General features: G+C 43.0%; 1 protein-coding gene and 1 long non-coding RNA gene across 3 annotated transcripts; one reads left to right on the top strand and one right to left on the bottom strand.

Moving 5' to 3' along the window:
- Positions 1–23060: 23060 nt before the first annotated feature.
- MID1IP1 (MID1 interacting protein 1) lies at positions 23061–25392 on the bottom strand. Of its 2 annotated transcripts, none has more exons than XM_038587177.1 (2): positions 25008–25392; positions 23061–24860 (listed from the first exon to the last, which is right to left on the bottom strand). In XM_038587177.1, the coding sequence occupies exon 2, from the start codon at positions 24588–24590 to the stop codon at positions 24039–24041; it is 552 nt and encodes a 183-aa protein (XP_038443105.1). In that variant the 5' UTR covers positions 24591–24860; positions 25008–25392; the 3' UTR covers positions 23061–24038. The 2 variants fall into 2 exon arrangements, with proteins under 2 accessions (XP_038443105.1, XP_038443104.1); XM_038587176.1 differs by having other exon boundaries at positions 25129–25392.
- A 37300-nt stretch (positions 25393–62692) lies between these two features.
- Positions 62693–71353, top strand: LOC111094901. The gene is made up of 4 exons (XR_005385941.1): positions 62693–62868; positions 63079–63179; positions 65132–65239; positions 69392–71353. It is a non-coding gene; the product is annotated as an uncharacterized LOC111094901 (long non-coding RNA).
- The last annotated feature ends 736 nt before the right edge of the window (positions 71354–72089 follow it).

Here is a 72089-nt window from a genome sequence, read left to right as displayed (position 1 = left end):
CCAAGTTCATACACATGCATACAGTTAATTTTATGGTTGTTGTTTCCTTGCTTGCTTGCAAAACTTGACCAGAACATGCCTGCAAAGGACAATTGTTAGGTAAAGGTTTGTGGTCCTGTTGTTATCATGTTGTTGTAGAAGCTTCTCCAGTGGAATCATTAAACTAAGGTTCATTAAGCCATGGCCGAGAAAACATTCTCAACTGGTCGGAGACTGTGCAACATAAACTATGGGGATTAATTTGATCTTTTTCTGGCCATCGCTTTTTCTGTGACTTGATCACAGAGTCACACTGAGACCCATGTCCAAACAATGCATTCTTAGTTACTACAGATTCTATACAGATGGTAGAGCCATCAGTTAGAGGTCTGTGACTGTGGCCTTATCAATTCACTATCCCCCCAGCTGCTGGTTGGTTATAAATTATCTCCCTTCTCATCCTGTTCCTAGTCCATGAATTGGTGTAACTTAGAACCTCTACTGCTGTTCCCACTCAGCTTTATTGAACTTATTTTGATGCAAACATAATCAACTACTTTCCCCCCTATATATTCATGAGATATTCAAACTGAGGATAAACCTGCTTTATGAAATTGTACAAAGAGAAAAAAGATGTAGAACAACAGAGTCAAGGGGTGCCTGGGTCGCTCAGATGGTTAAGGGTCTGCCTTCAGCTCAGATCATGATTCTGGGGTCTCGGGCTCCCTGCTCAGTGGGGAATCTGCTTCTCCCTCTCCCTCTGCCCCTTTCCCTGCTCATGTTCTCTCACTCAGTATCTCTCTGTCTTAGATGAATAAATAAATAAAAAAAAATAACAGCAGAGTCAACTTGCGCGACCATGACAACATTGGCACAAGACAAAAATAAAAATGAAGATGGCAGCTAGTAAGGTTCCTGGGTGCTCATCCAAATGAGAAAGCAGTATGTTCTGTGGAGAACAAACCACACCATGTACACTCTTCATGGAGTTTTAGAGTTGGACAAATTGTTTTTGAGGTCATATGACTCAATGTTCTACTTACAGGACGAGAAAATATAAGCCATTTGCATGAGACCATCACTGATTCTCCTCTTAAAATTCTCCCAGAGAGATAACAACACACTCCTAGCTCAGAAACCCATTCCTGGGTTTTCTGGCCCCAGTTGACAAAAGGTCTTGAGACTCAATGAAATTATTCTCTGCCTTATCAAAGTCTATTCTTTCTTGTCTCCCTCTGCTAAAGCGGGGGCAGGACTTTTCAGGGGTCCTCTTCACCACTCCCTAATCACTTCATACAGAGGCAATCGTCAGCCTCTGAAAGCACATCCAGATGCATGGGTGAGGAGTCAGGAAGGCCACATGAAAAGCCTCCTCCCTACAGTGTAGACAACTACCCCCTGCTCTGATTAATTAATTCTGAACCCTTGGAGAAGCACTCATCTAGAAAAGTAACTTCTAAGAAAGCGTAGGTGAGAAGTTCCTGGTGTGACTGCCAACTTATTATTCAGGAAGAAAGCGGGAGAAGCAGAGCCCAAGTCACAATATTAAGAGTTTTTTCCACTGGTCACTAAAGAGAAGAGCCTCTAATTTGCTCACTCTTCCATCATCCCTTTTCTTTGTAGGTCTGCTCATGCATGTGCTTGGAGGGTACAAGCCCTGATGGTATGGCCTAGTTGGGCTTCAGCAGGGATTTCCCCATACAAATAGTGTTTGGATTTGTTTTTAAATAAGAGTCGCCTACGACCAAAATAGGAGTAGTAGTAATAATGGTTCTGAACACATGGGTCCATTAGACAACTTTGGACTGGTTTGTAAGTGCCACCACCTCAAAGAGCCTGGCTTTTGTAAGGCACATGACAAGGTGGGGTCTACTTACCATTAACAGAAGTACAGAGTATCGCAGCCTGAGTGGCTCAGTGGTTTAGCGCCGCCTTCAGCCCAGGGCCTGATCCTGGAGACCCGGAATCGAGTCCCACGTCAGGCTCCCTGCATGTGTCTGCCTGTGTTTCTGCCTCTCTCTCTGTTTATCAAAAAAATAAATAAAAATCTTAAAAAAAAGAAAGAAGTACAGAGTATCAGTAAAGCAGGATCTAGTTTCCTGAGACACCACAGAGCTGGGAAAGAACTTTGTAAAGCTTTGAGTTCCAAATACAAGCTACACCTGAGTGAACATAGCAACAGAATAGCAAAGAAACAAAAACAAATACAGTGTGGATGGGAGTGGTGGCTACCTTATTTATTGCCATCACATTACCCCAAAATTTTCAATTAACATTTATCATCCAACAGCTTCTGTGGGTTAGAAATGTGGAAGTAGCTTGACTAAGTTATTCCAGGTCATGCATGGCCTTTTATGAAGTTGCAGTTGAGATGTCAGCAGCCAGGCTGCATTCATATGAAGGCTTGAATAAGGATGGAGGATCGATCCGCTGCCAAGGTAGCTCACTTCCACAGCTTACTTCCACACTGGCATCTGGTTGGTGGTAGGAAACCTTGGCTCCTGCCCACATAGACCTCTCTATGGACTGCTTGAGCATCCTCACAACATGACAGCTCACTTCCTCTGTGCAAGCAGTCCAATGGAATCAACATGGCAACTGCAACGTCATGACCTAGGCTCAGAAATCATACTTCGTCATTCCCACATTATCTTAGTAATCACTTGGGTCAGCCCTCTTTGCCTGGGAAAAGACGACACAAGGATGTAAATACCAGTAGATGAGAATCATTGGTTAATCTTGGTGGCTGACTACCACGCTTACTTATGGGAAGCTTGTGTGCTCACTTTTTTCATAATGTCACCCCAAAGAGGGATTTTTGCACTCATCGGCATGGCAAATTGCCTCTTTCTCTTCTCTGCTCAAAGTGGGCAGGTCCTCAGTTTTATTTCTGGGAACACAGGGGTGGGGAACACAAAAACTGGTAAGTGGCTCCTATGATTCCAAGTTTCATGGAAACTTTAGAGTTTCCAGGGCTCATAACACTTTAGAGTTTCTTTCACCACAGCTAGGAACTTTCTCCATGGCTGGCATTCCAGTTATCTATTACCTCCACATGGTATATCATTTATCTTCTTCTTCAAGGCCTTTCCATGTGGATTTAGCTTCTCACAGCATGGTGGTCACAGGATGGTCCCACTTCTTACACGGTAGCTAGATTTCAAGAGACACAAAATGGAGACTACCTATTCATGTAGGCTGGTCCTGAAAACTGGTCCAACTTCACTTCTGCTGTATTCTATTAGTCGAAGCAGTTATGGAGCCTGCCTGGATTCAAGGGCAGGGGACACAGACACCATCTCTCTATGGGAAGCGTGTCAAAAACTTGTGGCCATCCTCAGCCCACCACAGCTGGGGAGCCCGAATGGATCATTTGCCTGCCTGAGGCAACAGGACTATTGGGATATTAAAAAATTGCACAGGTGTCCTTCGGCCCACAGTTTGCTGTCCCCATAGGGTCTTCCACAGTGTGTGTGGCAGACAGTAAAGCACACAGTTTCATTCATTCATTCAACAACTATTTCATAAGCACCACCACCTCTCCACCCCAGATGCTAGCCACCTATTCCAGGTGCTTGGACACATCCATGGGTGAAATCAAAATTCCTGCCTTCATGGAGCTTACATTCCAGTGGAACGTAGGTGAGGAAAAGGGATCAAATAACAACTTTCATCATCACGTAGGCTTGTGGCCCACCAAGCACTGTGCTTGGTACTTAACTGTATGTTATTTCATCAAATCCTCCCTGGAAATCTGCAAAGTAAAAGCAGCTTCTATCCAAGGAAGCTGGCAAACAGTCAAGCTGAGATTTAAATCCAGGGCCTTGCTGACTCCAAAGTCCATGCTCTTAATTGCCATGCCACACCATCTCCCCCATGATAGGTCATATTCTAAAATGGCAAAGGAGGGGCACCTCCTTTGAGGTGCTCAGTGGCTCAGTGGTTGAGCGTCTGCCTTTGGCTCAGGTCGTGAATCTGGGGTCCTGGGTTCGAGTCCCACATTGGGCTCCCTATGGGGAGCCTGCTTCTCTCTCTGCCTCTCTCTCCGTGTCTCTCATGAATAAATAAATAAAATCTTTAAATACAATAAAATAAAATGGCAAAAGTGGCCAGAATAAAAGTGGCCATCTTAGTTCCAGGTCAAGATAGAGATCTAGATAGTAAAACCCACCATTTTGAAGTGCCTAATCACTTATTAAATTTTTTTTCCCTTTACCCTACCCCAACCACTTCCTGAGGTGTGAGTCCCTCTTTTGCTTGCACATAAGGAAATGGAGATGCAGGAAGTTTCAGAGACTTATCCCATATCTGGCTCAAACCTTCCACACATCTGTCCAGCTATGGAGACGTGGGTATAAGTAGAGCCATAGGAACACTTGGAGGTCGAACCACAATCAGGCATCAAAGTCCGTCTGGCATAGTATGATTGTTCTGCTATTAACACAGAGTGAAAGGGAATATAAGGGAAGGGGGAAGAAAAGTGTGGGAAATATCAGAAAGGGAGACAGAACGTAAAGACTGCTAACTCTGGGAAACGAACTAGGGGTGGTGGAAGGGGAGGAGGGCGGGGGGTGGGAGTGAATGGGTGACGGGCACTGGGGGTTATTCTGTATGTTAGTAAATTGAACACCAATAAAAAATAAATTAAAAAAAAAAAAAAAGAAAGCAGATATCATGGCTCACAAAACTCTTCCAACTGCCCCTGCAGGCCAACACTGCAAGCGTCATGAGGACAATGAGGGTGGGTTAAAGACATATTCCTACTTCCCATTGACCTCTATTTCTCTTTTCTTCAAAATAGCCCTTTACCACCTTAATCCAGGCTTCGGCCCTCCCTAGGCCAGAATCACTACAATCTGTTTTGTGAGAGAGGAAAGGGTTCTCACATAAAACAGTATTTTCCACCTTGACGTTCCTTCCCCATTACACCAGATGATGCCCTCCTTCGAGCACCAAGCTCCTGGAGAGCACGGACCAGATCTCATCCATCTTCATGTCCCCAGTAATTAGTTCAATGTGTGGCATATAGTAAGTGCTCAAAAAATGTTTACCGAATTTAATTTAATCTTATTTAGCCCCAACATGCCCTGAGCAGATTTGAAGGTCATTTATGAGATCAGAGATCTTAAGGTAGCTGACAATGACCATAAAATGTCTTTAGCAACAAACAAGAACGACGAAATAAATGGTAAAAGATGGTCCGATTTCCGAATGCTCTATAAATTCAGTGTCGATACACAAAGGGCTTATTTTTTAACAAACATTTTATTGTAGAAAAGTGTTAGGTTTCCAGAAAAAACTGCATACATGGTAGAGAGTTCCCATACACTTCACATAGATTCCCTGATTATTAGCATCTTACTTTAGTATGGGACATCTGTCAGCATTAGTGAAACAAGATTAATACATTATTATTATGAACTAAAGTCCCAACTTCATTCAGATTTCCTTTTTACCTACTGTCCTTTCTCACTTGCAGGTTCCTATCTAGTATCCCACATTAAATTAGTTGTCCTGTCTCCTTAGGTTCCTCTTGGCCGTGACGGTTTGCCAGACTTTTCTTGTTTTTGGTAGTTTCGAGGAGTACTGCTCAGGTAGTTTATAGATCATCCCTCTACTGGAATTTATCTGATGCTTTCCTTACGATTAGATGAGGGTTATGTGTTTGTGGGAGGAAGACCACAGAGGTAAAGTGCAATTCTCACCACATGGTATCCAGGCCACTTACTGTCGGCATGACTCATCTGTTGTTGTTGACCTTGATCACTTGGCTGAGATAGCACTTGTCTCCATGGTCAAACTACGCTTTCTTTCCCCCCACAATGGGCTTATTTTTTATTTACTTTGTCAAAGTATAATTTGCATCCAATAAAATGAGTATATCCATTTCAAGTGTATAGTTTGATAAGGGTTGATGAACCACTCCAGTGGTTGTCAAACAGGAGTGACTTTGTCACCCGGGAGTCGTTGGGCAGTGTCTGGAGACATTTTCGGTTATCACTTCTGAGTTAAGGGGAGGTGTTACTGGCATCTAGTGGATGAAGGCCAGGGACACTGCTAAATATTTTATAATGCATAACACAGCCCTCCTCAAGAGAGAATGATCCAGCCCAAACTGTCAGTAGCAATAAGGTTGAGAAACCCTGATATATACTCATGCCACCGCCCCCGATCAAGACATAGCAGCACCCCAAAAGTGTCTTATGCTCCTTCTCAGTCAATATCCCACCACCTGTACCTGGAAGCGACTCTTCTATTCTGATGTTCTTCTACCACAGAGTAGTTTTGTTTCTTCTGGAACTTCATATAGATAGAATAAACCTTTATTTCTCCTCCGTCTCTGGCTTCTTTCACTCAGCAGAATGTTGAAATTCATCCATGTGGTTTTACGTATCAGTACTCTGTTCTTTTTTATTGAATAATATTCCATTGTATGGCTATACTCTACTTTATTAACAGGCTTTTGGGGCGCTTCCAGCGTGGGGGTTTCAGGAGTAAAAGGAAAACTGTGTAGAAGTCTTTGTGTGAACATGTGTTTTTAGTTCTCTTGGATGAATACCGAAGAATGGAATTGCTAGGTCATATGGTAAGTATACATTTCACTCAAAGGGCTTATATTTTTAAAATAAGAAAGACAAAATAAATGGTTCTTCATCTCATTTTGGACTATATGGATTCTCTTACTACTTCTGCTTTCTCATCTCGGCTCAGAAATAAGTTTTGAATTAAATAAGTAAGTGATGTCAGAGACATCCTCTTCCATTTTTTCCATCCCCAGGCAGAACTCCTTGGAATAGGTGATCAGACTTCATCAATTCCCTTCTCACTTGCACTTGGCCAAGCAAAAGTTGTTGTCTCTTAAGATCAGAACCAGAAACAGCTGTGTCTCTGGTTCTTTGGGTAATGTGTGTTTGATTTTTTTTTTAGAAGATGTTTATAGAAAATGGCCTGCGGTATTGGCAGTTGTGAGAACAGATCTAACTTCTGCTTGGAATTGCTATAAATTTTTAAAACAAACCAAACCCTAACATCGCAATATGGCTATGTAAGGTACCTCCAAGCCAAATCCATTAGATTGGGAATGAAATATTTATTATGATCTGAATGAGACAACAACAAAAAAGGACTTTAGATTTTCCTTAAAGTTGTACAACCAAAACTTGGAACATTTATTTCCCTACAGTGAGTTTGGGGATTTAATCTTTGATTTAAACAAGGACTCAACGTGATCATCACGGAAGAAAAAGAATTTACAGATTTCGTAAATGAAAATGAAATATTTTCAAGGTTCAAAGACTTACTTTGCTAATAAGCATTCCTGACCCACGTTTGAGTCAGAGAGAGCTGTTTCTTAGGCTTACAAATGATTTATAACGTGCATTATGAAATGATCCTTTCCCATACTTCCCCGTCGAAGCTGGTGATATCTCCCAAATTTTAGACATTCCTATCCAAAGATAAAGTTTTAAAAGCAAATTGGTAAAATTATTAATTTTCTCAAAAATTAAATAATTTAAAGAGAGACAACAATGAACTCCATAATGAATGGAACGATAATCGAGAGTAGAGAGACCTAAATTCAAATCTTGCCTGTGTCACAGACTAGTTAATGGGAAATATACTGCATAGACTTCAAAGGTTCATTTCAGCTCTAACCTTTCATGAATTCCATCGCCTGGCTTTCAATGCACACATAAATAATAGACCACAGATATTTATATAAGCAACTGTTTTGTCAGAGCGTTTTCACGCATTTCAAAGTAATCAGGGTGAGGGGGTGCATTAGACTAGAAGCATTTGTTAAAGTCTTATGTGGAGTTACGACTCGCCTTACAAGAATTATAATACTAAAATGTCTTCATTAATTTTTTTTAGTTACAATCAGATGGAAATTTAGCAGTGCCTTTTACATCTTTATTTTCAGGTAGATTTATGTCCCCCTGTTGTAAGATTAAGCATTCATACGACACTTTAATGTTTACGGAGTGGTTAAGGATCATGTGTAAGTTAATTCTCATGCAAGACTTTTTAAAGGCAGCCTGGGTTATTTAAATGGAAAGCAATTGCTTTGGGAAAAACAGTATGTACAAGTGGAGTTAACTTGGAAGGGAATGGATGCCACCTTCATCTGTCAGTTTCATGGGAAGCATGAAGTACAACTGTGGTCAGAGCAGGCTTCTAGCAGGGCATGTCACTTCTGTTCCAAAGGGACAAATAAGGTCATCTCTTGGGTGCTTCCCTTTTATATACTCAGGATTACCATTTTGGCAATTTCTCCACGCATCACATTACTCTTTTTACATCTGAGTTTTCAGGATTTTGGATGTCTCTTCCCACTTTATCCCTCACTAAGGTACAACCCTTATTCAGTTGTGCATTTTAAAGTTATAAAATCATCTACTTTTCAACTGGGGAAATACCATCAGGAGGGGACATTTCTGATGTCAGCCTGATAGTAGGAACTTCAGTAGCTCTCTTGGTGTGAAGATTTTGTAAGGCCCCCCCTCCAATATACCCTAGGGACAAATGCAAAGAAACAATAAGGTCTACAAACTGTATTTGCCATGAAAACGAAAACTTGGCCTCTTTGACTTAGGTGATTAAAGTACCAGTTTAAATGACCCAAATTAATAAATTGCCCTGCAACTGATGTAAAGGTACCATTATTACCTGAGTCAAGAAGTAAAACTTACCCATAGGGCTTCTTTCTGATATAACTGTGATGCTCATGATGCTATGAACTGTCAAGACATGGCATCCATGTATGCATAGTCATAGGCTCACCTTGAAAAGGGAATTTCCAACATAAATAAGAACATACTTTTTCAGATAGGATTATTCTCTCCACAGAAAGAAGAAATAGTTTCTTTGGGCAAAATGTTGGGGTTTTTTTAAGATTTCAATTTATTTATTTATGAGAGACCAGAGAGAGGCAGAGACATAGGCAGAGGGAAAAGCAGGCTTCTTGTGGGAAGCCCAAAGTGGGACTTGATCCCAGGACCCCAGGATCACGACCTGAGCCGAAGGCAGATGCTCAACCACTGAGCTACCCAGGTGCCCCTCTTCGGGCAAAATGTTTAAATCAACTAATGTAGACAATTAGTTTATCTTGGAATAATCATCGGATCTCTGTGACCCACTTCAGACAACCATGCGTTTCCATGAGAGAAGAGTCATTAGTAAGAAATTGACCTTTACAGAGAAAAGGCTAGAATTCCTACCAGGCATTATAGTATGGATTTAGGCTGTTTCTACAGATTTACAAACACATCTTTGGAGGAGGAAATAGCTTGCTGAGGTGGGAATGCAGTCGATTGTAAGATCAACTTAGTGTTTTGTAAAAAATACTGATATCTAGGATGTTTACTTCTACCTTTCTGAGAGAGGTGTTTTCCAGAGGAAACATGTTGAGGTTAACTCCTCCTGACCTCTTTTCTCATAGACCTTGGATCTGACCTTGCATGTGGACTCCCACCCTCTCTCCAATAGCTGGCTTGGCCCACCCAGCTATGCGATGCTCCTCATGGCCCTCTTGCCATCTTCAGAGGCACCTTCCCCACTAGTCTTGCTATCTTGCCTTCTTTGGTTCCATTTCTCTATTAAGTGTCCAAGCCCCTCACTCTCCTACCTTCCTTTTTTGCTACATATTGAAGTGTTTCACCAAACATCCATGTCACTGCTGCTGAGAAGTTTGGAATAATCTCTATTTGCCAGCGTTTCATATGTAAAAGATCCCTATACTTTTTCCTAATCTTTCCCCAAATAGGTATCGGCACTGTAAATCTTGAGATGAGCTGGAAATGTTAGAACCAATCATGTGCGTTGGCTCCGGTTTGATTACTGGGCCCTGGGTTTCTAGACAGAGCAAACCGGGGTGGGGCCTCCTGCATAGCTGAGACCCCCTAAGAACAAAGAAGAAACTATTCACCCACACCACACCTCCCCCAAAGGAGCTTTTGTTTGTGCAAGACGTTAGAACAGGATTTCTGAGTAACTCAGGAGTTGAGTAAGGAGGGGCTCCCCCCACCTCTGACATGTGTGCCACCACCTCAAGTGCCATAGGCCAGGTCACCCAGGGCAGATGGGAGTATTCACACATGAGCCACCGCCTCACTGAGTGCTATGCATCCCCCCACCTCGGCTGTTTGCTCTGCCTTGGGTTTGAGGGTGGGGTTTTATGTACACTAAAGAAAATTAAACAAGCCAATCATTTAAAAAAGAGATCATAAAACATCAACTTCCTTGGTTGCTCACTCAGAAACAACCAGAAGTCAGAGAATATGGCATATATCCCTAAAGGCCCTTTCTCTCTATGGGAGATATTATAATACGTATATTTTGCTACCTTGACTTTTAAAAGGTATTTGTGAACATGTCAGATTCTGGGAAATGATCTCCTGGTGTTTAATGTTTTTTTTTTTTTTAAAACTCTTACAACCTTTCAATCCTGCTGGTTTGTTAAAACAGATAAATTTATATATATACATTCCTTTCACCAAGCAGTTTACACCTCAGAAAATATATTACTGTAATTTATTGTCATTTTGAGTCCTTTCTGTCTCTGTAGCAAAGCTTCACTCACACTTGGGGCTCTTTGTACAAGTCGTGCTAGATAATGGCATGTAGCTAAAAAGCATTACCAGTGCCCTATGCCGAAATAAAAATGAAAATGGGAACTATGAGAAACTCGAAACATAGGTATGTTTCACACCCGGGCTCAGCAGAACACCTCCAATGGGGTCACAAGAGCACCCCCGAGCACCTCACCTCCCTATTTCCTTTAAGCAAGATAGAGCAATGACTATCATATTTAAGTTCTTGCCTTTTCGAGATTTTCTGTTACATTGGTATCTGAGGAAAGAGCATTCCAGAAGACAGGACAGCAAGAGCAAGGGTCTCGAGGCCTGAGCATGTCTTGCAAGTTGAGGGAGAATCAAAGTGGCTGGCAAGTCTGGAACAGAGTGCACGAGGGGAAGAGTGTGAGATGTGATCAGAGTGGCACCAGAGACCATTCCATGCAGAGTCGTAAGGGCCTTTGGAAAGACAGTGACTTTTACACTGAGACTTATTAGAAGTCCTTGCAAAGTTTGGATCAGTAGAGTGATACGATAGGAGCTCTGTTTCAATAAACCCGTCTGGCTACTGTAGAGAGGAAGTGTAGATGCAGAGACCCGGCAAGAAGCTATGAACTAATCCGGACCGGATATCATAGTGGGTGGCTAGAAGCAGCACAGGATCAGTAGAGGGAGTGGGATGTGGTCAGATAGTTGGTATTTTACAAAGGCAGAGCCAACAAAACTTCCTGACAAAGTGGATGTGACACGCGAGAGAAAAAGTCAAGAGTACCTCCAAAGTTTTGGGTCTGAGCAACTGGAGAGATGGAGTTACCATCAGCCTAGGTGGGGGAGGCTGGATGTAGCTAGAGCTGGCTTGGCAGTTGAGGTCTAAAACTAAAATCATTCTTCCTCTTAAAATCTACTCCTTTGCCACTGGCGCTTATTTTACAAATTCGCTGCAGAACCTCTTAATCCCAAAGATCATCCCTGACTCCTCACTCTCCATAACCTCCAAAATATCCAACCATACCCTCTGACTTCTACTTCCTAGATATCTCTCTTCTCTATCCACTTCTATCCTCCACTGCCATCACTTCATTGAAGGCCACCATCATCAGTCATCCAAATTCTTACAAGAGCCTCTGAAATGGCCATGAGTCTACCCGAGATCGAACCATTCACTGGACCACACCCTAAGGCTTCACCTGAAAGCACAAGACCCTCCCATGGCTGAACATTTTTTATTGTCTTCAGATAAAGTCCACATGCTAAAGTGTGGGGGTTTCTTTCAACTCTTTGTTTTGAAATAATTTCTAACTTACAGAAAGGTTGCAAGAAGAGTTCAAAACTTTCCATATACTCCTTACCCAGATACCCCATTTTACTTTTCTCTCTCTTTTCTGAATCATTTGAGAATAAACTGGAAACATGATGCCTCTTTTACCCCTAAACACTTCAGGGTATATTTTCCTCGGAATGAGAATAACATACGACTGCAATACAATAATCAGAATCTGAAAATTAACATTACTTCAATACAATATAATATATAGACTTTATTTAAATTTTCTCAATTGAACAAATTATGTCCTTTATAGCAAAAGAGAGATAGTTGTAGATATAGATGTTGTCGACATTACTGGGCCAGGAGCTAGTCCCAGATCACACGTGGCATTCAGTTATCCTGTCTCTTCAATCTCTTTTATTGTGGAACAGTTCCTCTGTCTTTGCCTTTTATGACCTTGACACTTGTGAAGAGTATATAGACCAGCTACTTCATAGAATGCCTCTCAATTTGTATTTGTTTGGGGTTTCCACAGGGTTGGATGTGACTCGCGTATATTGGACAAGATGATCACAGAAGTGATGTGTCCTTCTCCATCCATCGTATCATGAGGCAGATCCCCAGCATGCTTTAAAAGTCTCTTCTTAATTTTGCTTCTGCTTATGTATCACCCACATCTCTCACCCTCCACTCATCCCTGCTCTGAATCTCTCAGACATAGCCCCAGAGAATCCATCCCAACCATATTTTTCCCTGGCTAATCCACACTGTTCCATCAGATCTCATGGTAGAGGTCAATTTGTCCAAGGGACTGGTCCTCAATCCCAAGCCTGGGTAAGAGCCGCTTTCCTCAGCTCACATAGCGTCCGCACCCACCTATCACCGCATTTATTAAGCTGCAGTGTAATTAGTTGTTTATTTGTCCGTTTATGTGACGGTGGGGCCTGTGTAATGTTCATACTCATTACTTAGCACATAGCCCAACGTCTGGCACATAGTAGGTGACCAATACATATTTACTGAATGAAACATCATTTCCATACAAACTTCCTCCAGCATGTTCCCAGAGCCCTGCTACACTCCATTATCTCTCTCTCTTGGTGTTGCTGGATTGTTTACTACATTTGGTCTTTCCTGTTAGACTGGAAATTCCTGGAGCCACATCTAAGTTCTTGCCCTTGATTCCAGTGCACCCTAACACAGAAGGAAGGACAGACAAAAGGAAGGGAGAGAGAAAGGGAAAAATTGGACCCTTTGTTGTGGAACTTTGTTCCTTCTGAGTTTGTGTGGAGCAGGTGCAGACTGTTTTGGAGACTCTCCCAGCTACTCCTCCCCCCACACCCCACTTCCTGTTTATTTTGCCTTCCAACACCACACTGGGGAGGGGTGGGGGAGTGGGAAACATTCCAGTTCCTTTATCCGCCTTCTCACTCCCTGTCGGCCCCAATTCGGAATGATCGCTTTGAGGTTGAGTTTATGCTCTTTCAAAGTCTTTACGAGAGTTATTAACAAGAATCTAAAGCTTCTAGTGTGAATTCTCATCAGTGCATATACTAATAAGCAATGAAGTCAATGAAGGAAGAAAAAAGGAAACAAAAGAAAAAGAGGCCTTGAGAACTCAGATTAGTCAGAATGGTCTAGAATTATCTTAGAAAGCCTTAAAGAACAAATCAAGTAAAAGAAGAGAATCTCCTTCCTCAAGGGTTTCCTTTTTATCCTTTCCCTGGCCAACATATTTAATTAACAACTAGCAAACACCGACTTCAAGATCATTACCAGTTATGGTTTAGTCGTTGTCTTATCTTGAAGACTTGGCTTCCCTTATAACAAATTCTTCGAGCCCTTGTTTCAATATTAGGATGAGATTTGGCCATGAGCAACAGAAATTAGTGGCTTAAACAAGATAGCAGTTTATTTCTGGCTTAATGATCAGAGTTCAGAGGTAGGCCATCCATGACGATCAGAAATCCAGATCCCTTCTCTCCTGCCCTGCTGCTCTGCCATCTTATTATCCAACATGGCTGCCGTAGCTCCAGCTGGCCCATATTGTTCCATTTCACAAGAAGAAAGGAACAAAGGCTCTCGCCCATCCTTTAATGACACCTCCTGGACATCACATGTGAAACTTATGCTTTCAGTCCATTGGTTCAAACTCTTGTCGCATGGTCACCTCTAGCTGCAAGGGAAGTGGAGAATTATAGCTTTATTTGGGGTGACCAAGTTCCCAGCTAAAATTGAGGGAACAAAGAGATAACAGATATTGGGAGACAACAAGCAGTCTTGGAGACAAATCTACTCTTCTGTAAAATGAGAATAATACTAGCACCCACTTCGTAGGGCCCTTCTGGGGAAAAAAAATGAGATACTGCGTGAGGTTTGCACCAGTCACAGTAGTAATGACTTCCTTCTTCCTTTGTGTGCTTTGAGTGGTAATTCATTGCTATTACTCTTAATCCAGTGAGTTAATATCCCCATTTTGCAAGAGAAAAGGTGACAAGAAGCCAACTAACTACCCCCCCTTCCCCAGGAAACATAGAATGAACCGGTGGAACTGGCACTAAATCCAGATTCTTTGACTCTGAATCCTGGTTTTCTTTCACTCCTGAGTGCCACCACTCCTTTAGCCTCACCTAACCACAAGCATCTCTCTTACTTTGACCCTCATGCTCACCAAGACAATAGTTACTCTGCTCCCCTCCATTGAAAAATCTCTTATACTCTACCCCAGCACTACCTTGTCATTATTCAGCGGGAACTGGGAGTACTAGGTGCCAATGGGGAAGACATCACTAATCAGAAGGGACTACACGCTGGGTTCTCTCATTCATTGCTGGTGAGGGGGTAAACAGTATATCCACTGTGAAAAACTCCTTAGCAGTTTCCTATAAAGTTAAACACATACCTCTTTTCTGAACTAGTAATGCCATCCCTATGTATTTGCCAAGAAAAGATTTCAACTCGAAGGCTCTTCATAACTTTATTAATAAAAGCTAAAAAAGTAAGTTAAACTATGCAAACAGCCTAAACATCCATTAAGAGGAAAAGAGGTAAACAAAGTGTGGACATTGATAAGATGGAGCACTGCTCAGCCATAAAATGGAAGGAGCCATTTACTGACTTCTGCAGGAGTGTGGGTGAGTCTCAGAAATATTATGTTGAATGACAACAGCCAGACCCCAAAGAGCAACTGATGATATGGTATTGTATGATTCCACTGATGTGAAGTTTAAGAACAGGCCAAATGATAGATTTGAAAAGATAGAGGATTGAAATCAGGACAGTGGTTGCCTGAGTTGTTGAGGAGGCGATGGTCAGAAAGGAACATGAGGGAATTTTGTAGGGTGATGGGAATTCCATGTACTTTTACTGAGGTGTCGGTTACATGAGTGTGTGCATTTGTCAAAACTCAAACTCCGTACTGTACATTTTATTGCATGTAATTATATCTCAATAAAAAACAAAACTAATAACGATGTGTGGGGCTGCAGAAATGAATGCTACATATAAATGTCACAAAATAGTTTTAGAAGGGAAAGAAGTGAGAATCGAACAAATAAAAATGAAGAGAGAAGGAACGCATGATCTTAGCCACAAAACACATAATAGACGATGCTGCTATATTTGAAGTAAGCCCTTTTAGTTATACGATGGCAGCACCACGACTCATGTTTGTTTATGCAGGGTTACTGTCACCAAGATTAGAGCTGAAAAGAAAAATAAAGTCTCTTTCACAAAAGAAGGCAAAAAGAACCTTTTCAATACTGTTCTCAACAAGTTGTTGTGCTCGAAATTCTATATTCCAGCCAGCCCAAGGCAGTGAATGGATTAAGTGTCAAGAGTCTAACCTTTTTGTTTTTTGGCCACATGCTAGAGGCCGGTGTTTCCGTTTCCTATCGCTTCTGGAACAAATTCCCACAGACTTGGTGGCTTAAAACAATACAAAATGATTATCCTACAGTTTTGGAAGTCAGAAGTCTAAAACAAGTCCCTCTGGGCAAAAATCAAGGTGTGGGCAGGGCTGCGTGCTTTCTGGAAGCTCCAGGGACAATCTGTTTCCTTGCCTATTCCAGCTTCTAGAAGCTGCCTCCATTTTTTGGCTTATGACCCCTTTCTCCAACTTCAAAGCCAGCAAGGGCAAACCGTGACTTCCTCATGCTACATCACGCTGACTCCTCTGACTCTGACTTGGCCTCCTACTTCCATTTTTAAAGACCCTTGTGATTACATTGGGCCCATGTGGATAATGCAGGATCATTTCTCCATCTGAAGGTCAGGTGATTAGCAGCCTTCCTTCCTGCTGCAACCTTCGTCACCCCCTTGCCATGGGAGGAGATCTAGCCACGGGTTTGGATGATTAGGACACAACCATCTTTGGGGGACCATGATTCTGCCTACCAAGCTGAGATTTCACTGTAAAATGTTACTTCGAATCCTCCCCCACACCAGCCATCAGAGGAACGTGTCCAAGGTTCCAGGTGTATTAGAAGCTGTTACTCATTCAAGTGTGATAAAAACGACCCTGTCCTATAGAATCACATTCTACTTTCAATTTCTTTCACTTAGTTCTATAGTCTCCTGAAACGCGGGTAAAGGTCTCTGCTCCAGTGATCCGTTGCTGTGTAACGCACCACTTGGTGGCTTCAAAGAATGAAAATACTTTTGCATGCAAGTCTGAAATGTGAACAGGGCTCGATGGGGACAGCTTGTCTCTGCTCCATTCTGCGTTGGCGAGAGCGGCTCAAAGGCCGGGGGCTACGCTCAGTTGAAGGCTCGCTCCTACGTTTGGCAGCGAGATGTTGACTGTTCGCCGTGACCTTGCTGAGACCCTCAGCTGGGACACCTGCACATGACCTCTTCACATGGCCCTGGTGTCTTTGCAGCATTGCAGCCAGGTTCTGGGGGCAAGCCTTTCCGGAGACCACCATGTATCTCAGCCCAGGGGAGGACGAGTCACCCTTTAGGGCCCGGCCTTGGAAGTGACGGCCACGTCTATTTTCTCCAGGTGGCCACAGAGCCCCGCCTAAAATCAGGGTGAAAAGAGGGAGAGCCTACCAATTGCTGGCAGGTGGCAAGGCCACCGAAGAGCATTTAGGGCCAGAAAGAACTTGGTCTCGTTGGTAAGAAAATGCAGTTTGCCACAGCCTCTCTGCCACGTTTCCATTTCTTCTCTTTATTTAAGGTCTCCTCTTCCTTTTATTGGATTTGTCCCTCTTATATAATGCAGCCCCCCCCACCGTGGCATCTTTTCTGGTCCCCCCACTCCCTCTGGATTGCAATCAGGCCCACCCTAAGTTGGCAACAACAGTTTCCTAAGACCACAGGGGAGGGCTGTGGCACACGCACGGAGGGGCCGCTCATTGCCGGAATTGGGGCTCATTCAACCGTTTTGAACGGACGAGAATGACAGCTTCAGACGCTTCAACCTCCTATCTACCTGCTGCCTCTCTAGTCGGAGAAAAAGGTACCAACCCAGAAGAGAACCATCGTTCCCAGAGAGAACGATGACTTCCCCAGTCCTCAGGTTTCCAGTGGGTGGGAGTGTCCCGAAACACACTATGCCCTTCTCCAGCACCGCCCTTATCACCCGGCCCAGGGCCTGCAGGGTGACATCTGGTAAACTCGGGCAAGGTTTGTCTCAGCCCCTCCCTTCAGCTTGGGGCTACACTGGCCTCTCCTCTGCCTTCAAACCCACTGGTTGGAAAGGGCTGTCAGTGCCCTGCCGAGATTCCTGCCAGCCCCCAACACTTGGGTGAAGCATCTCCATTTGGGGCACTTTCCCTCCAAGCGTTTAAGCCACGAAGGAACTGTCAGCAAGTGCTTATCACCACAGAAACTAAATTATACCCTCGAAGCACCGATGAGTTACAAGGTGCAATGTCAATTAGATGTCACAAAATGCAACACCTTGTTTTCAATGACCAAAGCACACTAACTACGCTCCTGGCGTTCTGCACATAGTTGGGCTGCTCTGGTACACATGCGTGTGTCCTTGCGCAATGCACACGTCTCATTAACGAAACAGAAGGGCTTCCAATTAAATCGCATGGCGAGAAACCGGAACATTTTAAATACCTTGTTCCCAACCAACAACACGGCACTTTCGTTTTCATCTTTGCTTGACTACCAAACAGGAAATCTCAATTAGATGTCGGCTCAGAAGAAGAAGAAGAAGAAGACGGAGGAAAAAAAGAAAAGCCATTATCCCAGGACACAGCAAGTTCTATCAGGTATTTCAACATGGTGGAAGAGTAGTCAGGTTTTAATTGGTCCTATTGAGCTCACCCACAAGCTACAACATTCTTTACCTCAGCAGTGTGGTATTCAAAAAGAAAAAAAAAAAAACACTACAAAGTTAGTTCCTACCTTTGAAAACATCAAATGAATCATGTTCGGTTTCATCCTGTTAACTGAATGCTCGTTGATAAAAGTGCACATATCAACACTAGTAAGACTGGTATTCAAAGGTAAAATAAGAGTCTAGAAAAATGCCCCACCCCCAATATTGTTTATTTAAGCTAAAATAAAGAACAGGGCTCTTGTGTTTGGCTAGTATTTTCTCAGTCTTATCGACTGTGTTAGAAAGCACTTTCTCTAGACAGTTCAAGGTCAGAAAAAATCACCTTCTATAACCCTGGTTTCAACTAAATGGTAAAAACTTTCTCCAATCAAAATCCTCACCAGTTCGGGGTTATTGAAGTGGGGCACACAGGCAGATTAGATTTTGAAACCATGAGGGAAAGCATTCTGAAACAATAGACAAAGAGGTAATAAAATAGGAGAAAAAGAATGGGGAGGTACAAACAAAACCAAACCAAACAAAACAACGTTCCTCTTAATAGAGAGAATGCCAAAACAGGAAGGGCTGATGAGATATAGCTGTGGTTTTCGAGAGCCTTGTTTAGACAGATGCACAACTATTAGTTTTCTGCTTTAACTTGACCAAGACTTTTGACACTAACAAGAAAGCAGCCAACTCAGTAATTAGCAACAATGACAACAACAACAACAAAACAGATGAAAGAAAATTCGAGGAGGTGAAATCTGCATGGTTTTATGGAAGGCTTACCCATTTGGGTATTTGCTGTAATCACCTCCATTCAAGCCCTGAATGGCAAGCAGCTGGAAAGGCTCTGTGTATAGATGTGGTTTTCCTTTTCCTTATGCCACATTTCATTAATTAAATAACATTCTTTCAGTAGAGCAAGGAGGCTCCTGAGGAATGTGGGAGACGTGAAGGAGAATGCAAGAATTCTCATTTGCCAATGCTGGAACAGTTCTTGAGGCTTGAGGGGCTTTCACCTCTTCTTTCTTTCCTGCAGGCTTTCAAACCCTTTGTCCATCCTGAAACCCAGCGGGGACCTCCCATTTCCACCCCATCCCCTTAGCTTCCTCCCCAAGCTCCATCCTCCAAACAACTCAGTTAGTATCCAAGCCCTGTCCACCATCCAAGCATGTGAACCATCAGGAGAATAAACTCAGGGCAAACGTCTATGAAGTCCCTGGAAGGGACTTTGTTCCTTGGACAAGGAACTCTGGGGATCCAGGTAACCAAGTGTGGTCTAGAAGTAGGGGCACAAGTTCTGGGCATTCCCTTGGCTCTGAGGACTCCTTGCCCCCGGGGAGTCACAAGGCCCTACAGGAATCAGGGGGTCCCTGAAAAGCGGGAGACTCAAGAAGGAGCCCTCATTGCATGAGGCAAAGGATGGTATTGGCTTCCAGATACAGAAATGGTTATTGGTAATTGACTATTATTATTTCCATCACTTACCAGAAAGTTCTACGCAGTTCCAAATGCACTAACTGGAAATGTAATAAAGTGTTAAGGATAACTCAAGAATAACCTCCAAATTTCCACTAGTCACTAAAAACATTGGACCCGACCTAAAATGAAAAAATAAATAACTGTAGGTTTAAAATCTTCTCACTGATTAAAGCTTTTTAGCCTTGATCAGAAATTACACAAAGCTTGAAATTTTATTTTATCTTATTTTTAAAAGATTTTATTTATTCATGAGAGACACAAAAAATGAGGCAGAGACATAGGCAGAGGGAGAAGGAGGTTCCCTGTGGGGAGCCCGATGTGGGACTTGATCCCAGAACCCTGGGATCATGCTCTGAGCCAAAGGCAGACACTCAACCACCCAGGTGCCCCTATTTTATCTTATTTTATTTTTAAGCCTGAAATTTTAAAAAGACTAATAGTTAATTTTAAGAGACCAATATAATTGTCCATACATTTAAAGTTTTTGTGAGCTTCTGGTCCAGATTTTTTTTATCTGCTGGGGGTAAAAATTGCCTCTAAAATTTTAGAGAAAATATTCTCTGTCATGATTTCATTCAAAACTCTTGCAAAGAAATCATACAAGGATGTAATGATTGGTATCAATGTATACCAGACGTACCATAAGAAGATAGTTACCCTTAAAAGAAAAGGTGTACTATATAAGCTTTGAGGCCTCAGTCCCCCCAGAACTGTGTCCAATTTGCAACGAGAAGCAGAGACTAAGGGGGGAAGGCAGGTGGGGGAGGAGGGGAGACACAATCGCCCAGATGAATTTTGCTCAACACCTACAAATCAGGGGACTCTATGAGGCATATGCAAACGACACTAACTTTCATTTTTTTAAAAATTGTTAACAGTGGGCTAGTTTTCAAGTTGGTCCAAATAATAGTCCCAGCTGCTTTCTAACAATTGAGTTCAGGTTCAGAGAAAGAGTAAATGAGGCCAGACCACTAAGGAGCACTGTGTCAATGTAAAACATGAAAAACCCCATGTGAGCAAAGCAGAAAGCTGTTTTTAGAGTCAAAAGCAGGCCTTCTCAAAGGCTTTGGTGTGCAGTTTTGATGTCGAAAATCGCATCAAATGTAAATATCTGGAGGGTAACCAATTCCAATCGAAGCTGTTCCGTTTTGCCTGGTTCATCTATATGTGCCTCCCCTGGGGTCACAAACCACCACGAAGATGGGCACTGTCGGGCACCCATGACCTCTCTGAGACCACCAAGGGCCTTTGAGGGAGGTGCCACACCATATTTGCCAACTTTTAAAATCTGTCGAGTACTTGGAGCTTCCTCAGGAAGAACCTTCTGGAAATAAAGTCACTCATCGCTTTATCTCAGATTTTAAGCCAAATTTTAAATAGCTTGCAAGTTTTACCAGGTCAGTCTGAAAGTTCTACACAGTTCCAAATGCACTAACTGGAGATGTAATAAAGTGTTTAATTTAAGAACAACCTTTAAATTTCCCTGAAACAAACAAATGAAAAAATCAGACTCGACCTTAAAATAAAAAATAAGTAACTTTAAGTTTAAATTATCTCACTAATTAAAGTGATTTAGGTTTGATCAGAAACTACACAAAGCTTGAAATTTTATTTTATTTTATTTTATAGCTTGAAATTTTAAAAAGACTAATAATTAATTTTAAGAGGCCAATCCAATAGCCCATACGTTTAAATTTTCATGATTTGACCTCGTTTTGTCTCATAAACAGATCTTGAATAAAACAGTAGTTACTATCAGTGGGGGCTGGGAAGCCTTACTGGTTTATAAAAAAAAAAAAAATCCAATCCTCTTTAACAGTGCTCGTCTTTACTTCCAGGTCAGAATCACTATTTACATATAAAAGAACCCTTCCATATGAAGTAACTAAAAAATACAGGTAAAATTGATGACTATGTACAGTTTAGTATTCTATATATTGAAAACAGCTTGCAGTTAGCATCTCCTAAAATTCCTGCAACTTATCTGCCCAAACTATGACTTCTTCCTTTGAATTCAGGTTCTGCCCCTGAGACTTTGAGAAAGGAAATGGTTGAGCTGTTGTTTCAAGGATGTAATGAAATTGTGCTTTCCATGCTTCAGATATTCCTGGAGAGGCCAGGGGGGTCACCAGAGACCTGAACCAACCAAGAGGGAAACCTGCAGACCCTTTTCAGTAGCACCTAAAGAAACCTCGAAATGTCAGACATTCTATACGTCAGCTCATGTAATCCTCACTGCAACTCCAGGAAGAAAGCATTTGTACCTATTATCCTGCCTAATTTCAAATGTGGCAACAAACGTAGATGGTTGAATACTCCTAGTCAGTAAGTAGTAGAGGATTTGAACACACTACTTTCTGGCTCCAAAGTCTTGTTTCTTTCCACCACGTGGCTCCTGTAGTTTCCCTTCTTTGTTGCTTACACTTTGATATTTTAAAGGGAAAACAAAGCGAGACTATATACCTTACTTTTCGGCCCTGTTCCCCTAGCTTTATATGTTAATGATTAACTTTCTCTGGCAAAGGCACTTCCCCATTTTTTCACTGCTGCTAAAAGCTGATAATAGACTTGAGCTGCCCACTCCACAAAAAGTTTTGCTTTTTTTTTTTTTTTTGGACTGCCAAACTATACGTATTTTAAATTCAAGCTGTATGAGCTTAGAGAGGTCTCATGACTTCAAGATTAAAAACTGAAGTTGATCCAACACTTATCCCCTCTAAAAAAAATAATGAAAGAAAGAAAATGCAGAGCACCATTCCAGGAAAGCATCATAATGGCATCTAAGAGGTGTTCCCAAGGGCCCTACTGCAGCTTTGCTGGGATCTGCCAACCACAATTGCAGGCCAGGCCGGCTCTCGGAAAACCTGGAATCATCGCTGGGCACTGCTTAACAAAACTTGGAACTTCCCTGGAAACTAGTGACAGGCAGGCCCTAGCCCTTGTTCTACTGCATTTCAGTTATCTCCTAAGATCGACCTAAAAGCCTTGTAAGTAAAGACCTACAAGGTGTGTGCACTAGTGTTAGCTGCTGTTTTTTTGATTTTTCACTTCTCAGTAGGCAAGTGAAATTCCTGCCTCTGAAGTGAGTTTTCTGCTTCAAAAAAAAAAAAAAAAAAAAAGTTCAGTTTGTGCTCAGGCTTCTTAAAAAGTTCAAAATGTTAATCAAGCACTGGAAAAAGCTGGCCAAGGTGGTTGAAAACTATATGTACTTTCCCAGACAACTTTGGGGATCTATGAACTTTCTTTCGAGGGTGTATGGGCCTACCTACTGGGTACTCACTTACAGATACAAAGCTTGGAAGTGCATCTCATTGGTAACTACATCCCAACAAAACCGGATCCTTATGGAGAGGATTATCCACCTCTGTGAAATACCAGAGAGGAAATAACATTTTCTTTTGCTTAAAAACAATTGAATTTATTTCTATGTCACTTAGCTAGGCCATTCATGGGCTGATTAAAAAACAAAAAACTTTTGTCAAGTTTCGTTAACACATCTGCTTTTTTTATTTTAGAATATAGTCTACATCTGGATTAAAAAAAGTTTTAAATAAATTTAAGACATATGACAACAGTGGAACCCTTCATCATTCTATGTACACCACGGATAGAATGTCAGTTGGTTCCATTTCGGATAAGTCCACTTTCTCAGAATAACATTATTATTTTCACTGGCTGAGTGGCAAGCTTTGCACAAGCTGGCACGGTGCCAGCTCCCACATACTGGGGTGGGGGCGGGGAGGGCGTGAAAGGGCTGGGGTATAGGGGTGCCACAGGACAACTATACAGTGTAACAGAAAATCATTAATCTCGTAGTACCGGTTACCGACAGACAGTGCGGTTTGTGCGCTTATCACAATGGAATCGACGAAGTTTCAGAGCAAGGAGGAGATTGGAAATACTTTAAGACAGGGCCACTGTTACAGAAAGAAGTAGTGCAAACAGGAAAACTGATGCAATCCTAGCAACGCTGAGGCCTCCACCAGCCCAACGGCAGGGCAGGGCGGTAGGAGGCCGCGTGCCCCGCCTTCCCCAGCGCCCAGCTCCCGGTGGCGCTCCCAAGTGTGGCAACCCAGCGCCGCGCCCGGCATGGCCCCTTCTCGACTCATCTCCTCCGGAAAGAACAGAAAAGAAACTCCAAGAAAGGCACGGGCTGAATGCAGGGCATCAGCCCAGTCCCATACCCACGAACGTAGAACACAGGCCCTCCCCCCCCCACTGCGGGAGAGAAAGGGGGGGTCCTTGAGCCCCCCAACCCTGACTCCCATCACCACTTGCCTCTCCTCTTCCCAAAGAGGCCCCTTCCTCCAGGCAGCCTTGCACGTACACAGCCCCCCTAACTTTGCAGTCTGCCCACCGCCCATCTGCGCCCACAGCCAGAAAGAAAACAGCTTTGAGAGAAAGAGGGTGAGAGATGGGGCCGGGAAGGGCGCCGGGCAGCCGCGGGCGTCCCGCCTCACTGGCCCCAATTGCTGAAGCCGATCTCCTGCTTGTATCTGTTGGTGAGGATGTTGGCTTTACGCGTGAGTTTGGAGAGCACAGAGTGCAGCCCGCGCAGGTGGTAGTGGAACTGCTGTTCCAGGTCCTCCTCGCCGGCTTCCGCGCCCTCTAGGTGGCTCAGGTCCACCAGGATGTCCTTGGACTTCCAGGCGTTGCCCTCCTCGCTCCCCGGCGGCGGCGGCGGCTGGTGCAGGACCCCCCACTCGATGTCGTTGCGGATGGACTTGAGCAGCACGTAGTGGCTGTACATGTCCCGGGAGGGCGCGAAAAAGCCGCCGTTGGCGCTGCCCGGGCCGGGGGCCGGGGGCGTGCGCTCCTCCAGGCAGCCGCCACTGCCGCCCACCTCCACGCCCACGTCGTTGTCCAGCCCGGGCTCGGCCAGGGGCACGTCGCGCAGCAGGCTGGGCACCATCACCGTCTGGTCCATGTTGTTCACCGCGCCGATGAAGCGGTTCATGGCGTTAAAGAGCGAGTGCTTCTGGTTGTAGGTGTCGCAGATCTGCATCATGGTGGCCGCGCGGGCGCCGGGGCACAGGGACGCAGGGGCACGGGGTGGCCGGCTGGGGCGACGGGCTGCCCGCCCTCACGCGCTCTCCGAGGCCGGCGCCGGGGGGGCCTGGCTCGAGCCGGGCCGCTGGGATTCCCGGCTCCTGCTCCGCCCTCTCCAACTCTCGTCTCGCTCGCAGCCCGGCCCTGCGGGACGCACGGCTGCTCGCAGCTTGGGCGCCCGGAAGCTCGCGATGGCGGCGCGTGGTCCGCGGGTCGAGCCCTGGCCTGGCTGCGGGACGGGAACGAAAGAGATCACTCACCCGGCGAGGGTGCCTGGCGGCCCCGCCCGCGCCCAGCGCCCTCCCCGGTGCCGGCTCGCCCCGGACGGCGCCGGCGCCCCCTCCCCCCCGCCCAGCCCTCAGCCCCGCGAGCCCACCTCCTCGCCCGCCGAGGCCGCGGAGAGAAGGAAGGGGTGCTCCCCACCCCCGTCTTCCTCGGAAAGGCCTGAAATCCCAGCGCCCACGCTGACCGGGCAGAGATGGGGCGGGGGCACCCACCTCCTGCTGCGCCTCGAGAGCCTCTGCTGCGGGGCGGCTCAGCGATCCCGCTGCTGGCGGCTGCTGCCTGCGGGCGCTGCTGCGGTCAGTGGCCGGACCGTGACTGCGGGCGGCTGGGTGGCGTCGGCCCCCTACCCATCCCAGGTGCTCAATTTATAGAGCCCCGGAAAGGTGTCACCGGCGCTCAAGGGCCACCCCCGGTGTCTCCTCCTCCCGCCTCCCCGGCAGCGCCAAGATAAAAGGCCCGGGCCGGGATGACCGCGAGTAACACTCTCCTGGCCCCTTCTACAGCGGGGGCGGGGCGCGCCGGGCCAGCTCCGCCTCTCGCCTGATACCCGGGCGGAGGGAGGGCGCCGTGGCCAGGCCGGGACGGGCCGAGCGGGGCAGGGCAGGGCAGGGCAGGGCAGAGGGATGGAGCAGCCGCACCCCGCCAGCCCCCCGAGCAGAGCGGGCCAGCTGGGGGAGGGCCGGACCCTGCGCGGGTAAAGGTGCCGGCGTCCCGGCCGGCGGAGGGCGGCTGGCGTGCTGCTCTGGGTGGGCCTGGCGCACGCTTCCGGAGTGGGCCAGACCGAAATGCCCCAGCCCTGGTTGCAAACTGAGCCCCCAACCCCGAATCGATAGTGGCCTCGGCCCAGCGACTATGATCCTGGTTTATTATTAGCCGTCGGGGAAAAGTGACCAGCCGCCGCCGCAACTCCATCTCGGGGGCTCTTATGTAAGAAGGGTGGCTGGGCATGCCTGGTGCACGTGGACGCGTGGTGTTCCCGCCGTGGCCCTGGCCTTGGCCAGCTGCTGGGGGAGGGGAGCCTCCGGAGGCTTTTGCCTCTGTCCAGGCGGGGTCTTTCCCAGTCTTTTCTGTAACAGCTGCTGCCAGGGATGAAGAGCAATACACCGTGCGTCCAATGATCTGCACGTTTTCCCAAGAGATCAGATGTGCCAGTGGGGAGAAATAGCCCAATTCCTGACTTTTATCCAAATCCAGGGACTCAGACGCTGGAGAGCCCTGGCCATGTGGCCTTTCGGCTGCCAAAGGGCCAGGAGCGGGTGATGGTAGGTCCGGTGTTGGGTGTCTTTCATCATTTAATAGAAAAGCGGGGAGGCATGCAATAATGTTTTGGGTGGTAGTGGTGGGGGAGGGAGTTTGAAATGTTCCTTTCCAAAGATAGTCCTTAAAACACAGGATCACTGAATAGGGCCTAAGCCATCTACTCAATCTTTGAATATAATTTTTAAGAGCATTGCACCTTAAATTTCACTTTGGGACTCCAAACCATGGCCCGTTTTCATTTATTTTTGTTTCACCATCTCACTTCCCTTGTCATGTCCTTCACTGGCCCATCTTCTCCAACAGTTCTACAGATAATTCAACAAGACTCGAGTTTCTAATTTTAAATTACTTTTCTCTAAAACCTTTCAGGGATGCTTTTACTATATAGTGTTTTCTCACAGGACAAAAAATGCCAAAAGAAGGGAGAGGCACCTAATAAAGACAATTATTTCTTTCCCTCTTCCTTTCACTTTAAAGATGTACATTTAAATTTTTTCCACAGCGGTCAGACTTAGTACAATGAGAACTGACCTTTTGACAACAGGGCACTAGTCAGTGACCACTGGAGGCAGAGCCTAGCCTGGAGACCTCCACTTCCAGGCCCTTTTAGCTCTGCCAGATTATAGCACATGTTTTTCTACTGATAAAACTGGGATAGGGCTACCTCCCCTCCCCATCAGTCTTTGGGAGGATCAATGGAAAAATGAAGGGCAAAACATCACTATATAAATTTGAGGCGTGAGGATTATCTCATCCTCCCATTTGCACCCATGGAGACTTAGAAACTTTTCCAGAGTCAGTGCCCTCATCAATAAAATGGAGCTTCTCCCATGGGCTATGCCCAATTTTGGTTAAGGTTAAATAAGATAGTGAATGTAAAATTTATGTAAAGTAGAAGCTACTTTCCAAAGATTAATTGTACTTACTGAAGGACCTCATTATAGCCAAGAGGCGTTTATGTGAAGAGTCAGAAACTTTAAAAATGTCTAAGTGGCCTATGATGAGCCACAGAGCCTTTCCCCTAGTGCTTAGGCAGCAGGAGAGTACAAAAACAGTACAGGTTGATTTTAAATCTTTACAACCAATGAGATACAAAGAGCACTGCAAGGGGAAAACTGGGGGAAAACACACATGCAGTTTCCAGTAGGTGATCCTTTCATTAATTAAAACATATCCGTCCCCCACTATAGATCCTCTAGATATTTTAAGTACTTATGGCTTTGGATGAAAACTTGGTACTCAGACTTAGTTAATTAAAAGCTGGAATCCTGCCTCTTTTTGTCTTCCCTTCGTCCCAGTTCCAACAAGATGTAGTAATAACTAACAGAAAACGGAAATCCAAGTGATCTAGCAAAGGGATCCCAGCAAAAAGGCCCAGGTTGGAAGAAAGCCCCTAACGCCTTCCTTTTGGCTTCCACTCCCTCCCCTCCGCAACCCCGCCCCCCCCCCCCCCCCCCCCCCATCCGTTTCCTTTCTTCCTTTAGTCTGGAGGTCACTCTCCATCCTCCAGTTCTTGATTCCGGGCCCTGTTCTTCCACATGTCTTAAATACTAGAAGACAGAGGTGGCTCCTGCACCTGCCTGCAAAACTTCCCAGCCCGGGCCTCCTCAGCCTCTGGGTGCCAGCGCAACAACTCACGCCCACCGACTAACTCCGGAACCAAAAAGTCCCCGGGCCAGGGCTCCGGGCCCTTGGAATCACCCCACCACCGCCCCTCCAGCTTCAGCCAATCAAGTGCCGCCTGAGAATGTTATGCAAATAAGCCCCCGCGCCCCAGCCAGTCAGAAGCCACAGCCCCCTCCCCCCAGCGTCCTCTTTCACCCGGGCCGCGCCAAACTGGCGGCCGCGTCCCTGGCAACTGGCGCGCGGTCAATTTTCCCTCACACGCGGCTGGAAAAAAAAAAAAATGGTTCCCTGGGGTCAGTTGGGAGGGGAGCGGCGGGCTCTGGCCTGGACCGAGGTGGTCAGCCTCTCTGGTTACCTCAGGCGCTCACCCAAATCGAGATCTGGAACTGGCTGGAGATGCCGAGCCACCTGCCCAGGTTTCATTTTGCCTCCGGAGCACAGAGTCAAGTCGTCCGTGAGCAAAGAACTTTGTGAGTACTTAAATGAGGCCAGCAGGTTCCCGGCCAGCGCCCCTGGGCTGCGCTGCCTCCGCACTACCTAAGGCCTCACTTAAAAGCCTTGTCTGGAAAAAAAAAAAAAAAAAAAGCCTTATCTAGGGTCTGCCGCCCACGCCTCCCCTCCCCCCCTTCTTGGTCCGCGGCTCCGACTCGGAGCTCCGAACTTCCGGTTCCTAAGTCACACTTTATTTTTTATTTTTTTATTTTTTTCCTAAGTCACACTTTACCTCCTAACCTCAGCAACCAGGAAATCGGGCGTTGCTGGCTCATTTCCCACAAAGTGTCCACGAATTACCCCTTCTACTGTGCCCTTTGGACAGCTGGGAATGGTGGCGTTTTAAATGACCAGAAATTCTTAAAATAGAGAGCAAAAGAGTCAACTGGTCCAAGAAGGCAGATTGGAGAAATCAGAGGTTCAGCCCAGAGCTGGAGAGAAGGTGGGGTAATGGATTGTAAGGCCAGAAACCAGCCCAGGCCAAGCTAGTGGAGATTCTGGATTGCTTTGAGGCAGAATTTAGAAAGAACCACTTCATGCAAAGTGTCCAAGAGACACGACAATCAGACTCTTGCTCAAGGACATGTCCTCCAACCATCCGCTTACAATGAAATCGCTCACAACATCCCCACCAAGTGGTCACCCTGGCCCATATTCTTGTCATTTCCATCCTCCGGCACTAGTTGTCCCTCCTCGGAGCCCTCTTGGAGGCCATGCAGCATGCCCTCCGGTATGTGAAGGTACATGGGTCTCCCTTAAATCCACTCTTCTTTCTGCCATTTGTCCTCAGTTGCCACAATGGTTCTTGAGGTTCTCTTTTGAGGTGCTCCTCCATCCTGGTCAGTCTTTGGAAGTAGCTCTAGGTTGTTTGTAAGTGTGGCACCTGGAATTCATTCCAAGCACCACCTTTCCTAGGACTAAACAGAACTAGCATGGCCATCTATGTTATTGTCAATGGTAACTTTCCAGGTCGTATCTATTGCACACGAGAGCTTGGAACCTAGACGTGTTAATGCATTTGAACCTCACAACAATCCTGAGAAGAAAGTAAGGATCAGAGAGTCTAAGTGACCAAAGTAGCAGGACTGGGACTTGGCCCAGTTTTCTGCTGCCAGAACTAATGTTCCTTCTACACTATCCAACAAATACCTATTTTCTTACAATGCCACCCAACATTTAATGGCCTTCTTTTAATAGCTACATCCATATGCTGCCGGTTAACAAAATTTTGTGTATCCCGTTCTTGAGCAGGGCAGATCTTTTTGGACCAAAGCACAGAATTTTATATGTATCTTACTTAAACTTTATCTCATTAGGTTTGGCTCATTACTCCAGCCTGTTTCAATAGTTTAGGTCCTAATTTTTTGCTCTAATGTATTCAGATCTTTCCCATACATTTGATAACTATTCTATTTATTCATCCACATTATTGATAATAGGCAAAAGGCAGCACTCGGTAAAGGGCAAAGTGCTGTGGAACATTTGGAAAGCTCCTTCAGCTTGATATCAGTCCATTAATTAGCACCTTTTGGCGTATGTTGTTTCAGCTAGCTATGAATCATGTTAATTGTACAATCATCTAGCCTACATAAAATTTTTTTCTTGACTACAGAATATTATGAGCGACCTTGCTAAATGCCTTGCTCAAGTCCCAAGTTAATGGCTGTTTTTTTCTAATGGAGCCAGGAAGCGGGGTATTCTTGTCATCTGCCATGGAGGAACCAGTGTCACATGGTACAAAAATGCAGAAATAGGGGCACCTGGGTGGCTCAGTGGTTGAGCATCTGCCTTTGGCTCAGGTCTTGATCCCGAGGTCCTGGGATTGAGTCCCACTTCAGGCTCCCCCTGGGGAGCCTGCTTCTCCCTCTGCCTTTGTCTCTGCCTCTCTCTCTGTGTCTCATGAATAAATAAATAAAATCTTTCAAAAAATGCAGAAATAGTATCATAGTATTCTGAGTTAAAATTGGGAAGGGGGAATAATCTCACTGTTACTGTCATTGTAGGAAACACTGTCCCGAAGATTTAGTTGGGAGAAGGCTAAAACCTAGGAAGATGGCAGTAGTGCGTCTGTTGACCTCAAACCTTAAGCTTCCAGGTTCTGGCATGTCTGAATAACTTAGAGTTAGCATTTTGTCAGATCTCATTTTTAAAAAAGCCTCTTAGCTTTGAATCCAAGAAGAGTAAAGCACGGGAACATTCTAAAATACTAAAAGCTACCTTTTGTTATGTTCTCAACATTTCTCTGTCTTTATATAGAAAACGAATCATTTAATTTGAGTATGGTAGATAAGAAAAGCACAAGACTCATTGAGGTTTGCTTACCTACCATGCAGGAGCATCTCAATATGGTTATTCTTGGATCTCTTACAATTCCAGAACCTTCTTGTGCCACCAGCATAGGAGGACACAGGCAAAGGGTATAACTCAGGGTTAGAGCATTTGACTACAGAGCATAGAAGGAACCATGAGAATTCACTCTATCCTGTTTAAGTGTATCTATTGGGTTAAATTATGAAGTTTGATTCAAAGTTGATACATCATGTTAAATTAACATAGGGAGAAAAGATGTATCAATATTTCATGTGTTCAAGTCCTAACCCGAGTGACACACACACACACGCATGTATATATTCCATTTTATTGTTTTATATATATATGACTTGAGAAACAAAAGCAAAAACAAAAATATAAATGTTACTTAATATATATTTATGTATGTTTATGTATAGAAGTTATATCATATTATATATATATATACACAACTCCTTTTATTGAAGCTACAATAAAGTATTATCTGTTAGAACGTTTCAAGAGTTCTCCTCCATAATTCACTCTTTTAACCCTAATAATAAAAAGAAATTGAGCCTAGATGAGGTACACTAGAGTTGCACTGAATTCACCTATATCATATTAGGTCTGGACAGACCACTTAGGTTAATCTCATAATGATGAGCAAGGAGAAGAGAATAGTGTGGCAAACTAAAACAAACCAAAAAAAAAATAGTCTGCAAGAGATATGTTTGGAAGCAAATACAACCAACGAGTGCCTCCAGCTATAGAAGGAAGATCTTAGTAAGAACAGGAAAAATAATAAACCATTGGGAAGTTCTAAAAAAGGAAATTGCAGAGCAAAGCAAACAAAATTTGAACAACAACAGCAACAAAATATTAACCAACCAACCAAACAACTGGAGAGTTAATAAATGGACTAGAAACAAAACAGGCATGACAAAATGTTAAATTACTGCCATCGAGTGAAGGGTTCAGATAATCACAGAGAAGAGCCACCAAGAGTTAAAGGAAGTGTTGGATGTAGAAGTCAGAGACAACACATGAACATAATTGATGTCATTGAAGTAGAGATCTCAGTAAGTGAAATAGAAAACAATTCAGACATGATATAGAAAATTGTCCTTAATAAAATGTGTTCATCTGTAGATTTAACAGGCACAATGTATCCCAGGTAAAATTATTCAGAAAAGCTGATGTAAGAAGCTAGTTATGTTTCAACTTCCAGGAAGAACAAAAAGTCTTCAAGTATCCAAGTAGGAAAAGAAATCAACCAGAAAGATGGTGGTTGCAGAGGAGGGTAGAATCAAGCCAGCTTTACAGAAACATTCAACGACAGGAGACAGTGGAACTGTAAAAAAGAATATGTGCATCAAGAATCTTATATGACTCAAGTAAAAAACAATAGTCAAAATTCCTGAACATGAACTCAGAGTTTTTCTGGAAAAAAAAATCACTTAGGGATAAAATTCTGCCAAAAAAAAAAAAAAATGAATCAAAAGAAAGAACTCAAGAACAAAGAAGAGATTCATGGTGAGCTTGAATCCATAGAAATACAGAAGGAAGATTAAACTGTGGGTAGGACGGTTGCAGAACAGAATAAATATTTTAAACACCTACCATGTGAAAATAATGCAAGCATCAAAACTGGGAGATGAGAGAATGGTGTAGCAGAGCCCATCAAGTTTCCTTGCAGTGGGTCAATGAAATCTAACACCAAAAAACCAAGTTTCACCATTTACAAAATGAAGACACCAACATCTTAATAATTTTCAAACTTAACTTAGAGGAGTCCTTTGGGAACTAATATTTTCTAGAGCAAATAATCACTTTCTGAAGTTCAATATTTCTTTCCGTGTGGCTTCAGTTACTACTCAAATTTCAAGTGAAATTAACATTTCATTTAAAGTAGCATGTAAAATAATGTTCTGTTTCTCCATTTGAGTACTAGATGCTACTTACATAGGTGTATTCAATTTGCTAAGCTGAGACATATCTGAGCAGTTTTCTTCACACGTGTTATATTTGAATACTTGTTTGGAAATTCCATTTATGTAAGCTTTTCTAATAGACTTTGTCAACGGTCTGATCTGGTGAGCTGGTTTGGAATCAAATGTTCTCAGTACTGTTTTGGTAAAAACATTTGTGAACTCAAATATTAAGTGGGAGTAAGAAAGCAGCAAGCTCTCTGAACTCTGGACCCTTAGGGCAGAAACTACTGTTCTTGCTCTCTGCTCCTGTCAACTGCAGTTTAAGAAGTCCATTGTTTCCAGGCTTTGGTCTCCGAGAGATGATATTCTCAGAGGTGATTCCATTAAAACAGTATTTTTCTATAAATGCCCTAAATACGATTTCTAAAAGTGCAATTCACACAGAACTTTTATGGATGGGTATCTGCTTCTGTTCTGCTGTTCTCTGTTATTATCTATTGCAGATGACTCAGAAAACTGGTATCTACTATTCAATCTGTGAAGTCTGCATTTCTTTGACCCTAAAGGTAGAAAAGTACATGTGAGTAGAGTTCTAGGAGCCTCCTATGCATTCATCTACACCCTGAACCTGGCCAGAGGAATATATTATTTTATCTATAACATATATATTGTTTCTCACACTACTGTGTAAAGATTATCCTTGACAGTTTGGCCTGCAAAGATTGGATTTTAGGTCAGCATTGGCCCTGGCCAGTCCAAAATCCAACTGGAGCACATGGTCAGTTTCCTTTCCTCCTAAATGGCTTCAAGATCAGTAGAAATTTGGGAATAAACTCATGTGTACACCATTAATGAACACCTTGAACTTCGTTATAATTATTGCTTCATTCCTAGAAAAATATTAAACAAGGAAACATCTGTTTTCCATCTTCAGACACAATGTCTTGGGTAATTTCATTTTGTGCAAAGCGGGTGATTACCTTGTCTGGAATTATAAAGTGTGTGCTTGTGGCATAGAGTTCAGTCAGCAATATTCGTCATAAATGTTTATTTTGAGCTACACAGTGTCTATAGAAATGACTTCCTTGGCTTCCATTGGAGGGATTTAAATATCATTTCAATCCTGATTTAAAATATTAGCAAATGTTAAGTGAAAATGCTGAAGTGATTCCCATAGTGATTAGATTTGGGGTTTTAGAAAGAACAAGCTTGATTGACATAACAAAACATCTTTAAGAGAAAACAAGGTGGCTTGGTGTTAAAACATCTCTTTCCTGTTTAGTCTCCTTTACTCAAAGGAGATTATCTAAATCATTAGGCTTTGGATTCAAAATCTAGAATATTCCAAATTGAAGATTCTTGGGAGTCTATGAAATAATCAATTAAGAAATTTTAAGTGTGGGTTTAGTGTTTGTTCATTCCATCCTGTTTTTTTTCCATTTGGTTTTATTTTTTTTATTTTTTTTTTCCATTTAGTTTTAGACAGCACATTCACCTTTGTTAGTTCCAGGCTGAAGCAAATTGGATGGCATTAAGAATGGCCAGTTCAGCTGCTTTTATAAATGTTGTTCTTGACCTATTATAGGGACCATGTCTTTTGTATTTTCAACCACTTGGCTCAAGTACTTCACATTTCTTTGTTCCATTTGTGTAATTCCTCCATGACTGGAAAATAGAGTGCTTAGATTATTACCACCTAACATCATATTTATTCAGATTTCTATTTTTTATTTATTCAAGCAAAGGCATACATTTGCCTTTCTTCTAGAATACAATCCTTGACCTATGTTCCCAGCAGAAACAGTCTCCTTCTCCTCTCCTTTCCTCTCTTCCTTATTTCCCCATCAAAAGGGCCAGAAATGGAAATGGTAGAGATGCTCAATGGGAAGATGATGTTCTACAAATCCCTGACCATTCTGGAATCCTTCTGTAACTCCCTCAGAAAATGTACGGTGTGCAGGGAGGTCAAGTTCCCCCCAAGGTACTGTATAAGGTGATATGATAAATTAACAAAACAGAAAAAAATAAACCCACTGAAAAATTGCAAGGTAAGTGATTAGCTCTAAAGTCATGACTGCATCACAAAGACCATAGAAACATCTGAGTAAATTTGTGTAAAATTAGGTAGAAATAAGGTTTTTTTAACAAACATTCTATTTACTTGAGAGGGTGGTAGGCCACATCATGTAGTGAAAAGAGCAAAGTCTCTGGAGTCAGATCTGTCCAATCCTCCTCCCTCCCCCCACCCCACACTCACCTCTACACCCCCCCACCCCCTGTGTAAATCACCTCTCTGCCACTTCCTACCTGGTGGGCTCAGAGAAGACTAACTGTGTAAGCCTCAGTTTCCTCATCTTGCAGAGTGAATGGAAGGATCAAAGATAAGGGATGCATGTTATAGAGTATCAGACTTTGGGCCAGCAGTAAGTGTGTCACCAGCTGTGATATATTTCCACTGCATATTGCATGTCTGTGTCAGGAGGCCATGTATGAGAACTGTGAATGTATTCCCAGTCCCCAGATTCATGTCTTCCTTATTTTCAAGCAAGTTTCCTATAATTTTATCATTGAACATTTGTCTCTTCTGGGATTTCTATCCTCTTCTTCTGGAGTTTATTGTATACTTCTGTCACTTTTTAAAGATTTAATTTCATGTATTTGTCCTTTTTCAAGTCATAGTGAATAGTCTCTCCAAGCCTATCTTCTTCTTACTCAGTGTTGATATCAGTAATATCTATTCTACTTTTTGTCTTTCATATGTGGGGTTTTTTCAACAATCTGAAATACTTCACTTTAAAAAAGTTTTTAAAAAAATCATGGTGAATATGCCAATGTTCGATAAAATTGGATTGGGTGTACACGTTTATTACTCTCTATATTTTTCTGTGAGCTTGGTTTATTAAAAATAGACTCTTTTTTGAGAAGTTTTAGGTTCACAGTAAGTTGAAAGGAAAGTACAGAGCGTTCCAGCATACCTCCTGCCCCCACACGCCCAAAGCCTCTTCTACTGTCAACATTTAGCACCAGACAGTACATTTGTTCTAGTCAATGACCCTACACTGGCACATCATCATCCCTCAAAGTCCATTGTTTATGTTACAAATATGGTCTTTATATCTATAATTATTTTGTGTTTATGTCTATTTCTTGAGCCCCACCAGCATATTTTATATCTCTTTCTCAGCATTTTATAATCCCTTACTATCTCTTCCTTGGGCCCTTTACCTTTTTCAAAACAATCTTTCTGGGTAACTTATTTATAGTTGTTCATGTGTCTTCTTAATAGAAGGAAGCCGCATTTTTCCAGTTGTGCAGTTCTTTTCTTCTTTATGTCTCTCTTGCCTTCACATAGAACCCATCAATAGGGATGCCTGGGTGGCTCAGCGGTTGAGTGTCTTCCTTCGGCTCAGGGCGTGATCCCGGGTCCTGGGATCAAGTCCCACATCGGACTCCCCACATGGAGCCTGCTTCTCCCTCTACCTATGTCTCTGACTCTTTCTGTGTCTCTCATGAATAAATAAATAATTTTTTTAAGAAAAAAGAACCCATCAATAAATCACACTGGTTTGAACTTCAAAATATCTCCAAGATAGGATACCATTTTGTGCCCCTTGGCAGTTAGAGAGGTCAGGTCTGGCCATGATAGGAAAGAGGAAAATTCTCCATGGCTTTCAGGAGAAACTTTTTAGAAGAGGACAGACAATATTAGCCTGTGCCTTTTGCTTTTTCCGAGTTGCCCTTCTTCCCTTCTTGCCTTTGGAAAAGCAGCTTGGTGCTTCAGATACAACATCCATATATCACCATAAGGAAGATAGCCACATATACTGATATTAAAGCATGAATCTGTAAGAAGCTGGGTGTAGATGACATCTATGAGCAGCTCTATCAGCCATAAACTGTCTACCTCCATATTTCCTTTTACATGAGAAAAATAAATTTCTATTTATTTAAGCTACTGTGGTCAGTTTTCTGGTACATGCCGCTAAACGCCATCTTGACTGATGAACCCCAAGTATACAGTATTTATTAGTTTCTTGTGCCTGTCGTAACAAAGCACCACAAACTTGGTGGTTTAAAAACAACAAAAATTTATTTTTTCACTGTCCTGGAGTCCAGAAGTCCAAAATCAGGGTGTCAGCATGGTTGCTTTCTCCTAAAGGCTCTGAGGGAGAATTTGTTCAATGCTTCTCTCCTGGTGTCTACTGGCTGCCCATCTCCCTTGACATCCCTTGGCTTGTATATGCATTACTCTCATTTCTGCATTGGTCTCCATATGACCCTCTCTTCAGTTTCTATGTCTTGTCATTTTCTGTCTCTCACAAGGGCACCAGTCACTGGATGTAGGGCTCACCCTAATCCAGAATGATCTCATCTAGAGAGCTTTATCTTATTTTCTTCTGCAAAGACCCTTATTTGAAATATGGTCCATGCTGAGATTCAGAGTGGATATGTCTTTGGGGAGGGGCACCATCTAACCCATCACATGTGTGCATACACATAAATGGGATAGTATGTAGTTTTATTTTAGAACAGTCCTTTTATTTCTGTATGTATTTATTGATATATTGTACCTTATACTTGATTTTTCTCTTCCCACATCAACCTACATCATACTACTCCCGTAATTCATGTTAACATATTGTGTATCCTTCTATTTTTACCGACAGACATCTAATCCTATGCAGACAGAATGTATATACACAGATGCACACACACACACACACACACACACACACACACACACACAGTATTGGTTAGCTGTCCTGCATAATGAACTACCCCCAAACTCAGTGATTTAACATGGCCATTACTTATTATTATAGTTCATAAATCATGAGACTGGGATTTGGTTACTTTTGGCTAGGCTTGCTCATCTATCTCAGGGTCGGCTGGGGTCTCTGTTCTAGACTGGGTTTGTCTGGAATAGCTTTTAACTTTGCTACAGTGGCTCTGCTTCACCATCTCTCAACCTCCTCCTGGGACCAGTGGGCTAGCCCAAGAACATCCTTGGAGAATATCCATGGAGATAGCAGAAGTACAAGGAGACAAATCCAACCACACAAGCACTTTTTCAAGTGTCTGCTTATGTCACATCACTGAACATCCCATTCACTGAAATCATAATCGGTGGGCACAGAAATCTATTCCATCTCTTGATGGAAGAAACTGAAGTTACATGGCAAGGGCCTGGGTAAAGGAAGGAGCACAAAATAAGGTCCATTAATGCAATCTATCTCATAGATGGAAATGATAAACAGACATTTCTGCCTTCATTTGGTGTTTGCTTCACAGAAATAGGATTATATTATGTAATTTGTTTGCATCTTGCTTTTCTCAATGACACCATGGAAATACCTCTAAGTCATCTTTTTTTAACATTTTATGTATTTATTCATAAGAGACACACAGAGAGAGGCAGAGGTACAGGCAGAGGGAAAAGCAGGCTCCCTGCGGGGAGCCTGTTGTGGGACTTGATCTCAGGATCCCAGGATCATGCCCTGAGCCAAAGGCAGACCACTGAGCTACACAGGTGCCCCTCTAAGTCATCTTTTTATCTCTGATTCAGTTTTTAATTGACTACATTATTCCATCTTGTGAATCTATAATTACTTAACTATATGTAATATCTACATGTAAAAAATTTTAAACCATGTATATATACATGTATATATTATACATTTATACATATATACATGATATACGTGTATAACCATGTATATGTATATACATATGTATATATACATGGTTTTAAAATTTTTTACATATACATATATAAAACTTTCTTTTTTTAAAAGATTTTATTTATTCATGAGAGATACACACACACAGAGAGAGAGAGAGGCAGAGACACAGGCAGAGGGAGAAGCAGGCTCCATGCAGGGAGCCTGATGTGGGACTCGATCCTGGGTCTCCAGGATCACGGCCTGGGCCAAAGGCGGTGCTAAACCGCTGGGCCACCTGGGCTGCCCTATATAAAACATTCTTGATGGGTATTCAATTTGTTTCTTTTTTTTTTATGTTGGTCATTCATTTTGAAGAGTACAGAAAAAAATCCCCCTGAGGTAGTTTTCCAGGAATGGATGTCCTGGGTCAAAAGATATGTTCATTTTCTACTCTTGAAACCAATACTACACTATATGTTAACTAACTAGAATTTAAATAAAAGCTTAAAAACAAATGATATGTTTATTGTTAATTTTGATAGAAACTTCCAGGTTACTTTTTTTCTTTCTTTTTTTAAAAGGTTTTATTTATTTATTTATTTATTTTATTTTTTATTTATTTTATTTTATTTTTATTTTTTTATTTTTTTATTTTTTTATTTTAGAGAGAGAGAGAGTGCAGACGGGTAAAGGGAGAGGAAGAGGGAGAGGCAGACTCCACACTGAGCTCAGAGCCCAAAGCGGGGTTTGACCCCACAACCCTAAGATCATGACTTGAGCCAAAGTCAGGTTACTTTTCAAATGAGGCTGTGATACTTCACTTTTATCAGTGATTTATGACGCTCTTCCCTACCTTGCTGCCAAGAAGTGTTGGTGTTGTTCCTTTACCTTATTAATTTTTGTTGCTTTGTTGTGCATAAAGTGACTATTGTTTCTTCACCTTTCATTCCTCTCTAACTGTTCGTGAATTTTAACATCTCTTCATATAATTTGTCATTTAAGTTTGCATTTCTGTTACTAGTATCTTTATACCCTTTTCTCAGTTTTCTATTGAGCTGTTTTTCATTTTCTTGTCAATTTGTAAGAGCTCTTTGTATATTACAGAAAGTATGTCTTTGATTGTCTTAGGGGTTACAATATCTCTTCGGGCCTTTATATATTGACCTTGTTTACAGTATCCTTTGTCATGCAAAAGTTTTGTTTGAGGCTGTTTTTGCTGTTTAAATATTAAATTAAATGGTTTTTGAAACACCGCTATGCCAGCTAAGCCAGTGTAATCATCAGGAGGTTGAGTGAGGGAAAGGGATCATCTCTTGACACTGCCTGGAGCTTCCTACAAATCCTCAGTGCATGCAAAAAAGAAATGAAATAGGGCATTTCAATTATACTTCTACAAAATTGAAAAAGGAGAGAGATAAATGAGAAGTCACAGGTAAAGAACATGTGATTGAGGCCCCAACAACTGTTATTTAACAGAAAAAAACCCACTTGGGTTAACTAGCACTGAAGGAGGAGCTCAGTTAGAGCACTATATTCATCTCCTAGGACTGCTGTAACGAGAAAGTCACAAACTTGATGGTTCTAAGCAACAGAAATTCATCGTCTCACAGTGAAATCAAGGTGCTAGCAAGGCTGTTCTTTTAGGAAACCTTTTTCCTTTTAGGAAACCTCTGAGGGAGAATCTGTACTCTGCCTCTTTCCTAGCTTTTGGCAGTTGCTGGAGATCCTTGGAATTCTTTGGCTTGTAGACACTTGAATCCAGTCTCTGCCACCATCATTGCGTGGATTTCTTCCCCATGTGTCTTCACATGGCCTTCTTAAAAGGACACCAGTGACTAGATTTGGGGACCACTATAATCCACTATGACTTCATATTAAATTAACTAATTACTTCTGCAAAGACCGTATTTCTAAACAAAGTCACATTCTAAGGTTCTGGGTGGGTACGAATTTTTTAAGGACACTCTTCAACCCAGTACGGTCTGCCCTCTACCTGCTGTCTGCCCTCAAATCACATCCATTCCATGTGCGAAATACATCCCTCAATGTCTTAACTCATTCTAGCACTAACTTTAAATCCAAAATCTCATCTAAATATCAAGTTCTTGAAAAGTTAACAATCTCAAAAAGTTCCAAATCTTCTCATGTAAATCATCTGAATCAGGTATGGATGAGATTTGGGGGATGTTCCCTCCTGGGGCTAACTTCTTTTACATCTACAGACCTGTGACACTAGAAAAGAAGTTCTCTGCTTCCCAAATACAATGATGAGACAATCATAGGATAGATACTCCCATTCCAAAAGGGAGCAAATAGTCACAGAATCTAGTATCCCCTCAGTGGAGAGCCTGCATCTGTAGGCTCCGCCACTGAAGTTCCTGTCCTAGATAGAGTGGCTCAGTCAGCCCTGCCTTCAAGGACTGTCCTTGCAAGCTAGATACAATTTTGAATATGTACAGGCAAACTCCTATCTTCTTTTATAGATTCTGTGTTCTTAATCTCGGTTAAAAATGTTTCCCCTTTTTAGTTGTTTAGTTTTGTGTTTATATCTTTAAGGCTTCTGAAATTTATTTTTTATATCATGGGAGACGGAGTCTATTTGAAATTTTTTCCAGATGGCTATTCAATTGTAACGTACCACTTACTTTAACAAATCCATACTTTTTCCAAAAAGTGGTTTGAACTATGACTTTTGTCATTTATTAATTTCTCAGATATATTGGGATGTAATTCTTGACTCTCTCTTCTTTCACACTGATTGCTTTGTCTCTTCCTATGTCAATATTATATTGATTTGATAAGAGTGGCTTTTCAACATATTCTGATACTTAGTAAAAGAAGACTTCCATCACTGGCTTGATTTTCTGATTGTCTCTCTTTTTATCCTCCAAAAAGTCCATTTAAGAGCATAAAATGAGAGTATATAGCTGAACTAAACATTTGGTAACCACTAGCCAAAATTAAATTAATTAAAATTAAAGTGAATTAAAATTAAAATTAACCAAAACTTAAATGAAATAAGTAAAATTAAAAATTCAGTTCCTCAGTTGTACTGGTCACATTTCAAGTGCTCCATAGCCACATGTGGCTGCTGGTTATTGTATTGGACAGCTCAGAAATAGAACCTTCCCATTGATGCAGAAAGCACTATTGGACAGTGCTACTATAGAGTATCTGACTTTTTGTTGTTTCTGAGGATGATTCTTCCAATGTAAATTCTTCTTCTAATTTGTGTTACATGTTTATTTACTTCTCTTTTTCTATTTTGCAGGTTGGGGGAGTGGTGGTGGAACTAATACCTACAGATAGGCCATGTAGCATCCTTCTTTCATTTTGCTTATCTTTAGATGGTGGCACCTCTGAAAAAAGTCCACTACTTGCTAATAGCATGAGTAGTATTTCTGCTTCCATTCATGACAGAGTAACTGGAAATGGATTTACCCTCCCACCATCAAAAAAATAAATCTATAGAACTGGAAAAACTATGTGAGACAATTGTTTCCAGGCTTTCGACAACAGGCAGTACAAGAGCACAACCCTTCAGAGGATGGAAGCACAGGGGATGACCCTCAAATTCACATCATTTTTCTGCCTTGGGGGTACTTTTTGGGTCATGACAAAGACCAAGCAGAATATTCCATTCTTACTGAGCAGAGAAGATCAGAGTTTGGAGCAGCTGGAGCACATGGGATTTTTTGAAAGCATACTAGCGATAAAGGAGCTGAGCAGAACAGGACCTAGAATAGCCAAGTATAATACATGAATAAGTAGGTAAAGCTACACAATCAATTGATTTGTGAGGCCAAGACAATTCAATGAGAGAAAGGGAAGTCTTTTCAAAAGTTGCTAGAACAAGTGGTTATCCTTATGTTAAAAACAAACAAACAAACCTTACCTCCTATCATATACAAAAATTACTTCTAGATGAATCATAGACCTAAGTACACAAGCTAAAATTATAAGCTTCTGGAATAAAATGCAGGGGACTTTCTTTAAGACTTTAGGGAAGCAAAGATTTCCAAATCAGGATGTAAAAGAAACTTATTATCACGAATTGTGAATTAGGCTTCACTAAAAGTAAAAAAGTCTAGTCATCCAAAGTCAGTTAAGAAAATGAACAGGTTGCTTCTCCCTCTGCCTGTGTCTCTGCGCCTCTCTCTCTCTCTCTGTGACTATCATAAATAAATAAAAATTTAAAACAAAACAAAACAAAACAAAACAAAAAGGGATCCCTGGGTGGCACAGCGGTTTGGCGCCTGCCTTTGGCCCAGGGCGCGATCCTGGAGACCCGGGATCGAGTCCCACATCGGGCTCCCGGTGCATGGAACCTGCTTCTCCCTCTGCCTGTGTCTCTGCGCCTCTCTCTCTCTCTCTGTGACTATCATAAATAAATAAAAATTTTAAAAAAACAAAACAAAACAAGAAAATGAACAGGCAAGCATGGTCTGGAAGGAAATAGTCACAATACATATATGTCTCACAAAGTGCTTCATCCAGAATTCATAAAAAAAATGCCTTTATGAACTATTGGGACTTCATCAAGATAAGAAGCTTTTGCACAGCAAAGGATACAGTCAACAAAACTAAAAGACAACCTACAGAATGGGAGAAGATATTTGCAAATGATGTATCAGATAAAGAGCTAGTTTCTAAGATCTATAAAGAATTTATTCAACTCAACAGCAAAGAAACAAACAATCCAATCATGAAATGGGCAAAAGACATGAACAGAAATCTCACAGAGGAAGACATAGACATGGCCAACAAGCACATGAGAAAATGCTCTGCATCACTTGCCATCAGGGAAATACAAATCAAAACCACAATGAGATACCACCTCACACCAGTGAGAATGGGGAAAATTAACAAGGCAGGAAACCACAAATGTTGGAGAGGATGCGGAGAAAAGGGAACCCTCTTGCACTGTTGGTGGGAATGTGAAATGGTGCAACCACTCTGGAAAACTGTGTGGAGGTTCCTCAAAGAGTTAAAAATAGATCTGCCCTACGACCCAGCAATTGCACTGCTGGGGATTTACCCCAAAGATACAGATGCAGTGAAACGCCGGGACACCTGCACCCCAATGTTTCTAGCAGCAATGTCCACAATAGCCAAACTGTGGAAGTAGCCTCGGTGTCCATCGAAAGATGAATGGATAAAGAAGATGCGGTTTATGTATACAATGGAATATTCCTCAGCCATTAGAAACGACAAATACCCACCATTTGCTTCGACGTGGATGGAACTGGAGGGTATTATGCTGAGTGAAATAAGTCAATCGGAAAAGGACAAACATTATATGGTCTCATTCATTTGGGGAATATAAAAAATAGTGAAAGGGAATGAAGGGGAAAGGAGAAGAAATGTGTGAGAAATATCAGAAAGGGAGACAGAACATGGAAGATTCCTAACTCTCGGAAACAAACTAGGAGTGGTGGAAGGGGAGGAGGGTGGGGGGTGGGGGTGACTGGGTGACGGGCACTGAGGTGGACACTTGATGGGATGAGCACTGGGTGTTATTCTGTATGTTGACAAATTGAACACCAATAAAAAATAAATTTATTATTAAAAAGTGCCTTCAATAATAAAATAATAAGCAGCCCCATTTTAAAATGCATAAAATGATTTAAAAGACACTTCACAAAAGGAAACATACGAAGGCCAATAACTGCACAAAAAGGTAGTCAACATGATCAGTAATCAGAAATGCAGATTAAAACCACAGTATGACACCACTTCATACCTGGCAAAAATGGCCCAAATTTAAAAGTCTGATAAAACTAAATTTTGGGTGGAGATGTGGAATAATTGAAACTCAACCTTGCTGTCAGGAGTGTAAAATAGTTCATCCACTTTGAAAAACCCTCAGTTTCTTATAATGTGAAACCCACACCTGTGCTATGACCATTAATTCCACTCCAATTTATTCAAGAGAAATTAAAACTTATGTCTACAAAAAGACTTGTACAAGAATGTGTATAGTGCCTCTACTCATAAGAACCCCAAACTGGAAGCCATGCAAATATCTATTAACAGAAGACTGGATAATTAAATGCACTAAAGCCATGCAATGGAATACTAGTCGGCAATGAAAATGAATGAATTGCTCTTTTTTTTAAGGTTTTATTTTATTTATTCATGAGAGACACAGACAGAGGCAGAGACAGACGCAGAGGGACAAGCAGGCTCCCCACAGGGAGCCTGATGTGGGACTCAATCTCAGGACCTCAGAATTGCACCCTGAGCCAAAGGCAGACACTCAACCACTGAGCCACCCAGGTGTCCCTGAATGAATTGCTTATACACAGAACAGGAGGGATGGCTCTCAAGGACACGTTGAGCAAAAGAAGCCACAAACAAAGGAGTACATACTCTGTGGTTACATGGATAAAAAGTTCAAGGATGGGCAAAACTAATCTATGGTGATAGAAATCAGAACAGTGATTGTTGATGATGGAGGGTAGGGAAGGGTTGACAGATTGACTGCCATGGGGAACAAAAGAGCTTTCTTGAATGATGGACCTGTTCTCCTATGTTCTTGATGGGAGCAGGGGGTGATTACAGAGGTATAAATATTTACCAGAACTCATTGAATTAAAATTTTAAGATTTGTGCCTCTTATTGTAGGCAAATTTGACTTCAAACAAACCCACCCAAAGGAACACTGTGAGGGGGATGAAAGGAAGTAAGCTGTGGTCACCTGTAGCTTTCAATGAGGTACAGCTTAGAATACTGTGTGGCCAAATCTGTATCTCTTCCCTGTGGGTGACCTGTTGTCATCAACTCTTGGTACACCCCTTAAGGGGGGGAAGGTCTCCTTCACAGGGAGGGTTGGGTATTTAACTTTTCAGCTCCCTGGAATGCTTTCTTTCATGGACTTGTGTTGTTGTTTGTCTTGTCTTGTGTTTTGGTTTGATTTTTCTTTGCTCTCTGGTTCTGGCCACCAGCAGCCTTGTGGCAAGCAGTTGTCACCTTTGCCTTATCTAGAGGAAGTTTATCTGGGCTGGGGAAAACAAAAATGGCATATCGGCAGGGTCTTTTCTTCACCATGGCTTTCCCTGTAGTTTCTAAAGGTGGAAAGAAGTCTACACAGTGATGGGCCCTACTCCACCAAGACCCCTTCCCTCCTCCAGCCCATCCTCCACAGGAGGAGGCTTGCTTCTAGGTGCCTCAAAACCTTCTCATCTGGGCAGCCCCGGTGGCACAGCGGTTTAGTGCTGCCTGCAGCCCGAGTGTGATCCTGGAGCCCCGGGATTGAGCCCTGGATCGGGCTCCCTGCATGGATCCTGCTTCTCTCTCTCTCTCTCTCTCTCTCTCTCTCCTCTCTCTCTCTCTGAATAAATAAATAAATAAATCTTAAAAAAATACCCTCTCACCTACATGCAGAGATACCCGTATGCATGTGAGTTCTGGAGAGTAACTTTACCCGAGTTCCACTGCACTTGGCTGATATGCTTCATTGTGTGGGACATAGTAGCCGTTTCTTAGCTTCATTGGGGCTAGAATTTTCTTTTGCTTTCTTTCATTCAAATCTGTGAGCTTGGAGCAAAAGAGTGTAATCAATATACCTTTACTTCACCATCTTTTTTTTTAAAGATTTTATTTATTCATGAGAGACACATGGGGAGGGGGGCACAGAGGCACAGACACAGGCAGAAGCAGGCTCCATGCAGGGAGCCTGATGTGGGACTCAATCCCAGGACCCCAGGATCACACCCTGGGCTGAAGGAGGCACTAAACCTCTGAGCCACCCGGGCTGCCCTACTTCACCATCTTTTGTTGGAAACCTTGAATCTAGTTCGAGCTTCGAGAAATCCAGACGTGGTCCTGCCACTCCCATGTCTAATGTCTTTGACAGGCCTCTCCCTGCCACTCAAAGATAGATAGAGTCCCAAAGCCTGGGGATAGCTCCACAGCCCTGTGCCACCTGCCTTCCATTTAGCTCTTCAGCCTCGTTTTGCTTCTGGCTCCGCAAATCTAGCAGGCTCCAGTCACTTTGGCTTCTCTTATCCTTTTAAGAGAAACTGTATTGTTCTTCTTCAAATTATGGAAGTAACTATATTCAGTGGTAGAGAATTGGAAAAGAGAAGTATAAAAAAGGCATCAAAAATCTCTTGTTGTCGGGATCCCTGGGTGGCGCAGCGGTTTGGCGCCTGCCTTTGGCCCAGGGCGCGATCCGGGAGACCCTGGATCGAATCCCACGTCGGGCTCCCAGTGCATGGAGCCTGCTTCTCCCTCTGCCTGTGTCTCTGCCTCTCTCTCTCTCTCTGTGACTATCATAAATAAATTAAAAAAAAAAAAATCTCTTGTTGTCATGCTTCCTAAAAGATAACCACTGATACCCTGTGTCTTATTTTATTCCAGTATTATTTCTCTACATAACAGCCAGATGGTATTTTTATATGTCACATATTTCGTATATGTAATTTTATTTTTTAAAAGGATTTTATTTATTTATTCATGAGAGACACACAGAGAGAGACAGAGACATAGGCAAAGGGAGAAGCAGGCTCCCTGCAGGGAGCCCAATGCAGGACTCAGTCCCAGGACCTCAGGATCACGTCCTGAGCCAAAGGCAGATGCCCAACCGCTGAGTCACCCAGGTGCTCCTATATATGTCATTTTAAGGCAACAAGTCTCTTAGACTTCTTCCACTCCACATTTTCTTCCTAGCATTTTCTCTTACCTCACCATCATAATAGTTCAAGTGATGATGGGATGAGTACTGGGTGATATGCTATATGTTGGCAAATTGAACTCCAATAAAGAAAAAATAAAAAATAAATAAATTTTAAAAAATATTAGTTCAAGGAATAGTGAATATTAATAGAATATTAATACTATGCCCCAGTACTATGTGGCTAAGCACTTGACCTGCATTTTCGAGTTCAATCCTTATGACCATCTCTGAGCCAGGTCTTATTGTATTCCCATTTCACAGATAAGAAAATCAAGTAATTTGCTCAAAGTCACACTGCTACCAAGCACTGGAGCTGGGACCTGAAATCGGGTCAAGCAAACCTCATAACTTTCTTGAGGTATCTATGGAATTAAAAAAAAAACATTAATTAAATATTGAACAGTTACTAAAGAATAATTATAACCTATATATAAGGTATAAAGAATCGTGATACAAAGAACCAAAATATTACCCATTACCAAGTTTCAGGCACATATGCTTGCTTTTGACAGTTCTTCAAAGTGGCCTTCCTTAAAATGATCACGATTAGAAGTAACAAACACATGAGTCCTAGGATGACAATTCTCCAGTGTAAAGCGAACAATGGCTCCCTCAACCCCTCAGAGAACAGCAGGTCCTTTGCCTCTGTAGAGTCGAGATCCACTGGTTGCTGTGAGCCCAGTTCTGATAGAAAGTCCACCCAGTTCCAGCTTCTTGGGTGCCCTTGCCCAGCCTTAGCAAACTTCTACGCTGAGGGGGGCTGGAGCAGTCAGAACAAGGCCGCCTCCAGTGAGGTCAACTGAGCAGCCTTTGGAGCAATGGCATCAAAGTGGGCAGTGACTAGGGGATGAGTCGGGTCTGTGCTGCTGCCAAGATCAGCTCACAATGAACCCTCTAGGACGACAAAGCAGGGACTCACATAACCAGCGACAGCACCTGTGGAGGCAGGGGGATCCTGAGTAGCTAAGGTCAGGGGTAACATTAATCACTAACTAGTTGGGTGACTTTGAGTCATTCTGGGAAAAGTCAAAAGCCCTGGATGTTTTAGGAACCCTTCAAAGTTCAGGGGGCTCAATGCCACGATGTTTTTGTTACTACAGCCATTTTTACCCACACCGTCATCTGTCCACCCTCCCGGGCCAGTGTGGGCTGAGCTAGTAAGGATGAATCTGTGTTTAATAAAATGCAAGTTTCCCTGTCCAGACCACTTACTTCATTTAACTGTGGTGACTCTCTCACTACTCTGTTGTCCCCAGGGGTAAACTCAAAAGTTGCACAAGTTGTCCTCCATCAGACAGACACTTCCAAGAGAAGCAGGAAAGCAGCATGCAGAAGTGTACTTGGCCACACCAATTTCTGTGCCTTTTCACCTCCCTCCTGTAACCCTTTGCCATGTAGTTCAAGACCCATATCATATCCAGACTGAATTCCTACAGTAGCCTCCTAAGGAGTATCCTTGCTCCCAGTGTCTCTGCTGTATTTGCCACCAATTTGTTTCCCTTCACAATTGCTTTTATTGATTTATTTTTCTTAAAGATTTTATTTATTTGTCCATGAGAAACAGAGAGAGAGGCAGACACAGGCAGAGGGGGAAGCAGGCTCCCTGTAGGGAGCCCGATGCAGGACTTGATCCCAGGATCCTGGGATCACACCCAGAGTTGAGGGCAGATGCTCAACTGCTGAGCCACCCAGGCATCCCTCAAAATTGCTTTTAATCTCCTAAAATGCATCTGGATTTCCAAAGTCAAAATAATATAACAAATTATGTTCAGAAAACTTTCACTTCAATCACTCTCTTCCATCCTGCTTCTTCCCTCTCCTCTATAGGTAAATATTTTTATTAGTTTTTCATTTGCCCTTCAAGTGATTTCTTTTTTTTGGGGGGGGGGCAAATATAGTAAAAATGTGTGTCTGTACATGTGTTTATTAGTATTTCCTCCCTTTCTTAAATATAAGATAGCATGCTAAATACACTGCTTTCTATCTTTTTTCTGAATGAGATATTCTGGAGATGTATTTATGTATAGAAATTGTCCTTATTGGGATCCCTGGGTGGCGCAGCGGTTTGGCGCCTGCCTTTGGCCCAGGGTGCGATCCTGGAGACCCGGGATCGAATCCCACGTCGGGCTCCCGGTGCATGGAGCCTGCTTCTCCCTCTGCCTGTGTCTCTGCCTCTCTCTCTCTCACTGTGTGCCTATAAAATAAAATAAAATAAAATAAAATACTTAAAAAAAAAAAAAGAAATTGTCCTTACTCCTTTTTATGGAGGCTTAATAGTCCATCGTGGGGGTGTGCTATTCAGTCTCTGTATTGAACATCTGTGTTTTTTCAAATCCTTTTATTGATGACAAATTTAATAAAAAATAAATTTAATAGTGATGTCACTTCCCTGCTCAAAAACCCCTATGGCTTTCTGTGGCCTGCAAAATCCGGATGCCCTGGGAGGTTTTCTAAAGTCCAAATCAATCTACCTTCCCCAACTTGTTTTCCCATTGCTACCCACCCTGTACTCTGTGGAGCAACCATAGTGGAACCTGTCCTCTCCATTCCCCAATTTTATTTCCCCAAATTTACCTTGCACATTGCTCATGCAGTTTCTTCAACTGAAATTACTCTTTCCTTCTGTCCTTCCCCTTCCACCTCTTCTGTCCACATTGGTCAAAACTATTCCTTAATCCCTGGAAGAAGAGTGATCTTTCCAGGACTCTTTCCCTGAGTCCTGTCCTCATCCACACTGTCCCTAAGTGAAATCAATCACATCCCCATGGGATTCCCAAAGCATTGTGCTTATATTTTTCATATTTCATCTTTGCAATTTACATCATGCAGTGTTTTCTGGTTATTTATGTGTATTTCTCCCTTACCCCAAGTAAATTGTGGAAAAATGATTCTTGCACAGAGCTTTTACATGGTTAAGTGCTCAACACATACTGGTTGAATTGTTTGTTTTTATTAAATGTCTGTAAAAATAAAGCACACGTAATAACTAGGGCCAACATTGCTTATGGCTTTGAAAACCAAATGAATGTCACTCATCTTTTTGCCTATTTTCTTTTGCTCTGCTGGGTGGTGGGTGAGGGCCTAAAGCAATTCCTGAGGAAATAAGAATTCTCTGAACAACTGAAGGTAGTTGTTGTTGTTTGTACAGCATATTTATGTAGTTTTAAAATTACCATGCTCCAATAAAAAATATACAAAAAAAATAAAATAAAATTATATGCTTTGACACATCAACCTTCCCCTTAATAGCTTTTTGCCAACTACACTAAATTTCAAATTAAGTTAGTTAAGTCCCACTCAGAATGACTGCCAAGCACTTGCAGAGTTCAAAGGGCTTATTGATAACTTAAAATCAATGTTTAAATTTAAGGACATGGATTATCACTGCCCTATGACATTGATATGGCTAATTCAAACCATTTGTGGGGCTTCTTTAGTAGGTGTGCAGATCTGGCCTCCTGGAATCCACTAGAAAATTCTTGGAAATGTTTGATTTGCTTCTTTCTGTTAAGAGAAACACTCCCCCAACACCACCACAAATTTTATTAAGCATCATCAGAAAGAGTCCTAATGAGCTCTTTCAGGGGAATTTTATCAAAATTAAGACAATCCAGTACAAAAATCTCTGATTGTAGAGATAAATGTCTTTCCAGACTTTTGGGAAGACCTCAAAGGTCACATACATCAACTGATGGGATGCTGTCAGGTTCTAATTGACATGCATATTTTTGGTGGGTTAACAAATGTCAGTTAGAGTGGAGCTCCTATTTAGCCCATGTATAGAGCCTAAAGTCTATACCCTAAAAGACTTAGACTCTCATAAGATATATAAAACCTGTCAATAGGGGAACAGGCAAGGAGCTGGCTGCCATCTTTAAGCCACCGCAGACTTGGTCCAGGATAATGACAATACACATAAGCAGATCCCAGGACTAGCTCTAGCACAGAACCCCCATTTGTAGCATTGTTCTTGTCACTTAATACATACTTAGTGAATTGACAAATAGATATTCGAGATATCATAAAGGAAAAAATTAAAAGCTGGGCTTGGGGTAAATTGGATGCAAGAGGCAAAGGAAAGGAGGGAAGCAAAGTGATGATGTTACATGTTATACTGATAGCAGTTTCAAGAAGGGAATATTAGCTCATTTTCTGCTGGATTAACTTTCTGAAACCACTGAGACCATCCCTAGAAATTGTCGATTTAAAATAATAAAAATAATAATGCTAGATCACGGCTTAAAGGGAAGGAGTATAGGTGAAGATTTGGAAATCATAGAATTCCGAGCAATGGTTAAAGAGGAACCAAATGATTGCATCCATGGGAGAGACCGAAGCAAGAGCAATTTTAAACAGTCACCGAGCAGCGCTGTTAATGAACGCTATTACGAGAACATTTTTGTTGACCTTATTAGGGTTGTTCCCCCATTAGCGTTAGTAGGTCCTCCATAGAGATCAGTAGTAAAGATACCTCGACTCTGAGCGAGAGCCGTTCTCGTGCCAGAGTTTCAGAGGCTTCTCCAGTTGTCTGTTAAATCTGGGATCTGCGAAATATGGTCGACTCACATTCCATTCCATGTTTCAAGTTTACATTTTTCTATAAATGTTGATCTGGCTGCCGCTAAGGCAGAGGAAGCAGAAACTTCTGGTGAATCAGGGCCTATCTGGCTGAGGTTTATGGAGGGGCTCTTTCAGCCTTGCATTTAAATCCCTCCCTGCCTTCCTGTAGCACAAGTTGTAAAGTGCTTCGTAACCCCGTGACCAGGAGAAATGAGAGGCTCTGCTGAGACTGTAATCTCACTCTAAACAGGTCTCCGGCGAGGGCTGGTGAGTGGTGATACATCACACGGCTCTCTCCTCTAAAGGCGCCCAGTGTCACCTCTACGGTGCTCCCGCTCGGGCTGGAAGATAGGAGAGCTTCCAGGGAGCGTCGGATTGAGGTCTCCCGCGTGTAGCGGGCACAGAGCATTAGCTGCTGAGCAATAGGCCTGGCCCGCAGCCTAATTGTTAACATTTGAAAGTCGGCTGCTGGGCAACTGCAGGAATAGCTTCTATGACATTTAAAAGTATAGATTTTTCTCTTCCTTCTTACTGGACAGGCCTATTGCATATTAGTTTCTGGATATATTGTCAGTGGGATTGAAGAAGCCGACTCCACCATGGCTACTGTGACTATTGATCACAGCAAGGATGAGTTCTTTCAGGGACAATCATCACTAAGCACGTATTGGAAAATGAGTAAAAGAAATACTCGTATGACTATCATTATTTAATACGAATACTAATACAGTATTTATTTAAGCATGTGGAGGCTAGGTTTTATAAAGGCAAAACCTTACCAAGACCCTGTCACTACAGATGCCACCCCTGCCCACAGGACATTTTATATTCTGTTTGGGTAAGGCGGACGGATGTATTAGAACTGTATCCCACACTTTCAATCAATAGGCCATAATGATTCATCAATAGAGAGAAAGAGTTCACTTAAAAGTATGACCTTCCAGCCTCTTCAAAAGCGTTTGTAGTTCCAAGGATTGGCTAATATGCATTTAAGAGAGTATTTCAGGCTGGACATAGCACTGAACGCTGGAGAATGTGGGTTACCTTTCAGAAAAAGACATTTTCTCCAGGCCCTGTTCAATAAATGAACCTCGACTGAATGTGGCTCCAGGGAGAGGCAAAGGGTGACTTATGCTAGATCCGACATTTTCCTGCAGTCACTGGCAGATTCTGAGATAAGTCACATCCTGAGTACGGTGAGCACCGTCGTGTGGCTCCGCTCTCGAGGGAAGCCAGGGACCAACGCGTCCAGCGAGTGCTCAGCAGATCACGGGAGGGAAGCATCTGTTACAGCGATGTGCCCAGTGAGAAGGTTTGGAACCTCTCTTCTTGACCCCAGATAATCTTCTCATTAAGGGCAGGTGTTTGCCTGAGCGCTAGCTCACTGATTTGAGTCACTTTGTACCAGGGCTGCGAGGGGAAAATATACATGTTTGAAGCTTTTTACTTCATTATCCCATGTCTCAGCCATTTCACCTAAAAAGCTACAGGAATAAGAATACCCAGCACAAGGTAGCTGTGAGAAAGTAATGAGCACAAATATTCACAAAGCACTTTTAAGTAGTAATAATAAAAATACTGATTTACATCTATAGAATAATTTATAACTAGGTAAGGCTTTGTAAATCACTTTGCATATATTATACAGGACATTTAAATCTCAAAGCCAACCTACAAAGTGTACAAATACTTTATAAATACTAAATAACTAAGACCAAGAGCAAATTAGCTTAAAAATTAACTTTACAGATGACATTATTTTAAATGAATGGAAAATCATTCTTTTAGTAATTTAACATTGGCACCAATACCCCAGAAAGATAGACGATTTGACCTCGGCTTTAAAGTTGTCTCCATTGTTAATTTCCATAAAAACCTTAACATTTGTCTAATTATAGGGTTCTGCATTCATTGATCTCACTAATTCAACTGTTTTATCTGAGTGCCTCTCCTGAATTGATAAATCTAAATTGCACATTTTCTAAACTGCTAAGCTCAGGAGAAATCTCGAAGGTGGCCCAAATGACTGTTGGAATCTTTTGCACCCGTCTAGCACCATCTACTGTAACTTTGTAATAATGGATTTATCGTCCTTTACTCGAAACCGCGATGTTCAGATTCCTTTGCTCGGTCCAGGCATTACTCATTCCACCAAAGGTATGTATTCACGGTGAAACTACAAACCAAGCAATTTTGGCGGCAAACCATATAAAACGGAATCTAACCTCCATGGCGTTGTTCAATTTAATCATCAAGGAATGGGTTTCTCAGATATCCTGGCTTATCTTGAAGTCCGTGTTGCATAAGCTATATTTCTGCTAGATACCTTTCTAAAAGGAATGAGTAGTCACATGTGAAAACACTGTGAAGCCCTTGCAATTGCTTCCTTTGTCCTAGAAGAATGTGTGTTCACATGATTCACACAACTTATTGTTTTATCATTTATCTGCCTCCCTGGAAATAACAGGACATAAAGAGAATGAAATCAATATTCTTTTCTACTTGCCTAGCACAAATGGATACTTACTTGGGGGTCAATAGTCCTTTTTGAGAGTTTTATGTAATATTCAAAACTACCTTTACTCCAGGTAGGGAGAAGCCAGAGAATGGAATGATGAGGGAAACATAGAGTTAGCTGGAGTTATGACCAAGGTCCAGGCTTTTGTTTGGGGCTATGGATTTTGCAGGTGATTATTACATTATTCAAACTAACCAAATAAACAGAAAGAAAAATGAATTGAAGTAGGCCACGAATGGACCAATGATAGAGTCCATCATAGACCAAGGATTATGATAAATCTAATCCCTTGATCCTACAAATCTAATGTTGAAAGAAAAAAAAAAGAGAGAGAAGATATTCCTACTTTGGCTTTTATATTGGAAACCAAAGACTTTCTGCCTAGCGAGTTCTTGACCAGTGAGGTAACATCCTGCGCCAAACCTCAAGACTAGTTAGGAGTGCCTAACTAGTTTCCTGATCTTCAGAAGAGTTTCCTTGTCACTAGTCTCTCTGCAAGCTATTCCATCCTCATGTGTTACTGCAATGCTGCAAACCCTGAGAGATAGTATATGCATCAAGAGACAGGTTCAAGAAGGTTCCCAGTGGCACTGTTCATGATCACCCCAAACCAGACACAATCCAAATATCTGTCAACAGTAAATAGATATATGTGGTGCAGTCACACAAAAGCATACTCTAGAGCGACCACAGCACATGGACGAAACCCACAAATACAACACCAAATGTGAGAAGCCAGACCAACAAAAGAATGTCTACTACATTATCATATTTATGTAAAGCTCACAAAACAAGCAAAATTGAACTGTGTTTAAGGAGTCATGCCTGGATGGTAAAACAATAAAGAAAAACAATGATGTCATTGTCATAAAAGTCAGATTAGTGGTTACCTTTGAGGGGGTGATAGAGTGACTAGGAGGATACATGAAGAGTGGGCCTCTGAAGCATGGGCAGTGTTCTGTTGGGTGGTAGGTCCATAGGTGTTTGCTTTATGTACACTTATGTTTGCCTAGCTGTACACTTACAATTTATATACTTCTTAGGATTTCCGGTATATTTCAGAGTTATAAAAACAGTTTACAGACAAATGCTGAAACCCTGCTATGTGACTCCATTGGCCATCCAACCCCCCATCTTGTCAATGAGAGCTCCCCACATCTGCTTCCAGCTCCTGGTCTTGTCTGGTTCCCTCTTCTCTCCATCATGTACACTGTGTTCTGATCATATTATTCTCTTCGGTGACTTTGTATTTCTCCACATCCATGCCTAAACACCTACCCCCTTCTCTCAGCCCCATTTCCACACATTTGAATTCACATCCCTCTTTCAAGGCATAGCCAAACCAAGACTTCTTCCATGAAGTCATCCCTGAGCTCCTTGGTCAAAGTAATATCTTCTAACTCTGAATTCTCATTTCCGTTTGAGCCTCTTTTACAGCAGCTATTATATTCTCCTTGGTCAGGTGTGTGTGTGTGTGTGTGTGTGTGTGTGTGCGCGCGCGCACACGCACACACGCGCATGCCCTTTTTGTCCATAGACAAAACACAGTTTTGAGCACAGTAGGTACTCAATAAATGTAGAATAAATTCATTCTTCAATAGATGAATGAGAATTTGGCTGTTTGGGACTTAAAATACCTTTGCAAAGGCTTGACCACAGAAAAAGGGTCTTTGTTTATTAGGGGCACACTGAGGAATAACTCAACCCAGGCAGCAGAGTTTACTGGTTGTTATAAGAGTTGGGTTGGGCTATTCTGGGAACTAGCCTGCAGCCTCCAGCTAGGTCACTCTATGCTGCTGGTCCTGGGGTTGTGACCCAAATCAGTTTTGTGGAACATATCTGGAAGGCTCTAGAAGCTACTGGGTAATTCATAATACATATATGAAGATTCTCCACATGTGAGTAAACATTGATAGAGATCATCTATATAGTCACCATTTTGTGAGCATGTGTATGAGTGTGTGTGTTGGTGGGGATGGGCAGCAGCATGTGTAACTACTTTGTAATTTACTTTGTAAATCCACAACTTACAAATGTACATGTTATCTGGTGGAGTTCAGAATACCTCACTCTCTGCTTCCCAAAGTCTGTGGGTCAATCTAAGTAGAGAATGAGATGAGCAAATAGACAAGACTCTTAGGGCTACTGACAAAGTAGTTGATACCATCACTTGTTAGCTGTTTGTTTACATAAGGCCATTCATAAGTTAGGCATGCCCGAGTCACAAAGTACCTACATTGTGAGTATGCATGTTTGTGTGTATGCGTTATGGCCTATATTTGGGAGCCTGTTCATTAGCAAATGATTAGCTCTATTTTGGTTGACTTCACAGAATCATGCAAAAATAACTTAAGTGTCACCAGATTTTGAAGGAGGGATTATAGTGATACAAATGTTGACTTAGGTAGGAGCTAAACAGAAAAAAAAAATGAACCATTTAGAGAAGATTCTGGAGAACTTTGATTGGGTGACTTTGAAAGGCACAGAAAGTATCTTTGGGTGAAGAGCCCTGTTAATCTGTTTACCTCAAGTCAGAAGTAATTGTACAGAATGGGGGGTGGTGGTGGTGACCTTAGTGGTTATTGGGCAAGGCCATTAGTAGAGTTATAGGATCACAAATAAGTTGGTTTTGCATGTGGACTCTAAAATGCATTATACACATATGAAGTATTAGATGCAAAGTGTAGTTAATGGCTAACAAATGTTTGAAATCCAAAGCTATTCCAGGAAAGAAGGAATGAAATGAGTCCATGTTATATTCATTAGGCTAATGGTCTCCAACATTTGATATGTTACCCAAACATTCTGTGAATTGCTAGCTTTAACATGTTGCAATTTTCTTGGTGAAAAAATTATCAAGAAAAGTCAGTAGAAGTCATTGAAATGATGGCCTAACAATGATCTGTGAAGAAGTATTTTTAATTTAGGAATAGGAGAACACTCCCTATTTCTGAAGGCCTTAGATGAAGTATAATCCAGGAAATGAAGTCATGTGATTAGAAAATATCATTAACTTTCTTCATTATTATGTCATGATCATTTTTTATGGTTTGGATAGTTTCTTTACAAGTCCCTTATGCAAGCTCTAAACTCAAATTGTTGTCTCTGTTTGGGAAAACTTTGGAACTGTCAGTGAATTTTATCTAGTTGTCCATAAGGAGATGCAGCAAAAAAAATAGGTGGCTGTTTGGTTCTACCCTTGAATTTGCTAGCTTAAAAGTACTGCAGCTGCATTTTTCACTGGGGTTCTCTGAAGAAATGTGGAGTTTTGATTTTGAATGTCAAGGCACTTTTTTTTAGCATTGTCATTGGAGGTTTACAAGTGTTTTTCAGTTGTGGATGCTGGAGAAAATGAAATAAACCATAATAAAAATAATTTTGTCCAGGTGGTACATAAATCAGTTGAGGAAATACAGTTCTTTGTGGCAAATAAAAAACATATGTATTACCAAGTGCACTGAAATGTTATTATTCATCAAATGAATGTTATAGATGTGTTAGGGTTTAGAGATGTGAGGAAGAAGAATATTAAAGTATAACTAGAACATAGCAATATTGCATATTTTTGCCTAATTGTGGAAGAATTGGAAACAAATACATGAGGACTCTTGCATGAATTCAGAAGAGTTGAAGTCCATTTCTGGGGTATCTGGGGATCTCCCCATTAGGAAGACTATCTGCTATTTTCTTTTAGTTCACCATTTGTTGAATACTGCTGATTTACTCTCCAACTCCAACTAGAGAATTGGGAAATAGAGGGGCACCTTGGTGGTTCAGTTGGATAAGCAGTTGGTTTTGGCTCAGTTTGTGATCTCGGGGTCATGGGATAGAGCCCCTTGTCGGTCTCCATATTCATCTCAGAGTCTGCTTGGGATTCTCTCTCCCTCACCCACTGCCCCTCCCCCCATGCACACTCAATAAGTAGATAAATAAATAAATAAATGAAATCTTTTTTTAAAACTTAGGAAATAGAAATCACAGTGGATACGGTGTTAGCTAGAAAAATAGCTGGTTGCAGTGTAAACTGAAAGCAACAGGCATGTTCAATGATGTGTATGTGTGTGTCTGTGTGGATATTTAGAGTATATGTGTATTCATCTTTTTGTTATTTGATCAACCACTAGAGTTTGTAAATTCTTCTTCTAACCTGAAATCAGACACTTCCATCTATGTCTTTTCTGCATATATGTATGCAGATTATGCTATATTATTTCATTCATCCTCACTCACGTGTTATTTTATAATTTTCAGATCATTTTCTGTGTATTGCTTTGCAATTTAATTGCAACTTAGAAAAGGTTTGTAATTGCTTTTGTGACCCCCCCCTTTCAACAGTTCCCATAAAGTGCTTAATACACAAGATATACAGGTACTTAAAATTGCTTTTAAACAAATGAATGAATTTATTTATTCACTATTCTCTACCATTGAGTTATTTCAAGAGATTAGGCTGAGAGTGCAAGGAATTGATGTGGGATATAAAACAACTGTAGAATGTTATACTTTCTTGGCTTTAGTAATAGTAAGCATTTTCATAGTTTAATATTTTCTTCCATTCCTTATATGTACCTTCTATTTTCATGCCAATTTTGCACCAAAACCTAGGAGTTTCAGGCTGAAGGGAAATGAAAACATAACTTTGCTCCTTTTCTATGACATTTACTAAGTAGGAATTAGCTATTTCAATCTTAATTTTTAAAATACTTTTGATGCAAGGGCGCTTGGCTGGCTCAGTCAGTGGAGTGAGTGACTCTTCATCTCGGGGTTGTAAGTTTGAGCCCCTGTTGGGTATAGAGATTGCCTAAAAATAAAATCTTAAAAAAATACTTTTGATGCATTATTTTTGTACTCAAACAACTCTTTGACTTAACCAGAATCATTATAGCCTATCACAATGTCTGGCATTTGATAGCAACATTTTTAAAATGGAAATTTCTAGTTATGTTTCTCTTAAACTCAAACCTATATATTATTGGTGATTAATTTTATATAGATTAGATGAATACTACCAACATTTACTTCTTTAATGAACTTGATACATTTATCACTTAAAGTGGAGGTTTGACCTAATTCATTTGTTGGCTAAATGCACATTTGTTGTGCACAAATTATTTCTTCTTTGATAATAAATTCAGTCTCTTTAAATTTCTTTCTCTTCCTCCTCCTCCTCCTTCTTGACCTGCAAATCATAAAGAGGGCAGAGGCAATAGACATAAATTATCAGAAGATTATGATCATTTTGAAAAATAGTATGAGTTAGAAAAGATCTGTGTGAATGATGACCTAAAACAAAACCAGAATGTTCTTTCTCAGGTAAGAGTGTTTTACATTAAGACATACGTTTATTCATCTCCACACATGGGCAGACTATGGTTAAAAAAAATCCCACGATTTAATGCAATCAATTTACACAAGTTAAAATTGTCACAAAAATCCTATCTTACAGCTTCAGAGCTCTTGATAGGAACCTACCATGATGTTAAGGTTCAGATTTAAGGAACACATGTAGCTCCCATGGTTTGCCTGAACGCGTGAATGTGTCACATGGTCAAATATCAAATGGAGACTTGATTGAAATGGTTGCCCTTGACATGTCATGTAGTCAAATTTTATGTAATACTGGGTTTTAAAAGTGAAACCAACTGGTGATTAGGATATGTTGGCAGGAGTGCTGATCCTGAACCTAGCTTAGCACTTAGAATGGGCAAACATGCTGAATTAATAAGTTAATGTTTGGATGAGGCATGGATCATTTTTTGAAGAATTGAGGTTGTCCTGTTGCCTTTCCCAATTCCGGGTCCCCGTTTATAAAGAGAGGATAAAATTGATTTTGGAAGTGCTTTAGGAAGTCTTCAGTCACATTTGGTACAGATTTTGTGGGATATGTCTGGACAGGGCACCTTCTCCATTCCATTTACATTTGGGACCCAAAAAGCAGTGACAAGTGCTTCGAGGAACTTGGGAAATCAAAGAGTTGAGAGCTTCTTGGTGGGTCTGGGCACTCAGGTCTTACAACATTTTTGACATCCACTAGTTAACACGAGAAATGTCACTGGTGAACAGTAGTTCACCAATCTTGTGTCCTCTGTGAGAAGGTAATACCACTCCTTTGTAAGGATGTGGAAATTTGCATCCATGACATCATCTTCAGAAGTTAGGGATGTAACTTGAACCTGCCTAATTTGCCCTTACTGAAGTGCTGAGGTTCTGTGATCCATGAAATGATCCAAATTCTCCCTGAGCACATTCACCTTCTCATCCTTCCCAGCTTTGTGGGTGTAATGAATCCCATGTGTGTACTAGACACTGCATAAACAAATTCTTCATGTTTGTTCTAAAACCATGGCCCATACATTTTAGGGTACACTGGACATTCTAGAGTTATTTTCAATAAGCTCATGTGCATGTTGGCCATACCTTCTTGGTGTCTTACATTGTTGATCCTATCCCCTCTATCTTAGGGGAGGATCGTTGTACAGAGGAATTAAGTTATCTCAATACCTTCACACCTAAGCCCAAATAAAATACTTCCATGTTTTTAAAATTCTGAAAATTCTTTCAGAATGAAAGCTTTTCAGTGGTAGAGTCTGGAAACTCCCAACTCTCTTCAACAGATTGGTTCTATGACAAAGAAAAAGATTTGGTATGCAAACACTCCTAGCCAGAGCACATACAGACTTTCATAATTCACTCAGATATACCAGTCTAACCCTCAATATGTGATAAAAATTGATTATCCATTTAAAGTTGTTTCATGGTCCATGCATGTGTTTCCACTGGTGTTTTAAGTGGCTTTACACAGAGTGAAATAGCATTACTTAAACAGTAAAGTATAAACATAATATGGCTCGTTTATTAAGGTCCCAATGCTGCAGCTGGAAGGCATCCCAGGCAGTCCTGATGCATAGAAACTGTCAGTGTCCTTGGCTTCATAAGCTGCTGAGACAATTGAGACACCTCGATGTGGACTATGATGATCCTCTCTCTTTCCTCTTTAGCAATAGATGAGACACTGTGCTTTTATCTTTCCTCCTGATCTAACCATCTCTTGTCAGTTGTTCATTGTTCACATGAGTTGTTTGGTAATAAGTGTTGCAGCTGAAATTTTAGAGTGGATTGGAATCCATTTCAATGTAAAAGGTTGGAGTTGTCATCTTTGTTGATGGTTGTCAAAGGAGTGTAGTCAACAAGGTCATGGAACAAAGGGTAAAAAAAAAAACCCTACTGAGTTTTGCATAAAATCCTAGTGAGTCTTCCCAAACCTGGTCTCTTTTGAGCCCTGACTGTGTCCAAAACACCAGGGATGCTTGTTGCAGCAGACAGTGTTAGTGCCCACCTGTATCTCCTGGACATACCCCATCTTTGTGCAAGCCAACCAGATGGCCTCCAGCTGACCACATCTGCTGATCTTTGCCTTTGGGCTTTCTCTGGTTGCCAGAGCTCCCTTGGTTTATCTGTAAATCAGGCTGACGGTGCCGGGGAGTTAACAATGCAAGTTGATATATGCCCCAGCTTATCTGTACCTTGGATGAAATATTTCTAAGATCTCATCTTTACTGTCCCCACAGTCTTCTAGTGGAATTAAGCCATGGTTTCTCACTGTGGTGACCTGCTCAATAACATGCCTTATTGGACGTTTCCCCTTCCTTACACCCCTGTCATTACTTTCTGGAATTATCTCCCAATTAAACTTGCTCTCACGTTTTTGTCTCAAGGTCTGATTCTGAAAGAGTCCAGCATTAAATGATTTTTTAAAAACTATATGTTCCCTGGCTCAACCTCAGATTAACTGAATCAGTACCTCAGGGGGATAAGGCCCAGGAAACACAGATTTTTCACACATGCAAGTGATCCTCATGTGTGACTGGTTGGGAGACACTGAGAACCACTTCACCACAATCCTTCTCTCCCCACAGACTTCAACAGTAAGAGGAGGAGGCAGGGATGGCTTCTAGAACATGTTGGCGGCGAGTGAGGTGGGACTCACAGTGTTTAAGCATGGTTTCCATTGCTTTCTTGCTGGAAATCCCACAAACTCAAGGAAATTGTATTTGGAGTTTGGATTAGGGCAAACTTCCCTCATCCTTTTAGACTTTTGGGAGGTCATTCTGTTTGTTTAATTCCTCACTCGGATGCCATGGATTAAGCAGAAAGTTCTGAGTTGCCTACAGACCCAAATCACTGGGATGTACTTAAAACCAGACTGCATGTTTAGAATTTCCTCCGGTTGATCCCAAGCAAAAGGATCATCTTTTACTATGTCTTTCAAGACAAAAGCCCCTAGTTCTTAACAATGAAGAGTAAATTTAGGGACAAGACCCTCATTGTGCTTATTAATAATGCCTTTTAGTAGCTAGAAGGAAAGACTCTCCAAAGCCAACCCCACACCCTTGCCAAACCTGAAGTAATGAAACATCAGTGATTCAGAGCATAATTTTGAGAAGTCAAAACAAAATTCCTTTGAAACCTAAAGAATGAAAATACATTTTCTGGGGAACCGAGTAGAAGGAAGTGTATGTATTTAATCTGGAGAAGATACTACTAATGGGGGTAAGAATACATTGTCGTTGGACTGAGTCTTGAAGAATCAGTAGGCTTGTTTGAAGCATATGTTTTAGTTATTTTTCTATTTTTTTATTTAAGTATGTATTTAAAATAGAGTTTCATTTATTTAATTCAACCCATGTCTTATTGTTTCTATTTTTTAAAGATTTTATTTATTTATTCATGAGAAGCACAGAGAGAGGGGCAGAGACACAGACAGAGGGAGAAGCAGGCTCCCCATAGGGAGCCAGATGAGGGATTCGATTCCAGGACCCCAGGATCACGACCTGAGCCGAAGGCAGACACTCAACGGCTGAGCCACCCAGGCATCCCTGTCTTTGCATTTCTAACACCTGCCAGGTGCTATGCTGGGCACAGGGGTTCCAAAGGTGAGTCAGGTGCAGCCCTAGCTTCTCATAAACTCCCTGTCATGGAGGTTTTCTGGGAACTGATAGAGCGCTACAATCCTGTAATGAATAGAGTGTGATATAGCTACAGAGGAGAGAGTGGCTAATTGGGATAACGTATGTAAGAAAAGGTATGCGTAATTGCTTTTAAGCTGGAAAGTGATGCAGAAATGCTATTATTCTTGAGAACAGCTGTACCTGGGTAACGGTGAAGGAGGTGGTCCAGGAAGATTTCAGAGAGCAAGTGACTTCTGTCCTGGGCCTGGAAGACCAGAAGGCTTCCAACAGGCAAGGTAAGGAGCAGAGGCAGTATGGGCAGAGGGCCCCAGGTGGACGGAGCCTGGAAGCTGATATTTGGAGCCGTTTGCTCAGATTCTGCGCTGGCCAAACCTTTCCCGTTCTCCCCAAGACCACCATGGCCATCCTGCTTCCCTCTACCTGTCCTCAACATCACAGACCTTTCTGTGAACTTGTGGGCTTCTCTTTCTCAGCATCTCAACATCCCTGGAGCTTTTTCCACCTTTCCCTCGGAGATGAAATGTTCAGAAATCATAAATCCAGCCCACCTGCTGACACCTCTGAGCCAGATCCTCTGCTCCTAGACCAGCCCCTTCCTCGGTCCATGACCTCCTCCGCCCCTGGTCTTTGTGAGTTTGGAGCACTCCCTCGACCTTTCTCTGTCATCTCAAGTCTCTTCCTACTCCATTGATTTTTTTTTTTTTTTTTGCTTTTTCTTGAATTGGACACTCACGTTTCCTGTATCTTTGACAATCCCCCTCTGTACCCTTCCCTTTACCTCCCTTCTCCAATGAAACGCTAGCTCATCTCCCTTCCTTTCTTCCTCAGTCTTCTAGAAGGTTTTATCTATACGGGCTGCTTATGCTTCAACCCAGTCCCTCTATAATTTCTTAGAAGACACTTCTAATCTTTCCCTACCCCCCACCCCAGGCTGCATGCACTCGGAGCTCTACCAGGGACCTGCCAGGGGTTTTGCAGCCTCCATGCCAAGGGCCATTGCGTGCATCTCTGTGCTTTCTCCCTCAGTTTGGAGGGGGGCAGGACTCATTCCTTCATTCACTAAACATCTGTGTTGTGCCCCATCCCGCTTCTCTGCTGGGTGCTGCTCTGGGCATATACTAATGAGGCCCATCTTTCTCTTCAGGTGCTCGCCCTCAGACGCCAACGCTCATGTCTATGTGTTGGGATAACAGTGTGTGCCCAGGACTCCTGGAACGTGGAATAGGGGGTCTCGGGGTGGAAGGAGCTTTGGGGATGACTCCAAAGGCTGTTGTAGCCTAAATAAATGGAAGTATAGGCAGTCTTGCCATTAGCAGAAGTCTGGAAGGCAGGAGAGGGAACTAAGATGTGGGCAATGAGCCCCGATCTGTCTGTACTGAGTGGGAGAAAGCAGCTAGGTCATCCAGATGGTCAAGCCAGTCCACTTCACATGAAGATACAGACCAAAGAGGTTAGGAAGTCACACGCCAATGGGAGTGACAGCAGGAGGGCTCCCCGGGAGCTGAGGCCAGAGAAAAAGCAGAGAACCAGGGGCAGAGCTTTGCAGTGAAGGCATAAGCAAAGCTAAGAGATTCCCTGGAGGAGGGCTTCTCTCCTGCCCCCCCCCTCCACGTCATCCTGTGTCTGCTGCGTTTGAAGCACACATCTGTCTGACCACGCCCTTGCTCAGAAACCCTCCGTGGCTCCCATATTGCACAAGATGAAACAGAAGATACCATCTCTGTAGCACAAGGCCTTTCGGGGTCCAAGCCTTGTGTAGCTTACTTTGTCTAGCACCCCTTCCTGGCAAGGGCCACGCTGTGACCCAGCGGGGCTGGATCTTGACCACACAGCAGCACTACGTGGGGGACTTGTTAACATACAGGTGGCCAGGCCCCACCCCCGAACTTTCTAAGGGAAAAATAGGCCTCATTTGTATCTATACCCCTGGAGCAGGCACCCAGCAGAGCAGTAGTTCTGGGGTCGCACCTGAGAGCTCGCTGTTCCTAACAGTTTCCTTGGGGATGCACCTGCTGCTGGCAGGACCGCATCCAAGGACCACGGCTTTAAACCCTGCAGGCTCCCCTGACCAGGACAGGGGTCTCTGCCTTTGTGTCTTTGTGGATGATATTCCACGCCTGTAATTCCACCCTCTTTTTGTTGCCCAAGGCCGTGTTCTAGAAAACGTCCTGGACCAATTCTCCTCAGTGGCTGCGCACCATGATTCTCTTCTCCCTCCTGCTAATAGGTATTCTGCGCCTCTGAAGCGGCAGGGACTCTGCTAGATTTGATTTGCCAAGGCAATTCTGAGAGCAATACTACAGACCCTGGTCCCCGCTGGATGGGGCCAGTCTTGGTATGTTGACGTGCTGCCTGCCCCGGTCGGGACTCTGGGTGGTCCCAAGGCTTGCAGGGTGGGGGAGAGGAGAGGGGCCAGCAGCTCTAACTGGGAGGCGCTGGAGAAAGAACAATTCAGGGGCCGATGTTGGCAGTACCGTGCATGTCTTTTGTCCCCCTCTAGAACACAGATTTCTTGAATGCCAGAGTAGAACTCTCTTTGTATTCTGTGCTGCCTGCAACTGCCGCGTACACAAGAGGTGCTTCTTCTTGAATGAATGAAATGAGAAGCAGTGGCATGTCCAATTTGTTATTTGCTTCTAAGTTTATTTAAACAGAAGAGGCCATGACAGATGACATCTGTGCCATATACATTTGTCACATTTATGTCACATTTATGTTAACATGCAGCTTTTGAAAGTACATTTCATACTATCTCCATTATCTTCTCTTATCCTCCCGTTTTTATCTGATCAATTAGGAGGTAGCTTTTGACCAGCTGGCCATTAGGCAAAGAGACATCTATTTGCCTATTTGATAGAGCCTAGGAGACTTGGACAATGCAAAATAGGGCATTTCTAAACAATGATGGAAAAAAATTAAGATATTAACCTTGTATAGAACTTTGTTTTCCAAAAATAAACATTCTTTTTTTTTTTTTTAAAGGACAGCTCAGTGGATTCGGATTTTGGGGGAGACTTTTTTCCTGGCTATTTCGGGTCCCAGCACAGTAACATAGCACCATTTTGCCATCTAGTGCTGTGGGGCGGTATTACCCGTGATGGAAGCGCCCTGCAGTTTTCATGAGCCTTTAGTAAAGCTTGCAAGGACGTCTGCGGGAGTTAATAGATCTTAGGATCCCAAGGATCCCAATTTCTTAAAAGTCAGGCTTCTTTTTCATCCTTCCTTTTTCAAAGCCTCTGGTAAACCACCGAACTGAGCTAAATTCAGAACATATTGCACATGCATCTGCTGGGAGATTTCCCTCTGGGTGGAAGTGGATGGTAGAGAGGACAGCATCCTTAGAAGTCAGTCCAAGTCGCTCAGCTGCAGCAGCCAGAGAATTGAGTGTGGCTTCAGAAGCAAACCTCAGTTCACGAGGAAGCGTAGGTTAAGGTTACAGAGACGGCGTCCGGGGCGGTTACCACCAGGGTTCTCCAAATCCTGGTTCTGCCATTCACAGCTGTGGGTCATTGGGGAAGTCACTTGGCCTCTCTGTACCTCAATTCCCTCATCTGTTAAATGAGGGTGATGATACCACCCACTCGTATGGTTGTGCTTAATATGAGTTCATAAATATAAAGCACGCATGCTGTTGACTGTACGATATTTGCTTGAATCCTTGGCCTATGATTACTTCTGCAAATTAAAAAAAATTTCTTACCTTTGAGCCTCAGTCTCATTATCTGTGAGGGTAAACTTCTTGGTCATAAGTGGTGGCATCCCTAGTGTGTTTGCCACCCAGAGCAAGTAATTTTTAACCCTTTCTTCCCCCATATGACAAAATCTTTTCCAGGAATAATCACAAAAGGAAACAAAGGATTTTGATTGTCAGCAAAGAAACAGTGAAAAATTTCCTTTTCCTGAACTTCCATTCTAGTAAAAATATAAAAGTGGTATCATCCTAGCAAAGAAGAAAAAGATAATAGGTTTTATCTGTATTCATACACTTTAAAAAATATTTATTTATTTATTTATTTACTTATTTATTTATTATTTGAAAGAAAGAGGGAGAGAGCATGAGCAGGGGAATGGGGCAGAGGGAGAAGGAGAAGCAGTACCCCAGCTGAGCAGAAAGCCTGACGTGGGGCTGGATCCCAGAACCCCGGGATCATGACCTGAGCTGAAGGCAGATGCTTAACCTACCGAATGAGCTATCCAGGCGCCCCCGGATTCATATACTTTTTAAAGCTGGGGAAACCCCATAAAGAAACACACCCGCCAGAGTGAATGCCACATGGTTCAAAGAAGGATTTGAACCTAAAACAGCAGATTGAGGCATCTCAAGTTCTGCTTGTTTTTGCCGCCACTGTGTTAGCTGTGCGTGACCGACCTACCATCTGAAAGCAGGAATATGTGGTGCCACCAGAACTAGGGACACAAGCTGCACCCAAGGGAGCACAAATGATATGCAATCAATGTGAACTTACTGTTGAAGAGAATGTGTGTGGCTGAGTCCACATGTGCCAGCAGTCTACTTGGGGGCCCTCTGCACTGTCTTCCATGCAGAAAATAACCTTTATTAAAGAATAAGTATTGACATGCGCTCATTGGAAGCTCACATATATAGCATTTAAAACTCAACAGTGGGGGCTCCTGGGTGGCTCAGTGGTTAAGCGTCTGCCTTCGGCTCAGAGTATGATCCCCGGGTCCTGGGATTGAGTCTTATTACATCGGGCTCTCCACAGGGAGCCTGCTTCTCCCTCTGCCTATGTCTCTGCCTCTCTGTCTCTCTCTCATGGATAAATAAAATCTTAAAAAAAAAACTCAATAGTGACCTTGGCAATTTTAGAACTGAGCCCCATAAGATATTTGGGAGGGGGGTGGTGAGAGGAAGAGTATTATCACTGACCTTGTTTCAAATTACTTGTACATGTCTATAATAAAAGGTACCAATTTGTAGTAGGTTTTATTATTGTGTTAAATTTGCCCACCAACAGTGCAGGCCCCCATTGCCTGCACCTGGGGCCCACTGTGCCCACCACCCTGCCCTGCCACCCCACTGCCTGCAAGAATTCAACGAGAAAGGCTGCCAGGGAAATTCATTCAATAGTACAGATATGACGTATCCAATGTTCTTTCTTGAGTTATCTCCTCCATTCTCCTGCTCCTACCAACCTGAAGCCTGGCTCTCCATCCTCCACTCTGTCCAAAGAAATGATCTGGAGCTTTCAGGTGACTAGCGAATGACAAGCTAACCAACAAATCCTGTGTTCTATGTTGGTTGCTGATAACAGCTTAGACCTTCATTGGGAAACTTGAGTTTTCTCTGGCTTCCCTCTCAAGACATCTCTCAACACCAGAAGACTAGAGTTGGTCTGAGGTGTCTTGGCAGTCGGGTGTGGAGGTAGCACTGGGGGGTTTGGCCCACAAGCCTGTCATTTGCCTCTCTGCTCTCAGATCTGTTCCCAGCCCTATGTCTCCTCCGTTCTGTGTGACAAAGCACTCCATGCCCCCAGCTTCTGGGCAGGTTAGGCCAATAGGGGGCCCAGACAGAGACCAGAGGAGAGAGGTCTGGCCTCACTGCCTCCAGCAGTGCCCACAATAGCTCTGTCTCTTCCACTGAGACGTTTCCTGAGGAGTTAATGAAGCTTAAGCCCCAGGGCCTCTCACTTACACAGGCTCTTTCTCATGCCCTGTGTGTATAATTTGTTAACAGCTTTTTTTGAAAGATAATTTACAAACCATAAAAATCACCCATTGTAAGTGCATCAATGGTTTTTAGTAAATGTATTGAATTGTGCACCTATCACCACAGTCCAGTTCTAGAACGTTTCCATCGGCCCCCCAAAGTTCCCTCATGTCTTTTCAGTCAGTCTTGGCTCTCAAGCCCAGGGCTGGTAACCACAAATCTACTCTCCATCTCCATGAATTTGCCAATCCTGGACATTTCAGATCGATGGAATCATGTGGCAAGTGGTTCTTTGAGATAAGTTTCCTTCACTGAGTGCCATGTTTCTTGAGGTTTATCCACACTGTAGCGTATCAAGAGTTCTTTCCTTTCTTATTGCTAAATAGGATTCTATTGTACGGGTAGTCCTCGTTTCCTTTGTCCATTCACCAGCTGCTAGACCTGAGTGTGATTTTGTTTTTTGTTTTTTACATCTGAGTGTGATTTTGTATCTGCAGTTTTGCATTGTTTATCTTAAGAAGGGTTCCCCAGATTGTCTAAGCTTTTGGGACCCCCCAACCTAGAGCTGCCTCTGTCTCTGTGGCTATAATCTTGTGGCTGGTGGCCTCTAAGAAGGCCCCCCCCCCACGATCCATCTTCCTGGTATTCCAGCCCTTGATAGTCCTTTTTTCTTGAGTGTGGGCTGTCCCAAGTGGCTCCCTTCCAACGAATAGAATATGGCTAAAGTATTGGGATGTTACTTCCAAGATTAGGTCAGAAAAAGACCATCACTTCCATCCTGCTCTCCTTTTCTCATCTGCTCTTTTCTCTCTCTCTCAGAGCCCTTGCCCTACAGGGAGAGAGCTCCATATTGCAAATGGCCCTATGGGGAGGCCCACTTTGCAAGGAACTGGTGTCTTCACCCAACAACCAGTGAAGACTGGAGGCCACTCAACATCTGCTTGAAAGCAGAGATCCTTTCCAGTCGAGCCTTGAGATGACCATAGCCCCAACTGACACCTTGATCACAGCCTCCGTGGGAGACCCTGAACTAGAGCCTTCCAATAAGCTGCTCTCAACTTCTTGAGCTGCGGAAACTGTAAGAGAATCCATTTGTTGTTTACCGCTGCTAAGTTTGGGAGCTGACCTGTAAGTCACCTATAGACATCCGGCTGCCTTCAGCTTGTCTCTAGCTCCTGCCACACGAGCATAGCTTCTGGGGTCTGGCAACACCACCTCCTCCCACAGCCCCCTAGTCCTACGGGTAGTGGCACCTTCCTACTGTGGCTAATGTCTGTGTTGCCTGCAGGCCTTTCCTCGCCTTCCTACCCTCTGACCCATGTATCCAGCTGCTGGTGTTAACCCCCTGTGTTTTAAATACCTAGAGTGGTTTCTGTTTCCAGCATTGCAGGGTAAAGCAGTTCATCTTCTGTGACACGTAGCCTCACTTGAGCCTTCACGAGTCTGTTTAGAGAAAGAAAAAAATTAGCGTGGGACCAAGAGTCTTGTAGGTCCTAGAATCAGTCTTCAGAAATAAAATAGGCCAAGACAGAAAGCCACCCGCTGAGCTACCAGGTCGCACACCACAGTTCCGAAAGGCGATGACAGGGTGACGGAGCGGCCCTCCTCACCACTCCGGTCCACGGCAAGCATTTGGAGCAGGAGGAAAAGGTGGGTGAGCGCGAGTGGGCATTCTCCCACGGCAGCGGCCGTCCTGGGGATCCTCTCTGTGCGGTCTCCCCGGGATCACGGCAGCAGGAGGGGCCTCTAAGGTCGACCCGGGGCCACACGTGATCTGGAGCTGAGGGCCAAGCTCACCTCCTCTGGGGCTCAGGCAGTCTCACCTAGGGGGGCTCCCCACTGCTTACGTCAGGGCCTGGTTGCTCTGGGAATGGAGCGCAGCCCTTAGCATGGTGAAGGAGTTTCTAGACTGCTGGAGGGCTGGTGCACCAGCAGATACTGTGCATCCTTTCCCCAGCTGGGCGAAGAAGTGGCTCTTTCCCAGCCCGACCTGGGAAAAGAGAAAAGGAGCCTCTGGGCTTGGATCCTCATCTTTCGATCTCTTGCTTGGTTGGGAGCAGGGGCTGTTGGCTGGGGAGCTGTTTTCCTCAGAAACTCCGTCTGCCTCCAGCCCCCAGCCCTGTGATAGCCTCTTGCGCGTGGGGCCAGAGAGGGAACGGAGCCCCAGAGATCAGCCTCTGGCATCTTTTGGCCCCTTAGGAGCGTACTGTCCTGTGCAACCAGCCATCATTCTTCATTCCCCCTCTAGCCTGCGATTCCCTCTCCCCTGCTTCTGGCACCTTCTCCCTTCCTCCTGTGTTATTTCATGGACCAGCACCTCCAAAGCCACCCCCCGGGCTCTGACGGAGGAATTGGCAGGTTCCTCTGACACAGGCGGGCTCCGCAGCAGGCCGCGCTCCGAGAGGTGATGAATTGCCTCGGGGTGACCGTGCCCCCCTCAGCAGCGCGGACACCCAGCTGACGGAGGGACGGAGAGGACGCTGGCAAGAGGCAGGCCTGCTGTCAGAAACCCTCCGCGGAGTTTGCTTCCGAGCGCCCAGTCTGAGCAGAGAGAAGGGGTGGGCAAACGAGGGAAATTAGGAATGAAATGGCTAGGAGGATTAGAAGATTGATTTCACTCGCGCTGCAACTGTCAGCTGTTCGGGGAATCTGGGCCAAGGCCTCAGCCAGAGCTGGAGAGAAGTTCAAGAACAATGGCTCGTAAGAAAGACAGTTCCCCTCTACAGACCGCTGCTGCTTTCTCTTGCTGGAAGAGATTTCACCAAGCAGCTCGGAACTGACGCTCATCATTTACATCTTCATTAAATATTAATTTGATCCCCTGTAATTGTTCATTACTTTTCAATCTGGGCCGGATTCTGTGAGGCGCTGTGCCGATCTGCCGTCCTGGTGTTCGGGCTCCCAGTCTCTTGGGGATGTCATCACCAAAGGCGGTGGGCCACCGGGCTGGGATCCAGGGCAGGGTACAAGCTCCGAAGCAAGGGAGTCACTCATTGCCCACAGTGTGTTTGATGGTTATTACTCGTGTGATGATGGGGAGGAACGTACATTATGCAGCCTCTCAGGGCTCTGCTGGTGAATTACGGATCACTTTGTCCTTTAGCCTGTTAGCACATCCATAAATTACAGCCCAGCCTGGGCAGGACTCCCGTGGAAAACTAGCATTGAAAAAAAAATCTTTGCTAGTGCCTTTAATTTGGGGACTGCAAATCAATTAGGTTACCAGTCACCATAAACACTCAGTGGGTTCAGAAACAGGAACGGGAACCACGTCCATTTTGTGGATGAAGACGATTTGAGGACAAGTAGTGAGTGGATGTTGAAATGGGCTTGGGGCGGGGAGGCGGTGGGGGGGGCGCTCCCCCCACTGGGAACTCGTTGTCGGACATTTTATCAGGTAGGTTAAAGGAAAACTGGGTTTCACATCTACTGAGATGGTTGAAAAGGAGAGAGCTCCGTCAGTATATGGGCTGTGATGCTTGGGCTGCATGGAGTGAGATACCCAATGAGCATTGCT

Source organism: Canis lupus, chromosome X, assembly GCF_011100685.1.
Source record: "Canis lupus familiaris isolate Mischka breed German Shepherd chromosome X, alternate assembly UU_Cfam_GSD_1.0, whole genome shotgun sequence".
In the NCBI taxonomy this organism is placed as follows: domain Eukaryota; kingdom Metazoa; phylum Chordata; class Mammalia; order Carnivora; family Canidae; genus Canis; species Canis lupus.
The sequence above is the reverse complement of the archived record's forward strand: the minus strand, read 5'-3'. Positions and strand labels throughout refer to the sequence as shown.

Excerpts from the sequence above, each read along its gene's own strand:
- MID1IP1 (XM_038587177.1), bottom strand. The coding sequence starts at position 24,590 with ATGATGCAGATCTGCGACACCTACAACCAGAAGCACTCGCTCTTTAAC.